The 72,089-nt window shown below is 35.0% G+C and overlaps 5 protein-coding genes and 1 long non-coding RNA gene across 10 annotated transcripts; 5 read left to right on the plus strand and 1 right to left on the minus strand.

Moving 5' to 3' along the window:
* The first annotated feature begins 7,471 nt into the window (after window positions 1-7,471).
* On the plus strand, window positions 7,472-8,641 carry LOC104889429 (probable F-box protein At5g04010). The gene has a single exon (XM_010674648.3). The coding sequence runs from the start codon at window positions 7,513-7,515 to the stop codon at window positions 8,299-8,301; it is 789 nt and encodes a 262-aa protein (XP_010672950.2). The 5' UTR covers window positions 7,472-7,512; the 3' UTR covers window positions 8,302-8,641.
* Window positions 8,642-14,615: 5,974 nt separating this feature from the next.
* LOC125495931 (uncharacterized) lies at window positions 14,616-15,514 on the plus strand. The gene is made up of 2 exons (XR_007272317.2): window positions 14,616-14,692; window positions 15,364-15,514. It is a non-coding gene; the product is annotated as an uncharacterized LOC125495931 (long non-coding RNA).
* Window positions 15,515-18,143: 2,629 nt separating this feature from the next.
* LOC104889430 (hypothetical protein) lies at window positions 18,144-22,967 on the plus strand. Its single transcript, XM_057393172.1, has 4 exons — window positions 18,144-18,446; window positions 18,550-19,890; window positions 20,609-20,772; window positions 22,355-22,967. The coding sequence occupies exons 1-4, from the start codon at window positions 18,332-18,334 to the stop codon at window positions 22,694-22,696; spliced, it is 1,962 nt and encodes a 653-aa protein (XP_057249155.1). The 5' UTR covers window positions 18,144-18,331; the 3' UTR covers window positions 22,697-22,967.
* A 5,498-nt stretch (window positions 22,968-28,465) lies between these two features.
* LOC104889431 (protein EARLY RESPONSIVE TO DEHYDRATION 15) lies at window positions 28,466-31,746 on the minus strand. Its single transcript, XM_010674651.3, has 3 exons — window positions 31,589-31,746; window positions 29,129-29,503; window positions 28,466-28,747 (listed from the first exon to the last, which is right to left on the minus strand). The coding sequence occupies exons 2-3, from the start codon at window positions 29,460-29,462 to the stop codon at window positions 28,692-28,694; spliced, it is 390 nt and encodes a 129-aa protein (XP_010672953.1). The 5' UTR covers window positions 29,463-29,503; window positions 31,589-31,746; the 3' UTR covers window positions 28,466-28,691.
* Window positions 31,747-37,893: 6,147 nt separating this feature from the next.
* LOC125496111 (uncharacterized) lies at window positions 37,894-39,884 on the plus strand. Its single transcript, XM_048641644.2, has 2 exons — window positions 37,894-38,837; window positions 39,658-39,884. Exons 1-2 carry the CDS (start codon window positions 38,478-38,480, stop codon window positions 39,685-39,687), a joined length of 390 nt encoding a protein of 129 aa, XP_048497601.1. The 5' UTR covers window positions 37,894-38,477; the 3' UTR covers window positions 39,688-39,884.
* A 4,430-nt stretch (window positions 39,885-44,314) lies between these two features.
* Window positions 44,315-51,888, plus strand: LOC104889433 (N-acetylglucosaminyl-phosphatidylinositol biosynthetic protein gpi1). 5 transcript variants are annotated; one of them, XR_007272816.2, is made up of 10 exons: window positions 44,315-44,817; window positions 46,310-46,705; window positions 46,796-46,933; window positions 47,019-47,119; window positions 47,212-47,433; window positions 48,328-48,822; window positions 49,797-50,206; window positions 50,353-50,461; window positions 50,989-51,082; window positions 51,187-51,201. XR_007272816.2 is itself a non-coding variant. In XM_048641643.2 (10 exons), exons 3-10 carry the CDS (start codon window positions 46,316-46,318, stop codon window positions 51,296-51,298), a joined length of 1,962 nt encoding a protein of 653 aa, XP_048497600.1. In that variant the 5' UTR covers window positions 44,323-44,500; window positions 44,658-44,817; window positions 46,310-46,315; the 3' UTR covers window positions 51,299-51,888. The 5 variants fall into 5 exon arrangements, 4 of the variants coding, with proteins under 4 accessions (XP_010672954.2, XP_048497600.1, XP_010672956.2 ...); XM_048641643.2 differs by lacking the exon at window positions 50,353-50,461 and having other exon boundaries at window positions 44,323-44,500; window positions 44,658-44,817; window positions 51,187-51,888; XM_010674652.4 differs by lacking the exon at window positions 50,353-50,461 and having other exon boundaries at window positions 44,322-44,817; window positions 51,187-51,888.
* Window positions 51,889-72,089: the final 20,201 nt, after the last annotated feature.

Below are 72,089 nucleotides of genomic sequence, written 5' to 3' on the forward strand. Positions count from 1 at the left end.
GTTTCTTAATGAACATTGAATAGTCATTCTTTGATTGTGTAAATCGATGGGAAACTAAAGCATCAGTGAGTTTAGCGAACCATTGTCGACTCGCTTGCTTGAGACCGTAGATAGATTTCTTTAGCTTACAAACATGATTATCAGGATTAGGGACCCCCTCGGGCATTTTCATGTAAACTTCCTCGTGTAAATCCCCGTGGAGGAAAGCGTTATTTACATCCAATTGATGTAAATCCCACTGTCTGGCAGCGGCGAGGGCTATAAGACACCGTATGGTGGTCATTTTGACCACAGGGGAAAATTTCTCGTCGTAGTCCACACCTTCTACTTGAGAATATCCTCGTGCCACGAGGCGGGCTTTGTATCTATTCACTGTACCATCACTCTTGTGCTTGACTTTGTAAACCCACCTACTTCCTATAGCTTTCTTGCCTTTAGGAAGGGGGACAATGTCCCATGTGTCATTGCGATTCATTGCAAGGAGCTCATCCTTCATTGCTTGTACCCACTCTGGACACTTTACTGCCTCTCGATGGTACCTGGGTTCAAAGTGACAAGCAAGACTAGAAACCAATGCGCGAAAATTAATAGGCAACTTTGGATATTGAACAACGTTACACCAGTGGGTAGTAGTGGGTTGATTTGGTAAGTCATAGTCTTTGAGATATGATGGTGGTTTATGTTCGCGGGTTGAGCGTCTGAGAGGTATGGATTGGGAGGTGTGTATGGGTTGAGAGGGATGTGGAGAGGTGGTATTTGTGGAAGGTATGGAAAGAGATGGAATGTTGGTAGCATCTGGCAGATTTATATTTGGTGATGAAGTAGTTGTAGGTGCTGGAGAAAGAGAAGAGGTGTGAGGTGTTGGGCTTGGATTGTTGTTGTCATTGTCATGGGAAATGGGTTGGACATGTGTAATGTTGTTTGGCACATTTTCGGACACATCAGAGACTATAGTGGGGATGTATATGGGATCCAACACATCATATGTTGGAGAATCATGATTTGTTTTTTCAGGTGGAGCAGTGGAATGATTTTGAAAAGGGAAAATATTTTCATGGAAAGTTATGTCTCTACTTGTGAAAATTTCCCCACTATCCAAGTCCATGACCTTGTAACCCTTTTGACCATATGGGTAACCCATAAAAACACATGGTTTTGCCCTTGGTGAAAACTTGTTTCTATCCTTTTTCAAAGTGGAAACAAAATATAAGCATCCAAAAGATCTAAGGTGGTTGTAGTTGGGTTTATTTTTGTGGAAAACTTCAAAGGGTGTCTTATTTTTCAAACTAGTGAGAGGGAATCTATTAATCAAGTATGTGGCCGTCAATATGCATTCACCCCAATATTGTATGGGTAAGTTGGCTTGGAAAAACAAAGCTCTCGCGGTTTCAAGGAGGTGTCTATGTTTTCGTTCAACGATTCCGTTTTGTTGTGGTGTGTCTCTAATGCTAGTTTGGTGAACTATGCCTTTTTTAGTGTAAAAATCTTTAGCAACCCCTTCACAAAGTTCTAGAGCATTGTCCGTTCTTAGAGTCTTCACTCTCGCATTAAATTGATTTTCAGCATATGACACCAAAGATTTAATGATGGGAATGGCATTGGTTTTGGATTGCATCATGTGAGTCCATGTACATCTAGAAAAATCATCCACCATGGTTAAAAAATATCTATACCCTGTATGAGTTTGATTTTTGTAGGGTTCCCATGTATCAATATGTATCAACTCAAAAGGGCTAGTGGTTTTGATGGTGCTGGTGGGAAAAGGTTTTCGTGTCTGTTTTGCTTTTGGACAAATGTGGCAAATATGATCATGATTTTTGAGAGAACAAATATCAACACATGGGATAAGATTAAACCTGTGAAAAGGCAAGTGGCCCAACCTCAAGTGCCATAATAAAGCATCACCCTTTTCATTTAAAGTATGTGAAACATTACAAGAAGTATTCTTAGGTACAAAAACAGAATGGTTCACATCTTTACAAGCTAGAGAAGGAACACTATTATCAAAACGTGAAGAAGAACTATAAAAAGAAGAAAGGGTCTTGGTGTTATGTTCTTCATCACATATCATCAAAGCTGGATCCACATGATATAGGCCATTTTTGTGTTTACCAAGAAGCAAAGGCTTGTTCATGGAAGGGCCCTGAATAACACACAAAGTAGAAGAAAATGAGACCTCACAGCAAAGATCCGAAGAAATCTTGTTAATGGAGATTAAGTTGAAATGGAATTCTGGGACGTGAAGGACGTTGTGTAATGTTATATCTGGGGTAAGTCTCACTTCTCCTACATGCTTAATTTCTGCCCTATGTCCATTAGCAGTAGAAATATAATTATTTGGGCCAAAAAATTTCTTGTAGTTAATGAAGGAAGACAAATGGGGTGTGATGTGGTCGGTTGCACCGCTATCCAATATCCAGAAAAATTGCGTATTGAAATTTATCGAGCATAAGCTCTTACCTGCCAGCATGGCCGATGGAGTGTTGTCACTAGTAGTGCTTGTGTTGTTCCCCAAATTTTGCTTGTTGATTAGGTCCATAAGATGATTGTATTGATCTTGATTAATCATACCTTGACCTTGAGAACTCCCCATTGTGTTTCTGTGTTCATCTTCATGTGTTCCCTCATTGTGGCAGTAGGCAGCTACTTTCTTCCCCTTTCCATTGTTGATGTTGTTGTTATACTTGTAGTTGGGTGGATAACCATTAAGCTTGTAGCATCTCTCGGTTGAGTGTCCTGGACGCCTACAATGGTCACAATAATAGTTGTTCATCTTCATAGTTTGCCCCTTGTAACCGTTATTTTTCTGACCCGAAGTGTATTGGCTCTGACCCGAAGTGTATTGACCTCCATTGTTGTTAAAATTTTGCTGGAATTTCTTGTTGTAAACTGCCATTGCAGAAGAGTCCAAGTTTATCCCCACGCTACAAGTAATTTCTCTTTGTCTTTCCTCCTCCAATAGAGCGTGATAAGCTTCGTTCACGGAAGGAAGAGGTGATTTCATGAGCAAGTTTCCTCTTGTAGTGTTGTATGGATCATTAAGACCCATGAGGAAGTGCATAAGGTGTTGGTTGTGAAGAAAGTTTAGAAGGGCTGAAGCTGAACCACAAGTGCAGTGAGGTATGTCTATGGCCTCTGTGTATTCATCATGTAAATACTTAAGTTTGGTGAAGTAGTTGGTAATGGACATATTACCTTGAGAAAATTTGATGATTTCTTTATGAATCTTGTAGATTTTGGTACCACTTGTGCGTGCGTACCTTACCTTGAGTTCATGCCATATTTCCGCTGCCGAATCGCAATATAAAATGCTTGAGGCTATATCCTTTGCCATGGAGTGAATGAGCCAAGATATGACCATGTTGTCACATCTTTCCCATTGAGCTAGGAGAGGAGATTTTGGATCTGGTTTGGTGTATTTGCCATCAACTAATCCCAGCTTGTTTTTAGCTTTCAATGAAATAACACAAGCTCTCTTCCATTGGTTGTAATTATTTCCATCCAAAGGTTCAGGAGAGAGAATGTAGCTAGGATGGTCAGCATGGTGAAGGAATAAAATGTGAGATTGGTCTATTTTCTCTTTCATGTTTTCATCTGTGGCAGCCATGGTGAAAAAAAATGGAGGTGAAGACAAAGAAAAGATTCGAACTTTGACGAAGGCAGTGAAAGAAAGGTAAAAAAAACTTCAAAGGGAGAAGATTTTGATGGTTTGCTCTGATACCATGAAAGTTTTGTGATAAAAGGTGATTTATCTTACCAATGGTGAAAAGTAAGACATTGATATGGGTGCAAAGATGTTTGCCTTTTGGATATATTGACAGGAAGATGACATTGCTGTATTTTACAACCTAGGAAAAGAAAGCTGCGCCTAATAACTATATATATATAAAGATGAGAGGACCTATCTAGGTTAATAATAAAATAATGTGGGCTGGAGAAAGGAGCCCAATACAATGTACAACCAAAAAACTATATACATAAAACTCACGGCACATGGGCATAATAAGCGCACAACCTCTTTTACGAACTAACACCACCGTGGCACCACCTCTCATCGCTGCCACCATCGTGCCTCCTGCGCGCCACCCTCCACCGATAAACACCTTGCGCCGACCACCACGTCGTCGCCTACCCAGTCGCACCTTCTCCGTCGCTCGCATTCTCTCTCTCGCCCAGTTCGTTCTTTCCCTCTCTTCTGCTTGGTCTGCTGCGCGCACCGCCAGACCACCGTCCAGAACTACCGGACCACCGCTGTGCCTTCAGTTCTGCCTCGCCTCGCCGTTCGGTCGCCGGAGCTCGACTCACTTCGTTGCAGCATCTCTCTGGTTCGAAGCAGTGGTATGTTAAACATACCTCTTCCTTTAATATCCTTGAAGCATTGGTTTGAAATATATTGTTGGGCTTTAATGCTTTGGTAATAAGTGGACTGACTAATAAATCAGTAAATAAAAATTGATTAAGTAAGATGGCTTAATAGTTACTTGGATTAATCTTGATGATTTCTCTAACTAGTAACTAAAAAATAATAAAAGACGACTCACTACATATTATATAATACTTGTGATTTGATGATTAATAAACGATTAAATAATGATACAATATGTCATAATGTTATATTTCATACTTATTTATAACTAAAATATAACAAAACTTAATATATATATTATATATATATATAATATATATAATAATATATATATATAATATATAATATATATATATATATATATATATATAACCCTTACAATTTGATTATTATGAGACTAGATTATGACTAATAAATGATTAAATAATGATGTAGTATGTGATAACCTTAATTACAATATACTCCCTCTGTTTTTTTTTTTATCATTCTCACTTTCTTTTGCACATCTTCCAATGCACGTTTTAAAACTTAAATATCTTTCATTATATATTAGTAAAAATTATAACGATTGAATATTAATAAAGTACTAATTGAGAGGAATCAAACAAGACCTCACATGACTATGTTTTTTCTTATAAATTGAGAACATTTGAGAAGATTCTCTCTATGCATGAATAGTGTCAAGATTCTAAGTGAGAAAGATAAAAAAAAACAGAGGGAGTATCAACTAAAGAGTAATAGTAAATAAGTATAGTTTGAAGATGTTAAGGTAGCAGATAATTATATATTAATTAAACTACAAGAACGAAAGAGTTCTATTACGAGTTTTTACAAATCATTAAGTATAATCATGAACCATAAGATTAATGACCAATGTTTTAATTTATAAAATGACAAATAATATGTTTAAAGGGACCCTATAACTAATAGAATGAAGTATTGAATTTAAAGGTTAACAAAATTATAACGTTTTGAATTTATAAAATACGAAATGGTTATAGTAAGATGTTGTCTATAGTCACAAATAATGAATTACGACTTAGACGCTAAGTTGTTAAGTGGAAAGGGGGCCTACGACTATTTATCAACCACCAAAGACATTAATATATAAAACTCCTAAATACCTCCTAAAATGAAAACATGATGGAAATGGATCAGTAAACTCAGAATTTTGAATAAAATATGGATAAGTCTTTTATTAATCCGTGAATTGATTATTAGATTGAAAAGGAAGAGGTATTACAAGTCTTCCCCCACGATCAAGGTTGTTAAGCAGGATTCCAGGTAACGTCTACTGCTAACACCCGCACTCTCCTTCCAACTACGTTTTATGGTGCTTTATATAATGTTTATGCTATGTTTTATATGGTGTGCGGGATATGAAATGTTTATTAAATGATTTGATGACGTTATGAAATGACTTAAATATGATTTCTGAAAACTACTCAAAAGAAACGAAACATGATAAATGAAAGTGAAATATGGTGAATGGCAGTACTATGTTCCCTAGGCCGTGCACGTGTCATTCTGTTATCTGGCGGCAACGCCAGCTTCTGAGGGGGGTCGTCAACGTCCTCGGTGGCACCCGCATTATGGCATTATATGCCACCTTCTGATGGGGGACAACGTCCTCGGTGGCTTTGCCTGGCATTATATGCCACCTTCTGATGGGGATGAATATCCTCGGTGGTCATGCCTTCTCTGTACTTGCCAAGTTACCAAAGAAAGTTTTCTGATAATGAAATGTGATAATGGAGATTATATTGATGAAAATGTCTTTTAAATTCCTGATTCGAAGTGTATGTTTACGAAATGATTTTTACTATATTCTCTTCTCCCTGTTTGCAAATAAAATGAATTGAAATGAATTTACATTGTTAGAGTAATATGTTACTGAGCCTCGGCTCATGACGTTTTGTTTTTCTGTTTTAGGTATGCATACGAAGATGGGATGACGTAGCAATGAGGATTAAATTACTTTAGTGCGATTGTGACGGTTATGTAATCCAAGTTTATGATCACTAAACTACGTAACATTAGCTATGCTTAAGCTATCTATATATATTTCTGGAATTACTACCACTATCATAGAGTTTAATTATATGAAAGAATGTTGCCTTGTACTTTCCCGGTCGGAGAGTACGGCAGTAACGCGCCGACTAAGCTAGGAAGGTCTTCCGCTGCTAATCCTTGTAATTAATTAACATAATAGTGATGCTTAAGTCGGGGTGTTACAAGATGAGAATATCATATATTCATAAACCTAGTAAAATTCGGAATTATGGTAGGCTCATATAAGAATTCCATCCAGCAATAATTTTTTTGATCCATATGAGTCATGAAGGCAATATAAAATACAAAAAAGAGGAGAAAGATTCGAACCTATGACCTATCGTTCATAACACCTCAATCTTAACCACTAGGCCAAGACATCCTTAGTTGTTCCATCCACTATATATACATAGAAGTATGTATTATGAATTCTTGAGGCTATACCCTTAACAAATTGCTAAATTACAATATGCTCTTCATTATACTCCATCCGTCTCATAATATAGTGCTTGCATTCCTCTTTGGGTGTCCCAAAATGTTGTGCCTATTTCTTTTTTATCAATTTTTTTGGACTAAATTATCCTTCATTTCTACATAAAACTTTCCAAAATACCCCTTACTTTCTTTTAAAATATGTGCCCCTATTTATTGTTTTATACCATTTCAAGGAATATTTTTTGCTCTTTCATTTTATTTTAAAGGAAGAAGAAAAAAACTAGTTCCAAGATAAAAATACCCAATAAACATTTACTTAAATATATATTTTTTGAAATCCTAAAACTCCTTCCATTTTCCTTAATTCTTGTGAAAAATGAGAAGTGAGCACTATATTATGGGATAGAGGGAGTATAAAATTTTTAGTTCTTTCTTAAAATACTTTTGTGTTGTTATTCCAACTCTTCCCAAAAGAAGCAACGTGGCTGCGCAAACATACCACTACTTGACACATACACCCTACTTCACAACCGACCACCGTAACGTAATTGCATAATAATTGCACCTTATAAACGGCAAACCTTATCAAAATCCAAATTTATATAAACTATAAGATTCATAGCAAGAATTACAATAACCAAAATAATACTAAGATCAATATGTCATCTTGCGTGAATGCTTTTTCTCCTCCATGGGAAGTCCTAGACCTAGTTTCACACCATTTAGACCCAAAAACCTTAGCCATAGCCGCTTGTGTGTCCAAGACTTGGGCCCACTGTTTCTCCTCGGACCACCTATGGGACCCACTTTGCACCACCCACTTCCCCTCTCTCTCCTCCCTTACCACGGTGGCCACCGCCGTCCCCCGCCACCGCCTCTACGCCCTTGGTCACACCGCCGCCCTTCGCCGCCAACGGAAGCCTCGTAAACCTCGTCTTTCTCTAGACCGTTTGCTCTTCCACCTCTCGGTCCACCTCCCTAGTGGGGCGGTGGACATACTAAAGCCATGCAGTGACATGCAGAGGGACATGCATGGGATGTTTAGGTTTGACGTTGAGGTGGAGGAGGAGAGGGAGTGGAGTTTGGAGGAGCTGAAGGCGGCCACGGTAACGTGGACCGTGGTGGAGAAGGATTGGAAGGCGGTGTTTACCGTGGCGGAGGAGAGTGGCGGTAAGCTGGCTTCGGCTATCGATGGGATTTTTTCGAAGGAGTTGCCGTCGCCGGGGTGTTGCTCGACCACCATGTCTAGTGGTCTCGTGGCGGATATTAGGGTTGGGTTGAAGGATGAGCAAGATGAGTTATGTTGTAATATTGGGAGTAGTAGGAGCAAAGGTAGTAGGAAAAATAGGATTGAGAAAGTGAGTGTTGGAGTTTTAAGTGTACTTAATTGGAGACATGTTACTCTTGAGGATGGCCTCTTTTACTTGGAGAAGTTCCTTGAAGTTTGATTAGGAATCTAATTAGGATGTCATATATGTCTCTTAATAATTATGAATACAACTTATAGAAAAATATGCAAGACTAATTAAAAGAGAACTAAGTTTTTAATAGTTTTCATATATATGTAAATTTACCTTTGCTCATCATGCTAAATTACTAATATATAGGTTTTGTATATGTATATAAATATTGCAAATATATAACTTCGGTGGTTTAGGGTATTTTCTTCCATGCATGTGGCCATATATTTTCTTGTGTAATTTGATGAATACAGTGTGAAGTTTCCTTTACTTCCTTCGAATTAAAGGTGTCCATTAGTTGTGATATATATAACTATTTCCTTGTTTATATTTACCATATAAAATGGTAGTGTGTATACACGAATTTATGTGACTGGTTTATATATGGGAAATGTGAGTTTGCTGAGCAAATTTCGAACTATTATGTTCTGTTGTTGTCACAAAAATAAAAAAATTGCTCACCAAATTTCGCTCTTCTTGACCAAGTTCCTCAGCCCCCTCCACCTGAAATTCTTGGGGCTACCGTGGAGGAGATGTGGGAGCCGCAGGGGGTTGGCGTTGGAAACTATTTGCGCCCTACCTCGACCAAACTACGCTGAAACTCTTCCATACTCACGATGTATTCGATGATCCGGATGTGGAGGATCTTCTCTATTGGGGTGCAGGCACTAAAGGCAAGTTTTCGATCAAGTCTGCGCTGCAAATCATCATGAAGGAGGTTAACGGTGTTGAAGATGATATGTGGGATTTGGTCTGGATGGCTGGTCTGCACATGATCGGTTATTGGGGAACTTGAATCGCTTCAAACGTAAACTTACAAATGAGAATACCCTCCACATTCTTTGTGACTGTCCAGCAGCCAAGAGTGTTTGGAGGAAATTAGAGGGATTTGCAAACTTACCCAATTTTTACCAAAGAGGGCTGCAAGAATGGCTGTGCAGCAATCTAGAATTTGAAAGTATTGAGACTTGGCCGACACTCTTTGCCGGAGAAAAACGGAAGGGCTGCCCTTAAAACAGGCCTAAGGGGTGCGTTTTTGGCCAACAATCCTTTCGGTAGCAGCTCTTCACAACGAAGGGCTGTGTTTTAGGCCCAAAACCGCAGGCCTTCCATATTGGAAGGCCTGCGGTTTTGGGCCTAAAACGCAGCTCTTTGTTGTGCAAAGGGCTGCGGTTTTGACCATAACTGCAACTCTTTTGACCCCCCAAAAAAAGGGCAATTATGACTTATGAGCCATATGACAAATTGAAAAATGCATACACTGAGCCGAAGAGAATAGGACATCAACTCTGAAATTGTTGTCAAGCCGAGCTACCATTATTCTCCCGCCCTTATGTTTATTAAAATTGGTAGGCACATCAATTTTGAAACATCCATGAATACAGTTTACCAAAGTTTACAGCTTTTATTTTTGTTTCTAAAAGGCAAACCAACCTTGCTTTCTCTTGCAATAGGAAGTTCATCACTTCCTTCTGCTTACTCGGTCTGTTAAGACCTCTTACGTTCCACACTAAAATTCTGTCCATGACTTTTATTCTCCTCACCCTCTTGCGGAACCACTGCACTTACCTCACATATTTCAAAATTTTTTTGGCAATTTTTTGCTCCTAAATATATCAAGAAATTTACAACAGGAAAAATTAAAAAAACAACAAACAAACAAAACAAACTTATTTATTAACAATCAACAAGAATATCAAATTACAATTTATAGTAAAAAAAAATATTTTTAGGCATTAACTATTAAAAAAAACAACAACAATAATAGTGGAAATTATATATCAACAAGAACGAACGAAAATAAAAAAACGAAATTATAACAACAAGAACAGTCGAAATTTATAGATCTGAAAAAAAAAATATTGTCGAAATTTATAGATCTGAAAAATAAAAAAACGAAATTAAATATCAACCAGAAAAATGAACGAAAATGAAAACAAACGAAAATGAAAAAAAAACAAACATGGCAACTAAATTAGTGCCTACCATATTTCCGCAACAAAAATTGACAAATTTGAGGAGTATTTTTCTAGGAATGCTCAGAAAATTTCATTTCCCAGTCAGTATTATAGCATAATTTCATCCCTAACCATCAAACCTAGTTCTTATGATAATTAAGGATGAAATTATGCCAGAATACTGACTGGTGGTGTGCGCAAATGCCGGCGAGAGACGAAGGAGGTTGAACGTCGCCGGAATTCGACGGTTATAGTCAGCGAAGAGGAGTTTGTGTCGGTGAAGAGGAGTTTGTGGTGAAGATTTGTTAGAGTGAGGAGAGAGAAAGATGAGGGCCGCTCAATGAAAATAATGCATGAGAGAGTTTCATTGATTATAAAGCGCGGGTTGTATTGTTTTAACCTAATCCCATTAGCTGCGAGAATTAATTGTAAAGGGCTGCATTTTTTAAAAAACGGGGCCCTATAAGTAATAAAGGGTTGCGTTTTCTAAAAAAGCGAAGCCCTTTATTACTTAAAGGGCTGCGGATTTTGGGCTAACCGCAACCCTTCACTATTAAGGGCTGCGTTTTTAGAAAAACGCAGCCCTTGCACCGCAGCTCTTTCGTTTTTTTCCTCTAGTGACCGCCTGGTGGTAGTGGCGTTGGTGTAACATGGTTATGTTTGATCGTTGAAATGAAATCCCCCTGGATCTTACAGCCTTAGCTTCTTGAAAGTAAGGTTTGATGAAACTTGGAAAGTTATCCAAGATGAATGGGGGACTGAGGACGATTCGATTGAAAGGCGTAAGGAAGAGTTTATCGCTTGGCATAGCCCTCCTTTGGGGTGGAATGTACTAAATAGTAAATACTGATGGAGTTGCTCGAGGCTCACCCGGTGAAGCTGAAGGGGGAGCAATCATACGGAATAATTGTGGTACTTTCATCTCTGCCATATAGCCTTGAATTTTGGTAGCTGTCATGCTTTTCGTGCTGAAGTTTTAGCGCTCCTATGTGGGCTTGAGCTAGATAGGAATCTCCAAATAAGCCATCTTCTTGTGCAACTTGACAATTAAGCATGTGAGCAAGCCATTAACGCCGGGGGTAGTAGCATTGGTGGGTGTTCCCACCTCATTAAAAAATGTGTTGATTTGCTAAATAAGGAAGATTGGAAGGGTTAAGGTAATCCACATCTATCGAGAAGGCAACCGAGCTGCTAATTGGTTAGCTAATCGGGGGGTGGAGCAACATTATCATGCAATTCAGTTGTTTGAAGAAGCTCATCTCGATCTTCATAGAATCATAGTTGAGGATGCTCGTGGGATTGCACTCCCACGTATGATTCCTCGTTAGATTGTTTGTTTAGTTTGCTTATTTTTCCTTGTTTTTCTATGTTTAGCTTCGCCTCATTTGCATAAAAAAAAAGTACGTAAGTGTTGATAAAAATAAATGTAGTTGGGTAAAAATAAGTTAAATAAAAATAAGTTTTGTAAAGTAACTCTAGTAAAAGTAATATAAGTTAATTAAGTGGATGATAAATAAGATCAATAGATCACAAGAAATAAACAGCCAGCATTCTCATTTTATTGCAATCGAGTATACATATATACAGGAGGAACTTTTCGGGAGCATAGAGTGCGTTATGTAGGATTGTCTAGAATTCTTTATAGATTTAAATACATATAACGAGCTTTAGATAAACGAAAATTAAAGTTTTGTGTTGAATGAACAACTTAAATTATTATATTATGTAATTTGTGTATAACTTTTGCTACGTAATTAGGAATATTATGATTTTTGTACCATTGGATAGTGCTCAAAATATGCTTCGAAGTAAGATCTATATATACAACATAGTTCTACAACTTATGAATGAAGCACACCATGAACGATTGCCATGTGATTATTTTTTTTACAAAAATAAAGTTCTGCATAGATTTAAATACACATAAGGAGTTCTAGATAAGTTAAATTAGAGTTTGATTTTGCATGAACAACCTAAATTATTATATTATGTAAATTGTGTATAGCTTTTGCTACGAATTTGGATTATTATAATTTTTGTTTCATTGGATAGTGTTTGAAATATGTTATGAAATAAGATTCACTTACAATATAATTCTACAACTTATGAATGGAGCGCGTCACGTAGGATTGTCATGTCATCATTTTTTAATTTTTTTTTTACAAAAATAAAATTCTGTATAGATTTAAATACACATAAGGAGTTATAGATAAGCTAAAATTAGAGTTTGATTTTGCATGAACAACCTAAATTATTAGGGAAATTCTATATGGTGACCCTCAACTTTTTAAATTTTATTTGGTAGACAATTTTTATCTTTCCTCTCTTTGGTAACCCTCTATTTTATTTTTTGTATTTTCTTTGACCTTTTTTAAATAAAAATTGATTTTCTAATTACAAAAAACTAATTTTAAAATGAAAAAAAAACTCAAACCCTCCCCCCACCATAACCACCCATCCTACCACCCCATCTCCTCCCCTAGCCACCATCACCCACTTCCTCCTTCACTGCCAGCCACATCGGAAACCACCCACCTGCCCACCGACACCACCCACCCAGCCTACCAAAACCACCCCCACCCGTAGCACCCACCAGCCTACCGAAACCACCACCACCCATGGCACCTAACCCAACCACCTTTGTACCCCAATTCGAACCTATCCACTTAATCGAACCCTCTCGCCGCCCCAAATCGAACCACCCCCACACCAATTCGAACCACCCCGATCCCAATCGAACCACCCCCACCCAGCCGAACCCTCTTTGTAATATCCCGTATTTAAGTAATACTAATTATCGGATTAATTATAAATTAAATATTTCCAAACTAACAAAAACAAGAATTATAGATATTAAAATGTATAATAAGCTATTTTAAGTTTCCTTTATTTAATCTAACTTGTGGACAATAAAACAAGTACTTATACTTAAGTAAAAATAGAAATTACAAAAATGTCCCTATGAGTCTAACACTCTAGCCTATCTTCTTCCTCCCTCCAATTTCCTTCTTTCTCGACAGATCTTCATGTTCACACATGAAATCAAATATTCACCATTACATTTCAACACCCATGTCAGAAATCTTCTTCATTAGTCAATAAAATTTTCTACAATATCTCACAAAATCTGGAAGAAGCCCCAAACTTTGAATTCTCAATCTTCTTCATTAATGAAACTTGACCAAAGTTCATAAGCTTTGAATTATAAACTGAACAGCAAGGCAATGGCAACCTCCAACAAGTTCTATAAATACCAATTGATTCCCAAGTTTTGCCAACACAAAACAAAATCGAAAATCAGAAATTTTGGAGTTAATATTAAGCCAAAACTAATACAAAAAAAATTAACCACTGCTTGCTTCCTCCTCTGTTTTTGGGGACCACCACCGCACCACCACTTCGCCACCCGTCTGCCGCACTACCCAGCCAACCACCGAACACCCACAGACCTCCACCTACCAGCAACCGTTCAACCTCGCACTTCGTTTCTCTCGCAGCACCCTTCTCCCTCTTCGACCACCTGCGCCGCACCGTCACGACGGCACCACCAACCATCACCTGTGCCGCACCACCACAACACCACCATCACCTTGTGACTTCGTATACCATAGCAGCCACGCACCAGCCCGCCTCCCAGCCACCGACCACTTCCGCGACTACCAACGACCCACACGCACTCCCTTCTCTCTCTCTTCGACCCACCTGCACGAACCTCCATCGGAACGACTCACCTTCGTCACTCCGACGAACCACCCCCAAGTTCACCATTGCAGCTTCCTTCTTAGCGACACATTCATCGTCGCCCTTCCTCTGTTCCTTGCCGCAAGGTAATGAACGTTACCTTTTATTTACTTTCTCCTTGTTATTTTCCTTTTTGGGCCTTAAATGTTTTAATTGTTAGTACTTACTAATTATGATACTTGGGCTCAAGTAATAAACAACTTCTAACTTGATTGTTGTTGGAAGTATTTACGTATATTTGCAACTAGTTACTAGCTTACTACAATATTAAAGGTAAGTATGATATAATCTAAGTAATATGACTTAGCATAATTAATGGGCAAGTTGGGTGAAATAAGTTTAACAATTATAATATAAAGTGGTCTTATCCCTTATTTTGTTAAGTTCATATTATTAACCTTAATTTATTAATATTTAAATATGACAAGTTTTTATTTTATAAAAGCTAATGTAATAATAACTATTTAAGTAATAAGACGGTACTTATAGAGTTTAGTAAATAAACGAAAATAAATAGTCCAACTATTAATTTGGTTAACGAGTCAACCTATACTATAATATAATAACAAATGAGGAATATTACAATATTAATCATCTCGTTATCAATTATTGGTTAGATTAAGGAAAAAGGAATATTACAAGCCTCCCCCGACTATCAAAGTTACTAAGCAGGATTTGAGGTAACGTCTACTGCTAACACCCGCATTCCCTTTCTAAGTAAATGTTTTATGTTGATATTTATAATGTTTATGTTAAATGTATGCTTTTATGGATTGCGGGATATGAAATACTTTTTATAAACATGATATTTCATGACGTTACGTAATTTATGATGAATTGCGAAAGATTAAAGAATATGATTTCCATGATGATTGTGAAGTATAATGTATAAATAAAAAGAAATGGAACATGATAAACAAAAGTGAAAGATGGTTTTTGGCAGTACGATGTTATGTTGGTCGTGCACGTACCGTTCTATTCTATGGCGGAAACGCCACCTTCTGGTTAGGGGCAATTGTCCCTGGTGGCACCGCACTATGCATGGCTTTATGCCACCTTCTGGTTAGGGACGATGTCCCTGGTGGCTATTGCCTATGATTATGATAATGATGATGATGATGATGGGAGACGTCCCTGTATGTTATACTCGCCAAGATACCAATAAGATAATTATGATGATGATTATGATATGAAGATAATAATGAATTTATGTTTACATAAAATGTTTATGAAATGTTTTTACTCTATTCTCTCTCCTCCCTGTTTGCAACTAAAATTTGAAATGAATTTACGATGTTAGAGTAGTATGTTACTGGGCTTCGGCTCATGACGTTTTGTTTTTCTGTTTTAGGTAATGACGGGGATGACGGAATGGCGTAGCAGTGAGGAATAATTACTACTTAAATTATGCAGACTCTTACTATTATGTATTCTAAGCTTAAGAACATAAATTTGTGAACCTTAACTATATTTCACCTAGTTATTTATGCATTTCTAAGTTAGTTATGAAGTTTAATATTTATAAAGTTACGTTCTTTAACAAACTTATGTTGCCTTGTATTTTCCAAAAGGAAAGTACGGCAGTAACGCACCGACTAAGTTAAGTCTTCCGCTGCTAATTAAGAGTTAATTAATGAACTAACGATGCTTAGAAGTCGGGGCGTTACACTCTTGCCGCCCCAAATCGAACTACCCCCGCACCAATTCGAACCACCCCCACCCCAGATTTCGAACTCAACTTCAACCACCACGGCACACCATCCTTGCCCCACCCAGCCGAACCCTCTTGCCGCCCCAAATCGAACCACCCCCACACCAATTTCGAACTCCCCTACTCCAGATTTTCGAACTCAACTTCAACCCCAATTCGAACCATGGTGATTGATGAAGGTGGTGATGAGGGTGGGGTCGTCGGGGTTCGAAGGGGTTGCGGGGGTTTCAGTGGTGGCTTTGGGGGTCGGAGATGGGGTGGTCGGAGGTGGGGGGTTGGGGATGGGGGTTTCAGGGGTGGGGGTGGTTGGGCAGGTTGGGGGGGACAGGGGTGCATGGCTGGGTTTTTTTAAAAAAAATTCAAAATCAGTTTTTTGTAATTGTAAAATCAAATTTTTAATTAAAAAAATATTTAAAATGCAGTAAGGTCAAAGAAAACAAAAAAAAATAGAATAGAGGGTTACCAAATAGAGAAAAGATAAAAATTGTCTACCAAATAGAATTTAAAAAAGTTGAGGGTCACCATATAGAATTTCCCAAATTCTTATATTATGTAAATTGCGTATAACTTTTGCTACGTAATTTGAAATATTATAATTTTTGTTTCATTGGATAGTGCTCGAAATATGCTCTGAAATAAGATCCATTTACAATATAGTTCTACAGCTTATGAAATAGAGAGTGCCACATAGGATTTTCATATTATTAATTTTTATTTTTAATATTTTAAAAATAGAGTTCTACATAGATTTAAATACACATGTGAAGTTCTAAATAAGCAAAAATTAGAGTTTGTTTTTGCATGAACAACTTAAATTATTATATTATATAAATTGTGTATAACTTTTGCTACGTAATTTGAAATATTATTAATTTTTGTTCCATTGGATAGTGCTCGAAATATGCTCCGAAATAAAATTCATTTACAATATAGTTCTACAACTTATGAAATAGAGAGTGCCACATAGAATTGTCATGTCATTCATTTTTATTTTAAATATTTCAACAAAGAGAGTCCTACATATATTTAAATACATAAAAGGAGTTTTGGATAACGATAACTCTTTTACAAAAATAGAGTTCTACATAGATTTAAATATATAAGGAGTTCTAGATAAGCTAAAATTGGAGTTTGATTTTGCATGAACAACGTAAGTGTGGCTGACACTCATATTTTTCTCTATTCTTTCTATCCTGCAGCTATTTCTACTTTCTTAAAGTATTATTCGGGTATTTTTCATATTAAAAATGTATTAGCTATTGTTAGTCATACGAATTATTGGGATACTACTTAATAATAGACTCAGATACAATATTCACTGAACATTAAAAATATAAAATTTATATATCACAATAATAAATCTAGAAATTAAAGTATAATGACAAATACTTTTTGTACTACAACAATGAGTTTGGGCATGGTTTGTTAGAAAAAAAAAAGTAGTTTAGCATAGAGGATTAAACTAGAGTATGGATAAGTAAATCCTTAATAAAGTAAACGCAACTTTACGAGGCAATTTGAGTAATTAATGATGGTTTTATTAACATAAAGTAAGTGCGACGTTGTCAACTATAGTTGCTTTTTTTTACCAAAAGTGAAATAATTAGAATATATGTAAGCAAGTTGAGATACACAAATACTGATAAAATTTGCATAAATGAAAACAAACAACACTTAGGACCTATTAATGCTAGCACCAGTTGCAAAGTTAAGGGATTCCTTAATTTGAGTGTGATAACTATCGAGATATACATGAAAATAGCGCAAACCAAATTAACATGTTTTTCTCGAATATGATAAGAGATATCTAATAAAGGTGGAACATTACTGCTTTGTTTGGATCCTACTTAAGAGGCATTACATTCGTTTATCTTCTTTCCCGAACCTTCTTTTGGAACTAGAGATAGACTTGACATCGTCTCGTCCAATCAGTCTTCTTCTCCTTACAAACAAACTCATTTTCTCTTTGCTTGTACCTTTTTTCCAACCAGTCTTCTTCTCCTTACAAACAAACTCATCCGTTCAAACTGTTGATTTCGTCATGTATTGATGCATCTGCACTCGAAATTATGAGAGATGAGGCACCCATACTTACCTCGATATTCACATTTCTTAAAGAGCTTTTGCATTCCGATTTCCTTCCCTCAGACACATTACGCAAAAACTAATAAAACTAACACGACAAAAATGATATGAAAATAGCAATAACTTCTATTATATTTGTTGTTAGCCAAATTCATGGATATATGAATATATCCCGAAAGCTGATATCATTATTAGACCTCGTGATAATATAATTAGATCCTATTTTTTTAGACTGAGAAAAACTGAACTACAAAAAAAATCAACTGAACTAAATTAAAATTAACTGAATTGAGCTAAACTGAAAATAAGTTCAAAAGAACACAAATTTACTCCCACACCTCCGGAAAAATAAGGATTGGTAATTAGCAAGGCTGCCCATATCCGGGCAAGGAAACCACAGTCTCCGGGTTTCTCCAATTAACGACTCCCATTAGGCCATTACCCAATACCCATATCAATTACCAGTTGTGGAAGGAAGAAACAACTGCAAAAGGGTCAATAGACCCAAATCCCAATTCCAACAATGGCAATCTTATTATCAGCTTCCTCTCTTCCTTCACTTCAAAACACAAAGCTCTGCAATTCCAGAGATATTTCGGCTGAACGTAACATAATCTCAACATATCCATTTCTCACAGGTAAGCTTAACTCTCCCTTTAACTATTAGTTTCTTCATTTACTCTTCTATTTCATAAAATTCTGTGCATACCCACTTCCTTGAAATTTATATATGATTCTCAGGGTTCAACAGAAAAAACAACAAAGAAACCTCAATTGTATGTTTATCAGTAAAGGGTCATACAAAAGCTAAAAACTTTGAGGTTATTAATGGAAATAATTCAAGAAAGAATGGTGTGAAGGTTGTGTTAAGTGAGGGGAGAGATGAGGATGAGAATTTGGGGCATGTTTGTCCAGGTTGTGGGGTTTATATGCAAGATAAAGACCCAAATCATCCTGGGTTTTATAAGAAGAGGAAGGTGGAGGTTGATGATGAGGGAATTGAGGGTTTTTTTGATGAAGAAGAAGAGGGTTTTGTGGATGAAATCGAGGGTAGTTTGGGAATGAGTGATGGAGAGAAAGGAGATGTGGGTGTGGAGGATGAAATTGAGGGTAGTTTGGGAATTAGTGATGGAGAGGAAAGTGATGTGGGTATGGAGGATTGGGATAGTGATGAATGGGAGGAGGACGACTTGGCGGCTTTGGATGGGTTCTATCCAGTTGGTGTTGGATATGGTAATGTAACCGAGGAGGTATTGAAGGAGAAGGAGAATAAGAAGAAGAGATTGTCGAAAGCGGAGAGGAAGAGGTTGGCTAGGGAAGCTCAGAAAGAGAGGGATGTAGTTACAGTTTGTGCTAGGTGTCATTCTTTGAGGAATTATGGGCATGTGAAAAATCAAACAGCAGAGAATTTGATACCTGATTTCGACTTTGATAGATTGATTAGTACCCGTTTGATGAAACCCTCGACAGCAGATTCTACGGTGGTTGTCATGGTTGTTGATTGTGTTGATTTTGATGGGTCATTTCCAAAACGCGCTGCACGGTCTTTGTTCAAGGCTTTGGAGGGAAAGCATGATGCTAAGTTTAGCAAAAAGTTACCTAAACTTGTCTTGGTTGCCACAAAGGTTGATCTCCTTCCATCTGAAATTTCACCTACTAGGTTAGATAGATGGGTTCGTCATCGTGCAAGGGCTGCAGGAGCTCCAAAGCTTAATGCCGTGTATTTGGTTAGTTCTAGAAAGGATTTGGGGGTGAGGAATTTGCTAGCCTCCATCAAGGAGTCGGCTGGCCCTCGAGGGCATGTTTGGGTAATTGGGGCTCAAAATGCTGGTAAATCTACCCTGATTAACACATTTGCAAAGAAAGAAGGAGCTAAAGTTACAAAACTTACTGAAGCAGCAGTTCCTGGGACAACGCTTGGTATACTAAGAGTTGGAGGAGTTTTGTCTGGCAAGGCCAAGATGTACGACACTCCTGGGCTCTTGCATCCATACCTGATGTCCTTGAGATTAACTAGAGAAGAACAGAAAATGATCGAGATACGAAAAGAACTGAGACCTCGGAGTTATAGAATTAAGGCAAGTTCTGTTCTAAAATTTTCTGAATTCATTCTCATTCAAGGCCTCATCCAAATATATGGGATTCACTGCTATATTACTGAATTGTCGAACAACTTTGAGCATGTATTTCACATAATCTACACCAATGTCCAGTTGTTTGAATCAATACATTAAGTCATTATCTATGGTTACCTGCATGATAACTATTAAAATTATTTGTTAGATGAATATTTTGGCTGTTAATCATGCAGGTAAACTGTGTTGCTTATGTTTGCAATGATTCATCTTCCGAAAAAAATGTTGTTGAGTTGACTACTTGATTGAGGGTTTGAAACCATAAGCTATTGAGTAGTAAGGGGAAGTCAGATAGTTATAGCTTTCTCTCTGTACTCGAGGCCTTGAGTTTAAAGCTCACTAGGGGTAAAGGGGGTGGGGTAGTTTCTACTACGCTCCCTTCGAGATTGTTTTGTGCATGACAGCACCCAAAAATATTAGAACTGTAAGCTGTTTTATCAAATACAAGAATTAGTAACTTTATGAATATAGTGTTTTATCATTTGATGGATGTGAGCCTAATATGGCTTGTACAACCATTTGTTTGGATGGGTCCTTCTGTTAAGCTAAATGCATTGCTGTATACTTGCTCCTGACTTACTATTATTGCTGTGATACTAATCTCTTGCATCATGCTTGTAGAGCTGTGTACTATATGATGACCTTGCATGAAATGTTGCAGGCAGGGCAAACAATACATGTTGGTGGTTTAGTGAGACTGGACCTTGTCCAGGCATCGGTCCAGACAATTTATGTGACAGTCTGGGCATCACCAAATGTGTCTCTTCATTTAGGAAAGAGTGAAAATGCTGATGAAACCTGGATAAAGCATGCTGGTATCAGATTACAAGTAAGCATTTCAGCCTATTTTTGTCTTGTACCATGTTTCCCTTCTTTTTGGTTCATTTGTTGCCTGTCTATATAATCTTGGTGAAAAACAGTATGAATACATTTGATGGCTAAACACGATTGTTGTTCGCTACATGAGTGAGCCTTTGGAATATTTGGATATCTAAACCTTTCTTGAGTGGACGAGTACCATTTGAATGTGGCATTGTTGTACAATTGCACTTCTTGTAGATTGCCAAAATAATTTCATACTGTCAGGCTTGATGGTGAGCTCAAATCCTGCACAGGAGTGGTGTGAAAATCTGACATCCTATTGATAATTACTTACTGGTTGAGCTTAAGGGAGGGGGGAAGGTGTGGGCCTTGTGGCCGTATCATTCTAACATCACCAGTTAATGAGTTTTACCTTTTGTCATAAGTGTTATTCATTTCAAGCCAGATAAGTGACATAAAAACAAAAACCGTTGATGTATCAACTATTGTTTAGCATATTTTATTAACAGTCTTGATTCTTATAAAAGATCTTACCTATAGGCTATAGCTACGTTACTTGCAATATGTATTAGGAGGAAAGACAATCTAGTATATTTGTAAAATTCCTTCAGCATACGAAAAATCACCATACTATACCTCAGTACCTCAAGCAGGCCTCTTACCGGAGGGGGAGAGTGGAAGAAATTATCGTATATACCCAGTCTTACGCAAGCAACTGTAAGGAAGCTTTTATAGCCTTAACCCCGATAATTTCAAACAGACTGTTTTTTAATCTACCTTACACATTATGCAAAGCTGTGAAAACATGGTTTGCAAGAAATGTTATTGAGATCTGAATTGATAAAAATCATTGTTCTCTTTAAAATCTTTTCTTCCAATGTCAATATTGTTTTGGAACATGCCTTCAACTTTGAGTTGCAAACTCTGTGAAGCCCAAACTCATTTCTAGAATGTGAGTGTCAATGCAGCATATGTGATAGTTGAGACGTTACATTTAAGTCGTAAATTTCTGTGTGTATGCAAGGTATATCGTATTCCTAAGCAAGACCTTTCCCTTTTATCTTAAAAGGACACTTTATTCTTCACCTCAAATTCCACCAGTCTGGTGTATATGATTAACATGTAAGACCCAGGTACGTCCTCACAATATAGATGAGGAGCTGTTTGTTTATCTCGAGATATATACGGGATAAAGATGCGAAAGACAATAGAAGTAAATTCAAATGGGTTCAGCAATTACCTTCGCCTTACATTACTATAGGATATGCGTACTTCCATGTCTTCTTAGAAGCATTTGAGTAAGGCATTCATAAAGCATTTGAGAATCTAAGTTTCAATGTGAATGGAGGAAACAAGGCTAGTCATAGAGGGGGAAGTTTATTTTCTTTCATAATTAATACATTACCATTCCTTCTATTATGAACTTAACATTTTTATTTTAGTTCCTGGAACCTACATTAGTAATTATCAGAACTCGTAAACCTTTGACTGAGATTTCAGTTTTCTCATTTTATGGATGTTAATACTTCGTGGAACTTGCAAGTTGCAACTAACCCTTTTCTTAATTTTTTGGCTTGATCTTTTCTCAGCCTCCAATTGGCACTGATCGACTCTCAGAAATGGGGAGTTGGACAGAGAGAGAATTTAAAGTGACTGGAACAAGCTGGGATGTAAATAGTTCTGACATTGCAGTAGCTGGATTAGGCTGGCTTTCTTTGGGTCTGAAAGGCGACGCAACCCTAAAGCTACGGACATATGATTCTGTTGAAGTTGTCTTACGTGAACCTTTAGCTCTTGACCGTGCTCCTTATCTTGAGCGACCTGGGTTTTGGTTACCCCAAGCTATATCTGATGCTCTTGGCAACCAAAGTAAACTAGAAGATCAGAAAAGGCAGCGGCTTGAAGAAGAGAGTGAATATGTGACTGCATGACTAGCATATATGTATCTTTGTTTATTTTTTGAAGGCAACGCAAGCTCAACAGGTTTCTGAATGTTGTTAATGCATTTACTAGATAGTAGATAACCTGCTGTATCTCTCAGTTGAGCATCGAGATTTTGTTGGTTCGAGCTGCATATATCAGTGTGAGTTTTTTGTTGTTGTTGTAATTGAGGATCATTTTGGCTTAATGCTATAGTTTGGCATTAGTCATATCGAGTAATTGTAAATGCTGTTCGACTGTTGAGACATATTAACTTTTATAGCCCGTTTGGTATTGGTCATAAATGGTGGTAATGGGAATGGATATGTGTGTAAATTTGTGAAAAATATCATTGTCTATTCCCATGGTAATGCTAATTTATCCTAAAGTGTCTACTTGCTTCTTGAATTTCCATTCCCATTCAATACTACCTTGTAGGTGGTAATGAGTGAGGAAACAAAACACAAGTTTAGGGGTGAGATTGTTTGTCCATGGAGAAAAAAATGTCTTCCCATGGAGATTTTAAGCGTGCTTCCCTAATAAAATTAGACTTAAAATTTATTCCCATTATCACAATTTATTGACGACTACCAAACGGGCCATTAGGTGTATCATTTCCGTTGAAATGAAAGATACATTTCAATCATTACAGCCACCGGCTTCACTTGATGTCGTATTTCAGATATCGAAAAATCTGCATGGGGAATATGGGCTCGATGTGGGGCGCACAACATAGTGGAGCGCGCCCGTGATGGTTTCGTCGGATTTTTTAAAATTATCCTTTTCAATTATTAATCGTAATAGGGTTTTAAAATTTGGTGTCTATAGATATGTGGTTAGTTTAAGAGGATGGTTTACGTTTGTATGTCATAATCCCTATAAAATTAGGGAGCGTAGAAAATAAAGTTAGTGGAAAGCACGGTAAAGGAAAGATAAAAATGAGGGGTAAGAAGGAAGAAAAAAGAGAAATTATAGGCTTGCCCACAAATTTGCCTGATCCAAAGGAGTAGTTGAGTGTCATATATATTTGTCCATTTAATTAGACAAGTCACACTTTACAACCGTTAACTAAATAGATAACTTACCCTTTTTTTCTCTCTCCCCTCTCTCCCCTCTCTCCTCTCTACTTTCAAAAACCCTAGCCTCCATTGTTGATTTTTAAAGGGGCTTCCATCGGTTTTTACCGTTGGAAAGCCCCCACCTTTGCTTTTTTATTTGTTTTTAGGTTTCCAATAACAATTTCTCCCTCGAAAGACAGGGTTTTCGATCTCCTTCGTAAGAAAAGGTTTTTCGATCTCCTTCGAAAGACAAGGTTTTTCGACCTCCTTCGAAAGACAGGGTTTTTCTCCTCTTTTAGAGGGGAATTTCTACAGGTTACAATCCGGGATACTAGATCTAATGGATTGTCGTGAAATTATTTTGTTGGTGAAGAATTATGCGGGATCTCAAAGGTTATCAATTTTTCGAATACGGTCAGATGAATCCGACGGAAATCATCCTCACGACTACAAGGGATCGTTAGATTGTCTCTCCAACAAGGCTGTATTTTCCAGCGATATAAGCGGGAGATGTTCCACATTGCAAGATTTGTTTGACGATCGTAGTTTTTATGAAGGAAATTTTTGTTTGATTCAACTTATGTATTTGTTTGATTCGATTGCTTATGTAGATGTCGTATGACTTTTTATTAATGAATTAATTTTACTATTCAAAAAAAAAAAAACTAAATAGATAACTTAATTTTGCTTCCGTCTTGTAAGATTACATATGTAAATATATTAACTTATTAACACAATAATTTAACTAGTTTGCTAAATTACGCTCTAGAATTTCCTACTAACGCCATATATTTGTATAAAATACTGTATTTTTGTATTTTTCATTTCTTTTTTTTCATTTTCTCCTCTTTCCTCACTTCCCCTTCTTCTTCCACACCACCATCACCTTCACGCCCCCCTCCACCACCACCACCACTACCACCTCCCACAATGTTTTTTTTTGTGAAAAAAGAGGGGGAAAAAAACCAAACAAGTTGACAAAGTTCACCACTGCTGCCGCACCTCTGCCGCCGCACCAGTGCACCACCACCGACACAGCACAATCATCGTAGCCCCACACCTTCCTCTCCTCTGTTTTATTCTGTTACAATGAATTTTTTTTAAAAAAAAATAGGTAGGCGTCCGTGGCAGGCGCTCGATCGCCTGCCATGGACGCCTCCATCGGTGGTGGGGCGTCCATGATGTACGCCTACCTATTTTTTTTTAAAAAAAAATCAGAAAAAAGGGGGGCGCCCACCAAGGACGCCCCACCACTGGTGGAGGTGTCCTTGGTGGGCTCCCCCCTTTTTTTTAAAAAAAATTTAAGAAAAAACAGAGGAGAGAAGAAGACGGTGGTGGTGGTGTGTCGGGATACGGTGGCGCTGGTTGTGCTGTGGAGAAGAAGATGGTAGTGGTGGTGGTGGTGGTGTGGTGGGAACTTTTGAAATTGGAGAAGGTGGGGTTGGGGGAGTGAGTCAAGAGGGAGGAGAGATAAAAGAAATGTAAGGGTATAGATACGGTATAAAAATACCGTATTTATGGCGTTAGTAGGAAATTTTAGGGCGTTGTTTAGCAAAACCCTAATTTAATGTGTTTAATTACTATTTTCCTTTTATTTTATGCTACATGTGATTACATTTTACTACTCATAGTTACTAAATCAAAGCAATTGTAAATGCATTAGATTCAAATCTTACATATAATTTATCATATTTGAACACAATCATTTTAAAAAACATGCATTATTCAACAAATTTGAAATACAAATATCTCGTGCATTTTGCAAGAGTAAAAAAACTAGTTATATAGCGATAATGGTTCATATATAGTTTTTGGTAATGAAAATTAGAGTTTGATTTTTATTAAACAACCTAAAAAATATATAATTTAAATTGACTATAACTTTTGCTCCATCATTTTAAATTTTATGATTTATATGCCATTGAAAAGTGCTCAAAATATACTTCAAAATAAATAAGATTGATTTATAAAACCTATAATAATACAATTTTTTTTAGTGAACAATAGCATATGAATAATACTTTTTTAAAAAAAATTTGTGGAGTCAGTGACAATAAAGAAGTTATGAAAAGCCTATAAATTTAATATAATAAGAAATATAACATGAATTATGGTAAGAACATGAATAAATCTAATATTTAAACTCGAAAAATTGAGTCTGAATTCAATCCAAACATTTTTCGGTCCGATCAAGTCCAATAAATCAAAATTGGACTCTGGACTTTCCGCAGTCCATTTACACCCTAGACATTTTTAAATCCGATGAATTTGAGTTCGAATTGAGACCAAACATTTTTCTGTCTGATCCAGTCAAATAAGTTTGAATTAACCTGATATCATTATAAACTTTTCGCGACTTAAACTCGTAAATATACCATCTATAATGTCACACTCTATAATGCCACAAAAGATAAAAACTAACAAAAAGAGAAACATTGCAAGCTGCAAATTTGCTTTTACCCCTAAATCTCTTTCATTTTAGTTCAATTTTTTTTATCATCCATGTCTTTCTAATTTGTTCAGAAATATGGTACAAATAATATTTTACGTGTTCTTTTTTATTTCTGCTTTTACCCCAAATCTTTTTTATATTACCTCCAAACTCTAGAAGACCCGGTATATCCCGGATATAGACCCACCACTCTTAAGTTTTAAGTTCTCAATACTTTGGCCATTAGATCTAACGAGGGTTGTGATGGGTATGTTACAATATTTCGGAAGCTTAACGCATTTACCATCCACAGATTATGATAGAGTATTCCGAACTCACATGGCTCAATTCCTGGATCTGATACTGCCCCCAACTGAACTGCATTAATTACTTCAATTCATCGATTCCCTCTTAACCTATTTCAATCAATCCCACAACTCAAAGAGTAGAGAGAAAAGGACCATAAAAAGGTATCTCATTAGTTATCTTTTAAGATAAACAAGTCACACAAAGATTAATCATGATTTAGTAACAGAATTAGAATTAATGACTGAAAAGCCATCAATCGCCAGTCACAAAGAGTATGTAATGGCTCTGTTTGGGGAGGCATTTTAGGTGCCTAAAATGATAAGTTGCTAAAACTTTTAGGTGCTAAAATGAATTAAATGTGTTTGGGAAATATCTAAAATAAAATTTCAGTTCCTAAAATGACTGATATTGACAAGGTAAAAAATACAACGTTCCAAAAACAGGGAGAATATTTATAGTACACCTGGGTGTACCATGCTCATGGTACACCCAAGACTATTTTCTCCAAATGAGCAAAATGAACAGATGAGTAAATGAGCAAAATAAACAAATGAGCAAACATTTCTACTCATTTCAGAAAATGAGCAAACACTTTTATTACAAAATGAACAAAATGAGCAAATGAGTAAATGACCAAAATGCCCATATGAGCAAATTTGGTGTCAAATGAACACTTAAGTTCTAATTTATTACAAAAATACCTCTGGGTGTACCATGCTCATGGTACACCCGGGTGTACCATGAGTGAACTCAAAAACAGGTGCCTAAAATCAGGTACCTAAAATCTTGGAAAATAATGTTTCTCTCTGCAAGGTTTCGGTGAGTTGATCGCAGAAGGTTTCGTAGAAGAGAATTTTTTTTTAAGGAAGGTTGATGGTTTCTTGCAGCAATGGGCATTTAACAATGGCATCGATGAATAGGGGCGAAACTGCCAATGGGCTTTCTTTGTGATGGACGTCTTCTGAAAGTTGGAATTTTTGGAGGAGATATAGTGTTAATTGTTAAGTTCACATATGAAATTAATAACAAATGGGAAAATGATCATACAAACATATTTAATATGGTAAATTAGTGTTGAATTATACGATAAAGAAATTACAAAATTTAAATAATTAATTACCTTATGCAACTAGTTCTACCAAACAATTAAATTAATCAGTTACTTTATCAGTTTCACCACCTTATCAGTTTCAGCTATAACTTACTAGTCTTACATGCACGCAATGCGTGCAATAATGTATGATAACAAATGAAGTAGAAAAGAAAATGAAGTGGGTAGAAAAACTGTCTTTATATTTTGTTTTCTAAAAAAACTGATGTTTGATGTTTAGTTTAAATGTTCTATTTTACCCCTTTTTTCATTTAAATGAAGGAGTTACATGGTAAAATTTTGAAAGATTGAGGAGTTTTTGGTTAAAAAAGTATAACTGCATGATATTTGCCTATTTGGTGAAACATCTCCCCCTAAAAAACAAATACTTTGGTGAAACATCTATTTAATTAAATTATCTATTCTCTGTTTAGTCCACGACTCTCTATCAAACTACTTTAGTTTGTGTATCTTTTCTCTGTGTTAGTCGAAAAGAAAGTGAGAAAAAGGATAAGGAGAAACATAATGTTAGGAACAAAACACCTCAAAGTACCAAGTTTGGTGAAGTATATCTTAATGATGCATCTCATTTGACACATTCGAAAATCTCATCAAAGGTTTATGCAACAAGAGGAAAACACGGAAAAGGGATAGAACCAAATCAAACCAGGTTTTCAGAGGCTTTCCAACTCCCACAAAAACGCACATAGGAAGGAGCTAAACTACCACAAATCCATAATGGACCTTTTTCCATACCCCATATTGGAAATGTTGGAACATTATCAGATTCATATCTATGAATATGACTATGATCCATCACACTATAACTTCACCAGATGCCTGTAAAAGAGATCAATTTTCTACCAAATGAGAAGAAAAATAGGGACCGATATAGAAGTAATCGCTTCATTTGAAAAAAAAAAAAAAAAGTTATCATACATCTTTCTCTTTTTCTACATTCTACCCTTGCTTAAAAAGTCTCTTGATCTTCTGGGGAAAACAAAAGGCATTAATAACGACTCATACAAGAGCTTCAACCTGGCTCTGTACAGAAATTACAACTAAAGAAGGAGGATCATAATGTTAGAAGAGCAAACTTTGCTCCCACGTATGACTCTCTACTTCTGAACGGGCTTTTCCAGATATGTGAACCCTGTCTTTGCATCGACCAAGCCTACAAATGGCGGAAACAATCATGTAAGTATCCAAAGTTAGAGGACATCCAATCAAGTTATGATGGAAACTGAAAATAGCTAGTTTAGCAGCAAGATTTTTCGAAAGAAGAATTGCATGAAGTAAACTGCAATTCTCATCCTACACCAGAGTGTAACTTTACACTCACTTTCTCCATCCTATATGATCATGTGACGGATGAGAGGGTGGAAAGGTGAAAAATCACACAAGGTGTAGGATGAACATCCTGATGCTTGAACTTCCACCTAACCTAGAGAAGTTGTTCTGGATGTAGGGATATAAATTTTGATATCCTATATAGGCAAGATGAAGCTCAATTTAAAAAATCAAATTAACCACTAATCAGAGAAATAGTAATTACTTTCTCTGGGTAAAAGCTTGCTTTCCTGAGACCCGTTAGATTTGATGAACTCTTCAAACTGAGACTCCATGACCAACAACTCTTCATCAACACCAAGATCGATTTCATCGGGAAGCAAGTCAAGAACGTCATTCTCCTCAATGCTGCCCACATTGTTGCCATACAACATTTCAGCTTCCTGGTGTTGGCTGAGCCAATAGTCACGGAACCACATTGATGTAGTGATCAAATTGTACCATTCGGGGGAGAAGTCCTCCACCTGTCGAAAAGCAGCGGGGATATACAATGGAGCATTAGGATTCAGCGTCGACCTTACACCTGAGACTAGAGCCATCTTCACCAAAATGTTCCCTTAGAAAAATTTTAGAAAGCTGCCTGCATAGGGTTGAATAAAGAACCGAAAACCATCAGTTATAGTGAAGCAAAGACATCAATAGCTTTCATTAAAATAAAAACAAGCTATCATAATCTAGCAATAACTCAAAACCAGTAGAAACACATACACAAATGCCATATAATAATCATCATCACTTAAAACACCCGATAACGGGATACTGAGTTGAGAAACAACAGTGAAAATCTGCAATCTCAAGATCATGAATTAGTCATCAGCATTATCTAATTGTCTTAAATTTTTCTGGATAACCCTTATGATCATGTGATAGATTATTTCCTGAAACACATTTGTAAATTGTAGATAGTTTATTAAAAGGAATGTTAGTGAAGTAGTGTGTTAATTACTACACCGGCAAGGAATGTTCTGTTTGAATATTTGACCAAGAAATTGAAGGAATTAATGTTATTAGCTTTGCGTGGAATTTATTATTCCGGCAAAGATATGTTCTCTTCGGCCGTTTACGAAAAATGACAGCAGCTTACTGCCTTAAAGTATGTGTTTATTTTATTTTTTCCAGTTTCATCCCACTCGGCCACTCATATACACACTGCTCCGTAAAAGTGGTAATAGAAGTCAAAGGAGAAAAATAGGTACATCCTACATAAATTCAAAACAAATCATCATCCCTTTATTCATGACCTCCAAAGGTCCCCGCATAGGAGATCACAATATGTTACCAAATATTCTCACATGAGCTCACACTTTAGAAGCTACATCATATATACAGCCATACAGATGGTTGCATTAATTCAGCATGACTTTTCTATTCCCCTTGAGAGGCATTTGGAACAGAAAATATTAGAGCCATAATCAGAATCAAGGATCTCAACACAATCAAACCAATAGCACACAGTTCCCTCAAATACGATTTGACGACAAGAAGATCTTATGGTGCAATCAAAACAGAATTACTACTTAAGCAACGAACCATCTTAAAACCCACCTTACCCACAGATTATAGCGCAAAATTCCACACAACAAACTATCTTGAAATTCACATTTCCATCACATGAAGCCAAGTACTTCTAACACTTAACATAAGCAACCTAATTCTGAAGACTTTGCCTCTGCTTTCTTCCTTTCGCCACCTTTTAAGTGAAATTGGAAATCCTCAAGACCAACTTACAAAATTAAAGCGGCCCACAGCTCCGTCTCTTCCTGCCGAGACAAGTCAACACGCATTTCCTAGAGTAAACAGAGACGAAACCACGTCTCATAAAAAAAGCTCCCAAATTTCCAACAAGAATAGACCCTTAAAAAGCCACACAACTTCTCTCTGCCTCAAGTACAACAACAAAACCTCATCAAAAGCTCTCCAAATTTCGAACACAAATACTTCCTCAAATAAAGCCACATAACTTCTCTCTTCACAGACGATCAAACCAGATTACATCGATAATTCTACTTTTATTCTAGCCAGGGAGCCAACTCATCCAAATCAAAAAGTAAGCAACCATCTTCTCCACACCTAAACCTAATCAAACTCAAACGTTCTTATATACACATGTAACAAACAAAAAACCACAACTTTCAGGTATACGTCCGCGTAGATCTGGACCGCTTAAACCTAAGCCTCATCTTCAATCCATCAACACATAAAACTATCATCCGACACAATTCACCGAAGTCTATACTCAAAATCACTTGAAGAATATCATCTCTTCACAAAAGACTATCAACACTGTTACTAACATCAAGATCATAAACTTCCAGAGTGCAAATTTTACACAGATCGTCCAAAAATATAGCATCATCAACCAAATTAACCACTGGTTAAACGATTACAACAAACATCAATCCAAAAGTAAGTCAAAGATTAGATATGAGTTCATTATTTAAAAGAATCATGTTTATAAGCATCAAGAATCACCAGAAAAGTAATCAAGAAACTCCGAAATCAGATCAAAAATTTAGAAAAAAATCACTTCAAATTCAATCAACGACCTAACTTGACTTTAGACTTTAGAGTATGAATTTCGCAATAAATTCAAACATACTCAACCAGATCGAACTAAAAACAAAATAAATATAATCTAAAATCGAATAAAGTAAATAAATTATACCTTCAATAATCGAGAGTTCGAGAGGAAGATGATAAAAATATCTGCAACTATTCAGACAAAGAAGCGAAGAAATGAGGAGAGAGAAAATGAGGAAAAGAGAGCGAGCACATTCGTATTATATATAGCCGGCATTTAAACCGGATATTTCTGAACTGGATATCCGGCCCACTGATTTTACTTTGTATCATAAAACTTAAATACACAGTGTTCACAATAAGGCTATGTTTAGTTCACCTTATTTTTGCTTATTTCAGATCAGATTAGAAAAAATAAATTCAGATCATATCAGAAAAAATAAGTTCAGATCAATCAGTTTTAAAAACTCATTATTATTATTAAATATCTTTCATTACATATTAGTAAAAATTATAATAATTGAATATTAATAAAGTACTCATTGAGACGAATCAAACAAGACCCCACATGACTATATTTTTTCTTATAGATTGAGAAAAATCTAAATTATAAGATCTTGTAATCAGATCGGTTCAGAAAAAATAAGTTCAGATCAGAAAAAATAAGTTCAGATATAAGTTCGGATCAGAAAATTTCAGGTGAACTAAACATAGCCTAACTTATTGTAAAATCTTAATTGACTTCATCACACAAAATTGTATAAATCTACTTATATATTATTATCTCCAGTTTTTATTAGTTTACCCATATTTTTTTTGCGATGTCTCTTATTAATTTACCCATATTTCTTTTTGCGATGTCTCTTATTAATTTACCCATTTCTTTTGTTTCTATTTTGGAATGGGACCACTAACTTTATATCACACATACATTCAACTTTAACATAAAAGAATAGTTTCTCTTTTTTCTATATCCCACTAAATTGTTTCTCCTAAAACTTTGTGTAAAAGAAACGGGTAAACTAATAAAGATCGGAGGGAGTATTAATAAAGTAATAATATATTAAGGGTGTTGCTAAACGCAACCTCACTTTACTAACGCAGCCTTAAAAAAATCTCAAAAAATCCTTTTTATCATATTCTTTCTAAAAACCCTTTCTCTCTCTAAAAATATTCTCTCCTTCTCTCTAACTATTAGATATTAAAAACTTCATTGAAGATCTCTATAAATTTTAATTTGATATTCAATGGACCATAATTTTGACCCAATTGAGTTTCAATCTAATGTAAGTTGTAAAAAAAATTTCGTAATTATGATTGAAGTCGTGAATTTTTTTCGCAATTACAATTCAAGTTGTGAATTTTTTCCGCAAATTCGTAATGCATGATTAGTCCGTTTCGTGTAGACTACATGAAACAGATGATTCCGTTTCATGCAGACTACACGAAACAGATGATTCCGTTTCGTGCAGACTACACGAAATAAATGATTCCGTTTCGTGCAATCTGCACGAAACAATTGAATCTGTTTCGTGCACCTTGCACGAAATATTAAATCAGCAATAAGAAAATCAGAATAACGCATCAATCAAAAAATTAGCAAAACACATCAATTTGCGCCAACCAGCCAAAATTTTCAAAAAAATAAACCCTAGAACTAACCGATTTGCGCCAAAGTCGTGAAATTTGGTTAAAAATCAAGACCAAATTCGCATTGCACGAAGCCAATAACACAATCAGTCATGCAAATCGCCCCAAAAGATGGAGAATTGGATACAAATTATTCTTGAATCAGCCCCAATTTGTTCAACATTTGAAAAGGACGAAGAGGAAGATGGAGAGAGAGGAGTAGTTAGAGAGAGAAATGGAGAAATCGCCCCATATGATGGAGAATTGGGTACAAATTAATATTGAATCAGAAACATCTTCAAGAGGACGAATAAGGAAGAAGGAAGAAGGAAGAAGGAGAGAGAGGGGAGTGGAGAGAGGAGTAGTTAGAGAAAGAAATGGGTTTTAAGGTTAAGGGTATTTTAGATATTTTGTAAGGTTGTAGTAGTAAAGTGAGGTTGTATTTAGCAACCATGTATATTAAAGATGTTTCTAAACAAGGAATTGTGGCGCATGGCACTCTTCATTAGATTTTTTTAATCCACACAATACACATATAAAATATAATTAGAAAATATTTTGTATAAGATTTGATTGCATGATTTCAAGTTTATATGTTAATGCTATCATTTTAACGTAAAATATTTATAAATGAAAAATGTCATTATAAGGAGTATAGCATGGCTAAAAATTACTCCCTCCATCCAATAATATGGTGCTTACTTCTCATTTTTCACAGGAATTAAGGAAAGTATAAGGAGTAGTAGGAAGGATTTATAATAAAAAATATTTAAGAAAGTGTTTATTTGGTACTTTTACGTTGAAACTAGTTCTTTATTTTATTTTTTATTTTACAAAAATTAAAAAAACAATGAATGTTTACCCCAATTTTGAAAGAAAAATAGAAATATCTTGAAAAAATTGTGTAAAATTTGAAGATAATTTAGTCCAAACAAGTTAATAGAAAAGAATATAAGCACAATATTCTGAGACACCAAAAAATATATAGACACTGGCCCTGTTTGGCAAATAGAGTTTAGAGTTTGCTGTTAGAGTTTTAACTTTTTGTTCAGCAGATTTGACAATTTTTTTTTTTTTTATAAATGTGTTTGGTAAAAATTAACTGATTACTAAAAGCTTAATGCCATTTTTTTGTGTAAATGAATTTTATAAACATCTTAATACATATGTGTAGTAGTATTATTAGGGGGAAAAAAAGTCATTAAACATAATTCTACCTAATCCTCTAAAGAAAAAGCTCATAATATGAGTTTTTTCATTTTGAGAGTTTTTATTCCAAAACTCTCTCTAAAATTGTCTTTTACCAAACACCCATTTTAGAGTTTTTGACTAATCAAAACTATAAAAGTTATCCAAACCTCTTTTTTGCTCCAAAATTCTATTTGCCAAATACCCCACTATATATGTTTTTTTTTATCCATATGAGCCACGAAGGTGGTACAAACAAGGGGAAGGAGAATCGAACCTGTAACCTATCGTTCACAATATGTCAATCTTAACCACTAGGTCAAGACATCCTTGGTAAATATCCCACTATATTATGACACGGATAACCCGCTTATATCGTAAAGTTTTCGGAGAACAATGAGTTGTTATCTGAACCCAGTCCATTTAAGATTTTTTTATTTATTATACCGACTATAGCCGGTGAATTTGGACTGGTGGGCCGAAAACCGTCGACTTGTGAAGTCGCATTTGAATGGCGTGTAAATGGATAGACTTTGGTGGATCTTTTTGACCTATGTAGGACCCACATCCCATGTGGGTTTGAGGGTGACTTTTCCTCCATAATTGATGCTTTTTTTTTAATAGATGGACGGTTATGATTTGTTGATGAGGTAGGAATATGTGACGTGGAGAAGATCTAATGGTGGATATTTATAATTTGTTTGAGGTCGGTGTAAGCCAACTAATCATTTCACTATTTTTGATTTAAATATAGCATTTATAATTATACATAATACATCACATGTTTTGTTGGTTGATTAGGTATATGGTATGGTAATGACAACAATTTTTGTCTATTTGTTATAGCTTTTCTCTACTTTCTTCCTGTTTTCCTAGTCCTAATAATTGTATCTAGAAATATTCCTATTTTGAAGTTTTTGTTTTTATAGCTTCATCCGTACGAATATATATTTTACCAATTTTTTAGTATTTTTTTCCTTGAATGTATGGAGGACAAGATTATAGTGGGGTTCAATCACTCAATGAGTAGATAATATATATTAGTTGGGGGTAATAAGATAGTCAAATGAAGATGTAGTTGGTGAATAGATATTGAACAGTTGTGAAGTATATAATTAATCAAGATGGTTTTAGGAGTTGCTTTATGAAGATATGGTGAATTTATATTGCAAAATTTTATATAATATCGTCTTACTATGATCCATGGTAAGATGAGGTTAATTTGTTGTTTGGTAAGATGAGCTTAATTTGCTGTTTTAAATGGATAATTTATAGAAATGACTAATACAAAGTGATCAATTATATTAAGGTGACTCATTTAACATATAGAATGATTATTTTCGCTTAAACAAGACTTAGGTCTTGTTCTTTAGGACTTAATTAATGGAAATTTGGTTCATTTTCTGTTATTTAGACAAATTTAGTTATTTTCAGCTAATTTAGACAAATTCGGTTTAATTCATTTCGATCAGTTTCCTCTCACGATTTTAGTTCAATTTAAACTAATTAAGTAAAGTTCAATTTAATCTATTACTCCCTCTGTTTCAAAATATAAGTCATTTACGCTTTACGAAAATTTGCTTTGATCACAAATATCTCTCAAATACGATAAGTAAAAATTATAAAAATTATACCGTTGGATTCGTCTCGAAAAATACTATAATAATATTATTTTTTAAAATTTTATATCAACATAAATTGAGAGTAATTAACGGTCAAAGTTCGACCTCGAACATCGTGCGTGCCTTATATTGTGAAACGGAGGGAGTAGACAAATTAAGTTATGTTCAGTCTAAAAAAATGGGGCCTTATTAATTTGGAAAAATTCCCTAGAATAAGTCAGCCTTTGGCCGGTCTTCTATAATTAAGGCTAACTTTTCGAAACTCCTAATTAAGTTTAATTTGTAACCTCATTAACTTTACTTATGTTATTTTACTATTAACCTGTTTAACTGGTAAAAAAAATCATTAGGTTGACATATTGACTTTTTTAATGAGAAAAGAAATGAAAAAAGAAGAGGGAAAAGAAGAGGGAACTTAAAATTCCCTCTCCTCATTTTCAGAAAAACTCTCTCATTTTTCTCTCTTCAACTTCTCTTCATCATCTTCTTCCCTCTACTACTACTTTGTTCCAGTGAAATACGAAAGAATTGAAGAACACCAACATTCATCTTCCTTTATTTGTCTCTTCAGCAGGAAGGTCCAGCGACATTAGTGGATGCAGGTAAGCGTTTTTTTCGCCCCTTTTTTTTCATAATTTCAAAGAGACAAAGTGAAGTTGAAAAAATTGTTGTAGCTTAATGTTGTTGCGGGAAGTTCAAAAAATTGTTGATTTACAGTGCAAAGTTCAAAATTTTCATAATTTCTTTGAGGGTTTGTGAAATGTGAGAAAATTACGGGAGGGGTGCTTGTTTTGTGTAAATTGTGTATACGGTTGTGATCAATATGCGTGGGTGGTCTTATTTTTTTGTAGTTTGTGGAATTTTATTGTGAATCGCATCTGAAATTGAAATACAATTTTATAGGGCGCAATGACAAATAATCAATTTGAAAATGTGACATTGAGGTATTGGCATGGTGGAAAGTTCCAGGTTGTGAAAAATGGGGAATTGGTGTATTTAGGGGGTCAAGGTAGGACCTTTCAGGTGAACCCATATGAAATGTGTTTCTGGGGAGTTCATGAATTAGCTTGTAAGTCTGGTAATTAGAGTGAAGTTGATAAGGTGTACTACACGCTTCAAGGTAAGACATTGATGGAAGGCTTGAGGTGTGTTGAGAATGATGCAGGAGTGTTTGAAATGGGTCAACTAGCTATGAAAAACAGGAGACTTGATGCTTATGTGAAACATGTAGGAATGCCTAGTCCTACAAAGCTAAAAGTGACATCAAATAGCTCACCACCCAATAGGACCCAGAAATTAAAGAGGCCCAAAAACTGATGTACCAACTAGGTTAAGCCCAAGGTTGAATTGTTGTATTGGCCCAATAGAACCACCTGCTATTGAAAAAACCATCTCCTCAAAAAGCCAGACTGCCACAAAGTCAAAACAACCCTTGTTTATGGACACCTCAGCCACAGATTCAAACCTTAAAAAAACACAAACCAGTTCCATAGAAACTGATATACACAAACAAGCAGCTCCAACAAACCCTATCTACAAAGTTAAAGGCAAAGAAAGACCATTTCTTCTACTGCACAAAAACAACCAAGTGAAGATGATTTTCTGAACAATTATGAATGGGTTGATCCCAGATCAGATAGCCCTCTTAGGTACAGTGACCTGATAAGTCAGTCTAGTGAGGATGAGGATGGCCCTCTGTATGATGCTGAAAACAACCTAGTTGGGGATAACATTTGTGCAAGTGATGATGAATTTGATGATGAACTGACTGAGGAAGAGTTAGATGCTGAGGATAATGAGGTTGAAGACTTAGTTGCTGACCAAGATTTGGTTGGGGAATCTGATAATAGTGATGAGGAGTTTGCATTAGCTAGAGAAAGGGTGAAAACTTGCACAAGTAACTTGTTGCACATTGCCCAACAATTGCAAAAGGAAGCCGCTGAGGGGAAATTAAATACACAACAACCACCAGTGAGAGATCCACCTAGAGTAGATAGATGTAGGCACAGGGTATGAAAGTGAGTACTACGATAGTCAGGATGACTGTGAAACACCCTCAGACAGTGGTGATGAGAATGAGGGTGGCAGGAGGTCAAGAAGAGGGATGCTAGTTAGTCTAGAAACTGATTTCACTAAGTTTGAGTGAAAAGTAGGTCAAAGGCTTACAACAAGAGATGATTTCAAGAATGTTGTGGCTAAGTATGCCATGATGCAAGGAAGAAATGTCATTTTCATAATAAGAAACAAAGCTAGGAGGCAGGAGGTTGGAGTAACTTGTGACAAGAGTTGTCCATTCTACTTGTATGCATCTTGGCATTCACACAAAGCCACTTTCATGGTCAGAAAAGTAGTTGGGGTGCACCACTGTCATAGAAACATGAAAAAAATAGGCAGTTAAAGACAACTTGGGTTGCTAGGGAAATGTTGGAGGTATTCAAGGCAAGGCCACATTGGCCTGCCAAGGACATCATTGAAACTGTAAAAAGGGCATACAAGGTATTGGTTACAAAAACATTTGCATATAAAGTTAAGTATGCAACACACAAGATGTTGCATGGATCTATGCAAGACCATTACCTGAAGGTATGAAGGTACATGGCAGCCTTGAAATCTTCAAGCCCTGGTACTATTGTGGAGTTGGTAACTAATGGATCCAAACAAGCTAACCCTCCAGTATTTCAAAGGTTGTTCTGCTGTTTTGAAGGACTTCAAAAAGGGTGGAAGGAAGGTTGCAGGAAGGTGATATGTGTAGATGCGGCTCTCTTAAAGACCTTCTTGGGTGGTCAGATTATTGCAGCTGGAGGGAGGGATGCTAATGAGCAAATGTTCCCAATTGCATGGGCAACAGTTGAAGGGGAAAACAACTTGTCATGGGAGTGGTTTTTCCTCCACCTACAAACTTGTTTGCAACTGGGAGATGGCACTGGAATTGCTATCATTTCAGATGAGCACCAGGTATTTAATTTCATCTTAGAACTATCATTTCTTCCTACTGTTGTTAAATAAACACTTGTTTGCATCTATTAACCTACTGTTGCATAATATTAAGTCATGTTTACATATGTTTCTTCTATATTCATGTTTGAATTTATACACATATACACCTACATAATTATGTTAGTTGAACATACACACACGTATATATGCATATATACACCTACTGCTGAATATATAGAAATGACTGATATAAAGTGATCAATTATTTAAAGGTGACTCATTTAACATATAGAATGACTGACTCTTTTCACCTAAAAAAGACTTAGGTCCTGTTTTTTAAGACTCACTTAATGGAAATTCGGTTTATTTTATGTTTATTTAGACAAATTTAGTTAATTTCGGCTAATTCAGATAAATTCAGTTCAATTCATTTCGATCAGTTTTCTCGCTCTCACAATTTCAGTTCAATTTAATTTATTAGACAAATTAAGTCATGTTCAGTCTAAAATAAATGGGGCCTTATTAATTTCATGTTATTGGAATCTTTGGAGTAGCTCTCAAATGTCTTTAATGATGTTGGTTGACTGTCGCATCTATGAATATACTAAAAAATTACACAAGGCTAAATCATGCATAAAATTGAAAAATTAAATCTCAAAGTAATCAAACATAAGTTATAGTCATACCAAACCAATTAAGTTTACCGTTTTGAATCCATAGTTAAAACTAAATTCAATAAACTAAGATCAGTAATTTTTTGTTTTTCAACTAAGTGAAATAATATTCTATAAATTCAAAATACTTTTATTAATTTTTTAGTTGCGTAATTTTTTTCCAGGTACCCCAACATGTTTTTGGACATTACTAACCAGATATAGAGAAAAAGGAGTTAGGAGAGGGCAGAAGAAAGGAGTGGTTAAGAGTGAATCAACGATGAATGACTCAGATTGTTTGGTGCTTAGGAACAATGAACTTCATGTAATTGTGACTCAGGTCACTATTGATTTGCACATAGAAGTATTTGCTACTTTTAAAAAGTTTTGGATACTTTCTTTATTTTTTTAATTGCGCAATTTGTGTTTTTTAAGATGCGCCCAAAATATTATAAAAAGTTGATTATTTGAATCATTGCATTAGAATGAATTTAACAAGACCTCATTTTGACTATGTTTTTCTTATATAATGGTAAGAGAAAGCTTGTCAAATTTCGTTGATCAATAGTGTCCAAATATCAAATGGTGCAACTAAAATTTATAAGAAGTATAATCCTTATCACATGTAACAGTCGTTCGTTAGTCTTCTCAAAAGAGAAAAATGAAAGAAAACAAAATGAAGGTTGGATTATGAGTATTGTCTGATTATTTTATGAGATAAACCAAACAATATAAGAGTAATTTTCAAAACTTTATTTGTATTTTGAACAAGTATGACTATTCATTTAAATTGCACGTCTAGTACATTTAAGAGCATTAAAGTAGATTGTTTTGAAAAAAAAATGAAAATCACGACAAATCGACAATGCGTTCAATTTGTACGGTTATATATATGTCACATTTTTACATTACAAAAATGTCAAAAAATTTATAAAATCCATCTATACAAATATATTAAAAGACATAATTCATGTAATTCATGTACAATAAAAAAAATTAGAAATTACGTGATATAGAGGTTTGATCCAAAGATCTCAAGTACATATACTAAAACCATAACCACTAGACTAAGGCTATGTTTAGTTCACCTGAAATTTTCTGATCTGAACTTAATTTTTTTTATCTGATCTGATCTGAACTGATCTGATTACAAGATCTTATCTTTTAGATTTTTCTCAATATGTAAGAAAAAATATAGTCATGTGGGGTCTTGTTTGATTCGTCTCAATGAGTACTTTATTAATATTCAATTATTATAATTTTTACTAATATGTAATGAAAGATATAATGATTTTTAAATATAAGCATGATCTGAACTAATCTGATCTAAACTTATTTTTTCTGATCTGATCTGATCTGATCTGATTAGATCTGAAATAAGCAAAAATAAGGTGAACTAAAAATAAGTTCAGATCAGATCAGATCAGAAAAAATAAGTTCAGATCAGATCAGATCAGATCAGATCAGACCAGAGCAGATCAGATCAGTCAGATCATGCTTATATTTGAAAACTCATTATTACTCTTAAATATCTTTCATTACATATTAGTAAAAATTATACTAATTGAATATTAATAAAAGGATTTTTTGTCCCAAACCACCTTTAATTTTCAAGTTTTTGCAAGAAACTACCTTATAAAAAAATTGTTGTCCTAAACTACCTTACTTTACAATTTTGTTGTTAGCAGCTACCTTATACCCGTTTTCGGCGTTGACTTTTGTTTTTTCAGTTCAAAATAGTGGCAAAAATAAAATTACCCTTGTGGGAATTGAGGAGGGTGATTGTTTCAATTTTAGTTTACGTAGAAGAGGAATTTAATGGTGGATTGGTGGTAAAAAGTGTCACATATATATGAGGGAGAGAGCGCGCGCACACCAAAAAATGAGAAAATTAGGGTGGGAAAAATTTTAAAAAGGGTTTGAAGAGGTCAAGTGATATAACATGACATTAAAAAGCGGAAAAAACAAAAGTCAACGTCGGAAACCGGCCTAAGGTAGTTGTCAACAACAAAATGATAAAAGTAAGGTAGTTTGGGACAACAATTTTTTTATAAGGTAGTTTCTCACAAAAACATGAAAGTTAAAGGTAGTTATGGTCAAAAAACTCTTAATAAAATACTCATTGAGACGAATCAAACAAGACCCCACATGACTATATTTTTTCTTATATATTGAGAAAAATCTAAAAGATTCTCTCTAATTGTGAATAGTGTCAAGATTCTAAGTGAGAAAGATAAAAAATACAAAGGGAGTATTATTATTTACGAATTTTTTCCTTGAATAATGCAAAAGTGAGTTTTAATTCCCAAAATATGCCCAAAAATAAAAAAATTCCCTGCGTACCGTCCACGTAGGACGGCACGCGAGAAATTAGTTTTTTTTTTTGTTTTTGCCTTATAATAAACCGCTACTCTAAGTATCAGTTTATACACATAAGCTGCTATCTCAAGTAGCGGTTTATAAAAATAAACCGCTACTCTGAGTAGCGGTTTACCTGGGCAAAATTCTGGAGTTGGGGATAATACTACAAGAAAATACGTATCAACGACGGCTAAAAGCCGTCGCTAATGACAAAAAACAGTCGCTGAAATCACCGACGGCTAAAAGCCGTCGCTAACGACAAAAAACAGTCGCTGAAATCACCGACGGCTTTAAGCCGTCGCTAATGACAAAAAACAGTCGTTGTTGTTGTAGGAGTAGCGTTTATCATAATAAACCGCTACTTGAAGTAGCGGTTTATAAAAAATAAAATCAGTAAACCGCTACTTCAAGTAGCGGTTTTGTTGGAAGTGGAATTTTTTTTTTCTCGCGTGCCGTCCTACGTGGACGGTATGCAGGGAATTTTTTTATTTTTGGACATATTTTGGGAATTAAAACCCACTTTTGCATTATTTAAGGAAAAAATTCTATTATTTACTAGTACATTTGTTCAAAAGGATTATTATTGTTGTTGTTGTACTTATTAATTATTAATATTGGTAATTATTATTAATCTTGTTGTTACCATTATAAATGTCATTGTTATCATTATATTAAGTTATTTTGTTGTTATAAATAATAGAAAATCAAAAGCCACGTGTTAAGAACATAAGATTGACGCAAAAATAAGAAATATCTCTAATATGATAACTCAAATCCATGACAACGAAATTACTAAGTTCGGATTATACATTTCAAACTAAGCTAAGTGTGAGATACAAATTATAAATTTAGATTTGGTACACCTCTTCCTATCGAATTCCAAATCGCTCTAGCTATTTGAAGTTGCACACTATTTATTTATGCGCAAGTCATAGTTGTTTGTATATGTTATTATATTTTATATGAAAAAAAAGAGTTGAGTCTGTTGACTTCTCAAGTGTGAAACTTTTTTTTTGACGGAAAGTGTGAAACATTGTATACGTGCTCTTATAAATTAATGACTTGAGTTATATAATTATTTTTAATAATAATTATTATTATTATGATTATAATTATTATTGTTCTTATAATAATATAATAATAATAATTATTATTAATAAAAGTTGTGTAAAAGTTGTAATAGAAATAAAATGATAATAATAGTAATACTATAAAGAAGATTTTATAATGTATTGCATAATAATGAATTACAAAGTAAGAGCACTCCCAATGGTGACATAACTCATCACCAAAATCAGAAAATTTGGGGTGAACAAAAAAAACATGCATCCCATTGGTGATAGAAAACCTATCACCAAATGACATGTTTTGTCATCCATCACCAAGTGAACAAATCCATCAGCAAATGAAATGTGTGAATGAAAGACAAAATCAGCCTAGTCACACACAGCCAGCCAGTGGCAAGCTGCCACGTGGCTGCTGCTGTGTTCTTTTTGGGAAATTTCGTGGAAATTTCCACGGAATTTCCCAGAAAATTTGTATTTCAAAAAAAAAAAAAAAATACCAAAATTCATATTTTTTTCCCCTCAAAAAAATGATACCCATATTGATATATTTCAGAACAAAAAAAAAAAACACTTCTCCTCCTCACCTTTCTCTCTAAAAATATTTATACATCATTTTTCTCTATAATTTTTTACCTTCTCCTTCTCACCTAAAAAGAGGGAAAAAAATCATATATCCTAATAAATTTTTATTTTACTAATAACCCAATAATGAAGATTAATTTTGGTAATTAATTATTATAATTTTAAGTAATCATAAGATGATTCATTTTTATTTTTAATATGTAAATTATATTATTTATTGAAGTAGGAAAGAGAAATAGGAGAGAGAAAGTTGAGGTGGGGTAGTGAAAAGTAGGAGAGATAAAGTGAAGTTTGATGGTTTTTTTGTTCATGAGTGGGGTGGAGGTGATACATTTGATCATGAAATGATCAAAACATGAGTAAGTAGGAAATTTTGGTGATCAAACCCATCACCATTGGGAGTGCTCTAATAATATAATAGTAATAATATATTTTATAAAAGATAAGATCTTGTAAATCAGATCAGTTCAGATCAAATCAGACCAGTTCAGATCAAATCAGAAAAAATAAGTTCAGATAAGATTAGATCAGAAAAAATAAGTTCAGATCAGATAAGTTCGGATTAGAAAATTTCAGGTGAACTAAACATAGCCTAAGTTGTATTTAGTGTTTATCATAAAGTATTATATTAATAAATAGATTTTTTCTTACCCGAGGCGTAGTCCGGACCTAATAACTAGTTTTCATATATAAATCGTGCTTCACTCGATCCCTTGACCTTCGGGATCAAAAGTGATACCAATAACGCCAGGCTATCACCGGGTGGCTGCTGATCGCATTTGTCACATACTTTGCTCTCTAAAAGAAGATGTTTAACGAGCGGGATCTGGTTGGAATAAACCTCATCGAAGAAGATTCTTGGGCCATATTCCGGCCCATCCAAGGGTTAGTATACCCACTAGCTCAAGCTGTATAGAGTATAGACTGACTGAAGCAATGAATCTAGAAAATCAGCACCACCGAGTTCAACCCGCTCATCCGCACCTTCCGAGTCAACTCGCTCAACTCATCTAACCCGGTAAAATCCAACATTGATCATCTTCATCTCGTTAACAGGCTGCAATTCGACGCCAAAATTAGCGTCATTACTCATCACTGATTGCTGATTTGCAGAAAGAGAGTGTTAATGTTGATTAATATTGAGATTAGCAGAATAAAATGAGCACAAAATGTAGGGTTTGGTGGCCGAAGGAGCTTTCATCATCATCTTCATCAGAAAGTCTGTTGTTATTCGGATGGTTCATCTCTTGCTCTCCGAGTTGCCTTGATATTGTTGTGGCTTTCGGTTACTCCGATGATTTTCTTTCTCCTCACTCCTCTGATTCCTCAATACAGGTTAGATTTCTTTCCTCTAATTTTGCTGCTACTACTCTTTTGAATATTGAATTGATTTTTCTGTTATGAACATATGGAATTTAGGTTCAAATTTTGTTCGTTCGTCGCAATTGAGTCGTATTTTCAGCAGATGCACTTGTGCCGTCTTTTGAAACAATTGATGTTAGTGAAACTATAGTGAACGTTCCATGATTAGGAAGATGTGAAGGAAGTGCTGTTGTATGTTCTAAGAGGTCGTTTGGTTCAAGATATGGAAAGAAAATGGATACAAATAGAGTAGGAGAATGGTAACAAAAATGGTTGAGTGTTTGGTTCAAGCCAAGGAATGGAAATGAATGTTAACCATCACCACCAAGTAATGGGTCTTGTTATTTGCGGGGAGGGAAAGATAATTGATTGGGGGAATCCATTACTATCAAGTAATGGCGATGGATTGATGAGGGGTTGAACCAAACAAGTAGAATGGAAATCGGCAATTGATTCCGTTTATTGGAGCCTGAAAATAGTGAACCAAACGACCCCTAAGTTATGATTTTCCTTTCAAATTGTTATGATTTCATTTCCATACAACCATTTAGTAGTACCTACTGAACGGGCCTTCTGGATCTTGAAACGTATGATCCACACCCACTGGAGAATCAATTTCCTCATCTTGATTCTCAGTTTAGGGGAAATGGCAAACTGACAATTTATAGATTAGAGTGAGGGAAGGGACCTTCCTCACTTGCATCACCTGTAAACAACACGTTTTGAGTTATCAGCCATGTTTTAGATCAAAATTTACCCATATGAAATGCTTTAATTCGGTTTTTTCAAAACTTTAACCAACTTGCAAATGAGAGAGTTGGAGAGGTGCTAAACACTCAAATCAACATAACACAACTCAGATACATGATGGAAGTGGAACCCACAATTTGGGTTCTCAACTTACAATGATGACACTGAAATACTGAGATTGAGAGAGAGAGAGAGAGAGAGAGAGAGAGAAGGGGGGGGGGGCAAGGGCGGAGTTAATAGGGATTAAGTGAGGCAGTTAGAGTGATTAAAAGAGGGATAAATGAGAGTAATGCGTGTATGGATTTGGAAGGGGATAAGTGAGACCTTTCCCTGGGCGTAAAGTGAGAGAAAATGGGAGGATTACAAAACAAAGTGCAAAGATCAAAAGAGAAACAAGGGAGTATTTTGATTATACTATACATATGCCATTGAGTGAATGTCATTTGCAAGTTGCAACATAGTGTTATATTCATCTATATGACCAAAAAGGCTAGTAGAAATGTATTTCATTTTGTATCCCTTTGTTCTTTCTATAAATTTTATGTCTGAGCTCTAATGGGATCATAACCTTCCCTTTTGTTCGATTAGGGTGAGTTATTCCTTTAATACACGTTGCTAATATATTTTGAGTTTGAGATTCAAACATTTCCTTAGTGATTTTGGTGTTGTTTTACGAACTTCATGCGGCGGTCTTTAATTCTGATGGAAATATCAGGAGGCTATGCGTCAAGCAAATGGAGGAATGCCTGTCATTTTACAGGAACAGTGTAGTTTGACTGTTCTGGGTCGCTGTGTGCCATCATGTGAGAATATGGATCGTATGGACATATCTAATGTGGTTGATGATGACAACAACCTTTCCTTGAAATATGCTGAGGCCTTTTCGCTCAATGGCAAACATACTCATTCAGCAAATTCTAAAAATTCAAGAGTTCAATGTGTTGAATATGAAGAGTTATTAGAGCAAAATAGGCATGCTTGTCCTTGCAGCTCAACTTGGATCCAGCTCGTGCATGATGCTCACAGTCATCTTTCCATTGAGATATGTTGGATTCCCAAATTAGATTATCTGCGTCGGAATGGGGAATTATTGTCTCAGGCTGAACTCCACGTATGTAAGTCCTTCTATCCTCTGTTGCTTGCTTCATAAGATGGATGCCATACGTTAGAGTCATTTATTTTCTGCTCTTAAAGTTTTCAGGTTATAATATATGAAACTCCGAGATACGGCAGTCATCATTTCGCTATAAACTCTTTTACTTCCATGCTCATAAAATGTCCACCTAAACGACCCAAGTGGATTGATGAACTACATTGCAAGCCTCAGCTGATAGACTTGGTAAGTTTTGTGAACATTTCTTGTGTTAGAGTATGACTGCTGAGTATATTAGGTTCCTTTTATTGTTATATATGTCAAACTGCAGGACACAGTTATTCTAGCAATTAACTGCTCTGCTGCTGCAAATATGTACTTCTACAAACATCTGGGACTCCAAAGATCTTCTCGGCTATCAGTGCTATACATGTAAACTTTATCTGGTACTTTCTGTTTTGTTCTTATATCATCTTCATCATTCAAATTCAATGTTTTGTTAATCATGTGAGTACATTTTATAGGTTTCTTGACATTATTTGGAGGTTATGGGCGACTATCGTGGCCACCTTTTCTACATTTCTCTTTATCGTTCTTCAGTTATTCAACAAGCTTTCAGAATGTGGATCAAAATTTTGGATGTGCACTGTGTTAGCAAAAGTTTTCAGTAACACCTGGAGAAATATACAAATTCGATGTCACCAGATTCTGTATTGGCCAATCATCCTTAATGAAACAGGCCCGAGGTAACTACTGTGCATAATGCTGGTATTTTCTTTGCTAGGTATTGTGAACTTTAGACTTCCTTAATTGCAAGTGAATTTATTCCGAGAACAATTTGCTTATATGGATTTCACTCTATAGTTATATGGATGTTAGAACTACTTCCAGTGTAGATTGAGACTTGGATGAATTTAACATGGTTGTTCCCCAATTAAAGCGTGGGAGTGGGGACAAGAAATGTTGTGCTTATTATGGAGAATATTGGCTTCCCGAAACAGAATTTCTGTGACAAGAAATTCATGTCTCTTGTTCTGTATTGAAGATATTTATCTCCTCCTTCCTCCCTTCTCTAGTTCCATGTACTTTGATTTTTCAACTCATTCCGTGTTTTTGTTACAAGGTGGCCAGTGGACCAGTCTGGGCTCTTGCAGGCCTCCAGCCCATGTCCTGAAATTGGACTGGTTGAGGGTTATAAGCCGGCACTTGTTCTTTGAACCTGGGCTTGGTGGGGTGCAGAGACTCAGATTAATCTTGGGTGTTAATTGTGATATGGCTTGCTTGGTTACAAGATGATAAAGTGGAAATGTGAATATTAATGTACTTAGAATGCATTAAAAAACGTGGTTTTATTTTGGTTTGGATTGTAACTTAAAGCTAAGACTTCAGACACTACAGTCTCATGTTACATCAGACGCTATAAGATTATAATGGTTTGCTATTATTTTCATTTTTGTCCCCAAATCTTTTGTAGGGGAGTGCAGAACTCTTCTAGTGGCAGTGAAGGTTATGTTAAGCGATAAAATTGCACTAAGACACCTCTATAGTCATGTATTATAAGCCAGGCTGTTGCAGTAATGATCTGGCATGGGACTCTTGATTCTCTTTTCTAACTATTTTTGAACTTCCAAATCTTGAAGGTCTCAAGCATGTGTTGAATATGCGGAGAAAGCTGGCTTACGAAGGCATTCCTTGTGGTCATCTGCAGCCATTGATGTGTTTTTTGGGAACTTGGTTGGATTCGCTTTGTCAATCCATGCAGAATTTGTTCTCAAATGGTTTTCAACTTTTGCCATTCACTTAACTGATGATGTTTTACGTACGGGTTGTGTCTGGTTGATGGGGGTGCCTGCTGGCTTCAAGCTGAACACAGAGCTAGCTGGAGTTTTTGGCATCATTGCCCTTAATGCTATCCAGATCTGGAGTACCCTTTGGTTTTCTGCTACAGACATTTTTTCTTATGCTATCAAGGTTACTGCTTTAGCGGGGATTTTTCTTGGAATTACTATACCTGTGGCATGGATCACAGACATGATTGCATTAGCTGCATTTCATGTCTATGCTCTCCATTATTTGATCTCTCTCTTGTATTCACTTCAAATTCAGGCGTTGACAGCTTTATGGCGTCTGTTCAGGTAAATTTCTTACTATAAGGAGATATTTCACTAATTTAATGGGATGGTGATGCTCTTTATTATGATGCTGTGATACACACACAGACACATGCATGCACAATGATAGCCGTAACCCAATATGGATTATGTTGTGTGGGGTTTGGAGAATTTCAGATGGCAAAAACCTTCTCGTACCAGATGAGACGTGTGAACAGGCTATTACAAAAAGACCCACTGAGAAAACAATCTAAAAGGTTGAAATATTTAAGAGATACTGAAAACACAGTACTTAAATAACATTATATGTGAAGTGAGCAGTACTTTCAAAAAGGTGCAAAGCTAAGGTGTATTGGCTTTTAATTTGAAAGACTCTTGTAAGTTGTAATTGCTCTGCTTGGATTTTTAGAAGGAATCAGAGAAAAAGTTACTTGATCAAGTGTCTCTTAGCTGATTAAATTGGGGTGTATAACCAGAAACAGACCTACTCTGTTTCGTTGAAATTCTAGGTAAAAGGACTCTGAATCCCCCCCCTCCCCCTCTTTTCTCCCAACAGAAAAAGTACTAGAATAAGACATTGTAATGTATATGACGTTCTAAAACTGAATTAATGAGTGAGTTAGGGTCACCTTATCAAAAGGTACAATTTCACCTATTATTGCTAGAACTCACTCTAATTGCTATTAAAAGTCATCTGATCAATAGGTAAACATCTTTATTATATACCGGTCATCTCAAATTCATCTTAACGACTAACGTATGCATTTACGCACTTTAATTCCTCATATTTTTTTTTGGTCTTGGATGGGTAGTGGTGGGGAGTATTCATGCAAAGCAGAAAATTAGTGATACTCGTTAGAGCATGTGGTATTTTTGTTGGTAGATGTAACTAGTAACTTTGTTCATAGTTAATGCGAATCCTTATTAGATTACGCCGAGCATTAATCATAATGACGGTGCTGGTGTTTAGTTGCTTATGTGCTGCTTGTGGCTGGCAGGGCCCGTAAGTGGAATCCTCTTCGCCAGAGGCTAGATAGCTATGAGTATAGCGTGGAGCAACATGTTGTGGGATCCCTTTTGTTCACTCCGCTCTTGCTACTGCTGCCAACTACATCTATCTTCTATGTGTTTTTTGCCATCATGAATTTGTCAATTATCTTCTCCCTGACTTTGATAGAGATCATTATATCTATTATCCATGGTACACCTTATAGTAAAATCCTACTTTGGCTGGTGAGATCGAAGAGATTCCCTTCTGGAGTCTGGTTTGAGATTATCTGTTGTCAGAGTGCTTCCACGGAGTTTCTTACGGGGTCATCATGCAAGAGTATGCCTCAAGACAAGAATGTGAATTGTACGAAGTCTGTGCCGCTGGTTTCATTTCTTCGTAGCAATTCTTTCACATTGGGTGAGGCCTTGCTTTTTATTTTTTATCCTTTCTCTTTTTAGCTTTCAAAGTAAGAAGATAGTTTGAGGTGGACAATTCATATTATTATTGTTCGCTTATGTTTCAATATTCTGATTATTGTTCACCTTATTGAAAACTGACTGTAGTAGGTGAGACAGAACAATAAACAATTCATCCGAAGTTATTTATGTGAGTTTTTTAGGGCAAACCCTTAGGCGGGTGAGGCTGCCCTGGAGTGTGAAGCCTTTGCCTAAGGTTATTTTGCTGTGCTTTCTTTACTGTTACTTCAAATGATTAAATGAGTACGATGTGAAGAGTGCAAGTATGTCCACCTAAATAGAATCTTTGAGGATTTGCCAACTTATTTGACAACTGTTGATATAATCAGCTGTGACGACTTGACTTGGCCTTCCGCGAATGATGTCGTGGTATTTGGAAAGAATAGTTTCTTAATGTTATGGTTATACAAGTACAATAAGGAGCCTGAAAACAGAAGAATTGCATAGGGATTGTGGAGGAATAAGCAGCTTGGAATAGAAATTTGGTTTTTGACATGTTGCTGGCCTGAGTAAGCTACAAGAGCTCACATGGTGTGACTTGTAAATCAGTCTTTTTCATTTTTCACTTTGGAATAAGGGTATGGTATGCCATGATAAAAAGTTATGTTTCATATGGATAGCAGGCCAAGATCTGCTTTAGTTTTGAGTCACAACTTTGAGGATAGAATCTTGGCATATGGGATATGTTTACTTTTTTTACTAAATGAATCTCAATAATTTCAGGACAAGTGGTCTTTCCTCACTACAAGAATATCTGCTGTGGAGTTCATGGACAAACTCTTCGTTCTGCAATATCTGGGATTCTCACAGGAAAAAGGTTTGTGTTAATATCTCTCTCAAAGTGATTGAAGCTTGGCCTTTTATCCATTTCTTTAGAACAAGATGAATGCACCTCTTAACTCTTAACTATTCTACGTGCAGTATTTCAACTACGCTGTCCCCCGAGGTTCCTCCAAAGTTGCCTTGGATATCCATTTCGTACAGAGACTATTGGTATATCTGCTACAATGCAGTTCTTGGCGGCATGCAATGACCATCATTATTAGTTTATTACAAGGCATTGTCGTTAGGCGAAGTTTGATCATATAATGCCCTATGCTGATCAACCTGTCTAATCGGTCCACAGGAAATACATTGATTTCTCCTGCAAATCCCCTCCTTTTTCCCCGGGGATGCTTGTGTTTTCCTGCAATTTTTCAAGTGTAACATTTACTGTTCACTAATCTTTGGTTTGAGAAGTTCTGGAACATGTTAGGGCAGTGATTTTGTAACTTACAATCTGATCATAGTAGAGTGCAACCCAGATTCTGATTTTGAAAGAATTTTCAAAATCTTTACTAGAATGGTCAGCTAATTTCAGGTTATTAAGTGAAGGTAAATACGCAGACAAGTTCAGTTGCTCCGCAATACGCAATTGGGGGTGATCGTGGCCGATGCCGTCGTCGTGTGACATCACTCTTAACAAATTAATATACTTGGACCCAATTGTATAAATTTGTAGGTAAATTGTCTTCTAAGTTATGCATTATGTAATAGCCTTTTTAAGCTTCTTTCCTTCTCTAAATCACTAAAATGTCATAACATATAGAATTATAGTATGCTTGATCAGTTACTTTTTGTTTATCCCACTTCACCTTTTGGAATGACCTTTAAGGTTTCCATATCTCATTGCTAAACTCTCATGTTACACAATTATCTTTCAAGAAATGAAAAATGAGAAACTCATTTGCCGGCACTAAATTCGTATCCGAACTCTAATGAATTAATTACACATTTGGATGTGTCATGTTCGCTGTAAATTTGAGACTATTTTCTTGCTCATTGAGAGCCAACTTGGATGTGCATAATGAGAGTTTCATATAAGCAATAAACAAAAAATTATCTTATATTATGTGTATGGTACACCTCAAGTGTATATGCACAAAGAGGGATAAAGAGAGTGGTGGAGAAAACTTTGAAGAAGGAACAATGGGTAAGATGAGTAAAAAAATTGGAAAAATGGCAGTAGGAAAGCATAATGGAAGTTTTTTATAAGTGCCAATGGCGTGTATAAGCACTGGAATTATCATTATGGAGTGCTTGGAGAATCAAATACAAGTAGTTAGATTCTAGAAGACTAGAACCAAAGTGGATTTATTATAACGGAGTCTTGGATCTTAATACAAAAATAACTATTTTGAACAAGGCATCAAAAGACTTTTGCTTTAGAGGTTCTAGTAGCACTAGAACATTTTTCAAGTGATGTGAATTGTGAGGCATTAAAAGACTCACTATCATTCTATTTTTATACCACCAGTTTTGTCTTTTTTTTTTTCTTTTCCTAATAGTCTCATCTTTATCTTTTATTACTCTAGGACTCTCAAAGTTGTATTAAGTAGTTATTTGGTATACAAGAAATTAGGTAGGCAATAGAAATTCTCATGATTTTCAGATTTGGATAGTTGTTTGGTTGACAAAATATAGGAATTTATTTACCTACCTTCCCCTTGGTCACTCACAATCTCTACATAAATTCTTATGAATTACAACTTCTCTTATGATTAGCAAACAATTTAGACTAATTCCTAAGAATTTCATAAGGGAATTAATTTCTCACAAATTGTAAACTCCTATGGGAATTTAATTCCCATTGCAACCAAACAAGCAATATGTGTATACTGAAAAATATGATGAGCAGGGAAGATCGCAATGGTTGAGAAGGCCAGATTGGTTATATTTGGTCATCATGAAGTGGAAGAAATTGATTATAATGAATCTTTTGCCCCTATAGCAAAAATGACAATGGTTCGTACTTTCATAACTATTGCAGCTGTGAAAAAATGGGATATTCATCAGATGGATTCCCATAATGCAATTTTACATGGTGATTTGGAGGAAGAAGTGTATATGAAAATTCCTCCTGGGTTTCAGGGAGGAAATACTAATCTGGTGTGCAGGATGAAAAAATCGTTGTATGGTTTAAAACAGGCACCTAGGTGTTGGTTTTGCAATTTTTTTTTGAAAGCCTATGGGTTTAAGCAGTCTTATTCAGACTATTTCTTGTTCACTTTGACCAGGAAAAATATTCAACTGAACATTCTTATATATGTAGATGATATGATTATTGTAGGGAATGATCAAGAAGCTTTACTAAACTTCAAATCTTACCTTGGAAATGAAGGATTTAGGTGCTTTGGAATATTTCCTAGGCCTTGAAATTGCCATGGGGCCGCAGAGAATTTTTATGAGTCAACGAAAATATGTCTTGGATATCATATCTGAGGCCAGCTTATTGGGTGTCAAGCCCGCTGAGTTTCCTATGGAACAACACCATCAGCTTTACCTTGACCAGACCTAATCTGGCATATTCTATTCATATTTTATCACAGTTTATGCACACTCCTAAAGTTGTTCATTAGGAGGCTGCTCTGAGAGTGGTTAGATATTTGAAGAAAAATCCAGGACAGAGAATATTATTTCGTTCTATAGTGATCTCCGCCTTGAAAGGTGGTGTGATTCTGATTGGGCTAGTTGTCCTATTACTCGGAGATCCCTGAGTGAGTGGTTTGTATTGTTGGGATATTCTCCTATTTTCTGGAAGACTAAAAAGCAGCCTATAATGTTTCGATCGTTTGCAGAGGCAGAATATTGTTCAATAGCTGCTATAGTTTGTGAATTAAAGTGGTTAAAGCAGCTACTAGGTGATGTTGGAGTTCAGCATCCTGCAGGGTTGAGATTATATTGTCATAGTCAATCTACGTTATATATTGCCTAGAATCTGGTGTTTCATGAGCGTATTAAACATATTGAGGCTAACAGTCATTTTGTTCGTGATGCTGTGACTGAAGGATTAGTGAGTCCGTCATATGTTCCTACTAAGTTTCAGCTTTCAGATATTTTTACTAAAGCACTTGGTAGGACTCAATTTGAATTTTTGTTGTCCAAGTTGGACGTTCGCAATTTGCACGCTCCAACTTGGACGTTCGCAATTTGCACGCTCCAACTTGAGAGAGGGTGTGAGGACTCTTATTTCTATTACATTATAGATAGATATTATTATGCATAATTTGCATAGTATCAAGACTCCATCCTCTGAATTGTATAAATACTTTTGATGATGAATAAGAATACAACACAACTTAACCAAATCTTAACACACTAAGATAAACCCTTTTTCAAACAAAGATAAATTTTGAAGGTAACATGTACAATTTTTAAGAACGCACAACAATAAGATATTTAAAGTATACATAAAAAATCATTTTTAAATTTTTTCACAAAAAATTAAAGAAAACAAAATCAATGCTACCAAGTGGCAAGTAGTACTCAAGTTTTCAAATTACAATGCCAATATCACAATAATATTATTACAACTCCAAATTCTTTCATTAATAATCAACATTTCACTTAAAGGAGTTATCCTTTTAACTAGGGGTGAAAGTTCGGTGTACGGTTTGGATTAGGGCCTAATCCAATCCGATCCGAATAAAATTTGGATTTCAATTTTTCAATCCGAATCCAAACCAATCAGGGTTTGAATCCGATCCAATCCAATCCGAAATTTCATACTCTAGATTGGATCCGATCTGAAAATCCGATTTTTTTTAAAACTCTAGTTTTTCAATGAAATAAATTAAGCACGACAACAACCTAATAGATTTAGGAAATGAGGAATTAAGTGTAGTTAGTGTTTTAGGGGAAGGATTGAAGTGCTATACTGCTATGTGTATTGGGCTTTGGAGTAGGTTTTTTTATAATAAAAATCAGTTAAGCACTTAAACCCAATCCAGATAGATAATACAATGCATACATATTACTTTTCAGTTATATTGGATTTTTGGATCCAATTACCCTCAATCCAATCCGATCCGAAATCCAATTTTTCAAAAAATCTCAATCCGAATCCAATCCGTACACTGTTCGAATCCAATCCGAATTACTAATTCGGATTGGATTGGATTGGATTTTGGATTTTATCCGAATAACTTTCACCCCTACTTCTAACACTCTTTGAAGCATATTAATTCATTAAAACTTAAAATTAAATTTCCAATTCAAAAAATCAAAAGTCCAAACTTTGGATTGATAAATGATAAGTATGCCAAACAATTGTACATCAGATAGTGAAGCTAGAAGATTCAATTGGAAATCCAAACCGATTCTTTCTTTTCACCAGACACAAGCTTGAATACGATAATCAAATGACTAGATTGGCTATGCCTATATTTTCCCTCCACTACTAAATATAAAAGTTAAAAAAACTTGATAACCATGTGTTTTGGACAAATTTTACCAAGGGGCTAATTTGTCTAAGAAAAGAGATCATCGATCTTAGTAACTCATTTGAAGTGTAAAACTGTTTATTAATGGAGATTTTACTAGAGGATAATACATTGATGTATAAGATGAAAAATGACATTAATTAGAAGAAAAAGAGATGGATATTTGACATTCCCTCTTTACAAACGAGAATCAAGAATTAAGAACAAGAAGAAAACTTGTATTCATTGCTTTAGATTAGACTACAATAAATGAGAGTGGGTAAGAATGAGTGGGAGTGAGTGGGAGAGACTAAAACTAATACATCAACCTCTATTTAGCAAATAAACACTAACTAATCAGGTCGTCTGACTGGTCATGTCCGAGATGTCCGGCATCATTTCAGCTTGTTATTGGAACCACCTTGACCGATTCAACTTACTTTTGCTGCATGTGCTGGTTGACTGTTTCAATCAGCTAGGATGCCACCTACTATCTTTTTGGGTTAATTAATGACCGTTTTTATCAGTCTTAAGTTAGCGTTTTCCCCCTAATCCCTCTTTTAATATTTTGGATTTCCCTAATTTCTCTCCTGATCTGCTGCCATGATCTTCCCCATTTAATGACTGTTTTTCCCACGATTTCAGCCATGTTCTGATCTCGTTTGGTTTTTTTTCTCCCTATAAATACTAGTGTTCTGGTATTCATTGGATAGAAAAAAAAACACACTCAATCTCTTCTTCTCTTCATTTTCTTTCTCCTCTGCTATTCTGGCCAATATTCAAGATCGTTCTCAATCTGCTTTTCTGTCAACACCGAAAATGCAGAAACCATGTATCCTTGGAGGTTGATGTGAGTTTGTGTATTGTTACGGGGTATATTCTTCTTTAGGGCTATTATCTTCTCACGCCACGGTTGTTAGATAAGTTTGTTTTACTTGTTACTTGTTTACGTTCCTACATTCTAAAGTTGAATTTTTGTATCTATTTTACGAAACTACAACTGGTGAAATTCCTGATGATAATGTGCGTATTCTTAATGTTGTCCCTATTACCAATCCCCTTGTCCCTAATATGTCTAAGTTAGAACCGTTTGATGGAAAAAAAATGATAAGATGTGGTATGATAAGATGGAGTACGTTTTTCTTGGGTCAAATTAGGTTAGTTTATTGTTTGTTTGCTGTTGCTGCTCTTGAGAATTATGTTACGGATTTTGTGAAAGACAATAAGACTTGTCGTGCGATGTTATTGCATTATATGACCTCTACCCTTTATATAATTTATAGTACGTCGAAAAATGCTAAGGATATTTGGGATGCTTTGAATGCTAAGTATGATTCTGATGATTTTGGGACTAAGAAATATGCTTGTAGTCGTTGGATAAAGTTTACTATGTCTGATGATAGACCTGTGCAAGATTAAGTTCATGAGTACGAACATTTATGTGCTGATATCGTGGCCGAGGGTATGGCCATTCCTGATATTTTCTAAGCCAATTGTTTACTTGAGAAATTACCTCCTTCATGGGAAACTTTTGTCCATTCCTTGAAACATAGACAAAAAGACTATACCCTTCAGGAATTACTTTCCCACATTAAGATTGAGGAGCAGAACCATATCCAAATCAAAGAAAAATCAGTTGATCATTCTTCCTCTTTTGCTAATCTTGTGGAAAATAAAGTTACTGCAGGTAAAGGACCAAAAAATAAGGGTCCAAATCAGTTTCATGGTACAAGGCCAAACTATAACAACTTCAAAGGAAAGGTAAGTTTAAGGGAAGTTGCTTCGTTTGTGGTAATTATGGGTATGCTGCCAAGGATTGTTGTTAAAGAAAGGAAGCTCCAAACAAAGCAAAAGACAACAAAGCTCAAGTCAACCTTGCTCAAGATGACATCATTGCTGAGTGGTGTCCAAGGTCAATCTGGTAAGCAATGTTTCTGAATGGATCGTGGACCACAACAAGAATCCGCCATTTTGGCGTCTGAATTTAGCGTCCGACAGTATAAGCGGACGGTAAATTCACAATTAGCGTCCGATATATGACAAACGCAAAGTAGCGTCCGCTTTCTGAAATTTAGCGTCCGTTCTTTTAAACGAACGCTAATTAGCGTTCGTCGAATGAAATTACCGTCCGACAGACGGACGGTAAATAAGAGATATAAATATGCCCTTTACTACCTCAAGTCGACCAAATCATCATTTACCCTAAACACGCTGCCCGCTTCTCTCTCTTCCTCTCACTCTTTCCACGCCTCTCTCTCTTCCTCTCACTCTTTCCACGCCTCTCTCTCTTCCTCTCACTCTTTCCACGCCTCTCTCTCTTTCTTTCAGATCTCACGTTTCTCTCTCTTTCTTTCAGATCTCACGAAGCCCACGGTTCTCTCCACGTCCGAAAGTGATCTCTCTTTCTTTCAGTGACAGTAAATATGTTTTTTTTTAGTTTTGATTGTTGATTATGGAGTTTCTTGATCTCACCCCATGGTTCTCTCTCTTTTCTCGATTTTCTTTGTTTTTTAATTTCGTTTTGCGTTTTCTTGTTCTTGGTTTTTCGATTTTTCCTAGATCTGAATTCCCTAAGATTTTTTAATTTTTTTTGATTTTCGATTTTTCTTTATTTTTTTGAGTTTTCAGTTTTCTTGTGTGTTTTTATTTTCGATTTGGTTATTCAATTTCGCGATTTTGGCTTTTTTGTCTTTTGATTTTTTGGATTTTGGGTTCGAAATTTAGAGATTTTTTGGTATATAGGGTTCGAAATCTGAGGAGTTTTTGGAATTAAGAGTTAAATTTGGTCATGAATTTTTTAGCGAGGCTTATTTTGTTCATTCACTATTCTGTATTTTTCTAGATTTTGGTTGGATTTCTGAAATTTTACATGAGTTTAAGTACCTTGAGTTTTATTTGGTTGAATTTCTGATTTATTTGTTTAAATTTGGGAAATTATGGTCGACTTTTTTAGAAATCAGTTTTTTCTTCGTTTATCATTTTTTTAGTGCTGGGTTATTTTTTGGAAAATATCAGATCTAGTCTCTATGGCAGTATGAATGCTTGAATCTACCGTATAACATTAATCAGTTTTATGTCATTTTTGGTTGATTTTTTTTATTTTTTGGTATTTACAGGTTTCTGGCGCGGCGGAGCGGTGGCTGACGCGGTGGTGCGTGGCTGTCGCAGTAGTGCGGTGGCTGTTGCGGTGGTGCAGTACATTGGCAGTGGGTCCTACTCTTATTAGATTGAAGTTGTTGTATTAGATTTTAGTTACAATGTAATTATACTATTATAGTACTAAATTTTGGTATTGGATTGTAATTATATATATTATTTTAAATAAAATTCTCATTTGTTTAATTCTTAATTTTTGTTATTCTAACATTGTTCATTTTGAAATAATAATTGAATTTTAATAAAATGAATTAAATAAAAATAATAAAAGTAAAACCTTGGGCAAAGTGAAAGCTCATAATACCTGTCAAAAAAGAAAAGAAAAGAAAAAGGAAGCTCATAATTACAGCTCATAACAGCCTGATTTTACAACTCATAAAGCTATAATTACAGCTCATAATAAAAGCTCATAGTACCTGCGCAAAGTGGTTTAGCGTCTGATTTTTACAGCCTACGTCCGCCATTTATCGGACGCTAATTAGCTTCCATCTATAATCGGACGCTAATTAGCGTCCGACTATCAATCGGACGCTAATTAGAGTCCGATATAAATCGGACGGTAATTCTGAAAATTCGGACGCTAAATTTTTAACGTCCGCTAGCGGACGGTAATTGGACAATTAGCGACCAGGGGTTTTGCATCCGCCTTTTAGCGTCCGTTGACGGACGCTAATCTCTTTAGCGTCCGATCCCGCATTTTTAGCGTCCGATTTTAGCGGACGGAAAAAATTGACATTCTTGTTGTGGACACTGGTGCACTCCATCACATCTTTGCCAACAAGGAGATGTTTTAGGACTACAACAAAGTTTCAGAAGAACAATGCGTCTTCATGGGTAACTCAAGCATTGTGAGTGTTCTAGGCAAATGAAAGGTTATCCTGAAATTAACTTATGGGGAAACATTTGCTTTGCAAAATGTTTTGCATGTCCCCAACATCCGTAGAAACGTCATTTCTGGTTCTCTTTTAAACAAAGCTGGGATCAAGTTAGCTTTTGAATCTGATAAACTTGTATTAACCAGAATTGGTGTTTTTGTGGGTAAAAGGCTTTTGTAATGATGGACTTTTTGTTTTTGGATGTTGTTAATGATAATAAGAACTCTACTTCTTTTGTTTATATCGCTGAGTTTGTTTCTTCAAGCCATCCTAGACTAGGTCAGTGAATGTTGCATCTATTAAAAGGCTAAAACATCTTAGTCTTATCTCCGACTTTAGCAATACTTCTTTTGATATATGTGAAGTGTGTGTAGAAGCTAAGCACCCTAAGAAAGCATTCAACAAAACTGTGTCCCATTCCTCTACTTTATTAGAGTAAGTCCATAGTGACCTAAGTGACTTTAAGAATTTCGTGATTAAGGGAGGAAAGAAGTATTATATTACTTTTGTTGATGACTTTTCACGTTATGCTGAAGTTTATTTGTTGAGTTCTAAGGATGAGGCTGAAGAGAAATTTCTAATTTATAAAGTCGAAGTTGAGAACCAATTGGACCTTAAGATTAAGAGAGTGAGATCAGATATGGTGGAAAATATGATGGAGTTTCCATTAAGAAATTTTGTGAGTCTAATGGGATTATTCATGAACTTGCTTCTCACGTTATGCTGAGGTCTATTTATTGAGTTCTAAGGGTGAGGCTGAAGAGAAATTTCTAATCTATAAAGTCAAAGTTGAGAACCAAATGGACCTTAAGATTAAGTGAGTGAGATAAGATAGGGGTGGAGAATATGATGGAGTTTTCCTTAAGAAATATTGTGAGTCTAATGGGATTATTCATGAGGCTACAACTCCTTATACCCCAAAACATAATGGAATAGCTGAGCGGAAAAATAGAACTCTTAAGGATATGATGAATGCGATGCTTATTAGTTCAGGTTTGCCTACTAACATGTGGGGGTGAAGCTATTCTTTCTCTTGCTATGTTCTTAACCGAGTTCCCCATATAAGAAGTTAGATAAGACTCCTTACGATTTGTGGAAAGGCTACAAACCTAATTTGGGTTACCTCAAAGTGTGGGGGTGTTTGGGTAAAATAGGACTTCCTGGACTTTCAAAGGAGTAAGATTGGACCTAATTAAGATTGTAGATGGTATCTTTATTGGTAATGCTTCTAACAGTGCTGCATATAGTCTCATTCTTAAGGATGCATCTGGTTTTGGTCTTATTAGAGAGTCAAGGGATGTTGAATTATTCTTTGAGCATGTTTTTCCTATGAAAGTTAGTATACCATCATGCTTGCCTGCTGCATCTTCTTCTACTTTACATCATAACATTGCATCATCTAGTGAGACCTTATAACCTAGAAGGAGTAAGAGAGCTAGAATCGAGTCTAGTTTCGGACCTGATTTTATTACTACCTTTCTAGTTGAGAAAGAATGTTTAGATGAGCAAGATGTCAATGCGTTTATATTGGAAAAGAACCCGATAACCTATATTGTGGCCATGAGATCTATACTCTTTTTTTTTTTTGTTAGAGGCTATTAACAGCGAAGTAGAGTCTATAATGAGTAACAATACTTGGATCTTGTCAGACCTTCCTAGAGGTTGTAAGTCCCTAAGTAGTAGGTGGATCTTTACAAAGAAATGCAAACCTGATGGGTCCTTAGACAAGTATAAGGCTAGACTTGTAGTTGGAGGACATCGCCAAAAGAAAGGTTTAGACTTCTTCGATACCTATTCTCTGGTGACCAAGGTATCCACCAGTAGAGCATTAATTGCACTCGCATCTATTCATTATTTAATTGCATCAAATGGATGTGAAAACTGCATTTTTGAATGATGAGTTAAATAAAGAGATCTATATGAAGCAACCTGAAGGATGTGAAGTTCCTAGTCAAGAGGACAACGCATGCAAACTTATTAGATCTTTGTATGGTTTAAAACAAGTACCAAAACAATGGTATGAAAAATTTCATCAAACTATTACTTCAAATGGTTTTTTTGGTAAATGATTTTGATGCTTGTGTTTATTCCAAATTTGATGAGTTTGGTTGTGTTTTCATTTGTCTATATGTGGATGATATGTTAATCTTTAGGACCAATGTAGACGTAATAAATGCAACTAAGAGTTTCCTAAATTTTTGTTTTGAGATGAAGGAGTTAGGAGAAGCTGATGTTATTCCTGGAATAAAGATTACTAAAAAGTCATGTGGGACATCTTTAAATCAATCTCATTATATTGATAAAATATTAAAGAAGTTTGATCAATTTGATTGTATTCCCGTGAAAACTCCATATGATTCTAGTATTCAATTGAAAAAGAATAAGGGTGATAGTATATCACAAGAACAATATGCAAAAATAATTGGTAGTGTAATGTTCTTGATGAATTGTACTAGACTTGATATACACTAGTGGGAAAAACCTTATATGTCACTTAGTATCAGATGCGGTTTTTGTAAAACCGCATCCGAAAATCAACCAAAAAATGGGAAGGATATTTGGCCAAAAAAATCTGATGTGGTCCTCCCAAAACCGCATCAGATTAAAAAATCAATGCGGTTTTTTTAAAATTTGATGCGGTTTGGTGGACCGCATCAGATTTATGTGATTTTTTCAGTTTGGCCCAACAGAAAAAATCCGCGGCCCATGAAACATAAACAACCTAAACTGTTTAAAATCCCATACTCAGCCCAACATCATGTTGTTTCTAACCTACCTCACACGCTGCCCCCCTCTCTCCTAACTCCCTCCTCTCTCCTCACAAAACCTAACTCCCTCCTTTCTTCTCACACGCAATCTCTCTCTCTCTCTCTCACTCTCCTAACTCCCTCCTCTCTCCTCACAAAACCTAAATCCCTCCTCTCTCTCCTTACACGCAACCCTCTCTCTCCTCAAACCCTAACTCCCTCCTCTCTACCCCTCCCACTCTCCTCAAACCCTAACTCCCCAAATTCTCACTAACCTCTATCTCTCGTCGAGCGAAAAAGAATATCGAAAAAGATCGAAAAAGAAGAGCAAAAATGAAGTGCCAAAATAGAAGATCGAAAATGAAGAACGAAATGAAGAACGAAGAATCGAAGACATGTACACAAGAAATTGATCAGGTGTTTTTTTTCCGTTTATTTTGAGATTTTGTTTTTAGATCTGGTTTTAGATTTAGGTTTTTATTTCATTTTTTTAGGCTTCCATTTTCGTTTGATTTTTTTGTTCGAACTCTTAATTTTCCTTCGTTTTCTGTAATTATTTCCTTCATTTTCTAATTTTCATTTTTTTCGTATATATTGAAGTTTAAGATCTAATTTTCGTTTCGTTCCTATATCTAATTACTTCGTTTGGTTATGGATGCATGCGACACACATAATTTCTAAAGCACGGTTAGCTGTTTGTATGTTTTAGTAAAAACTGGTATGCTTGCTAACATGAAACTTTAATTAGTTTCAAATTCTAAATACTGAGTTATGCTAAAACACTTGAGAAACTGTAATAAGAATTAAGAGCTACCCTAAACTGTTGACATCTTTTATGATCGATCATTACATTTGATTACAACACTGGCATTTTTTGTCCAAATTTTTAATTTGCGAATATATTTTGATTTGTTTGCACATATCCTGTAAATTACTGTGTTCCTTTTCTTTTAATAAGAGATATAATTTGCTAAGGTAATTACTATATCGGTATTTTTTACCAAATACCTCTGACAAAAAAAATTATATATTGAAATTTTAGATCTAATTATTTCCTTCGTTTTCTAATTTTCGTTTTCTATATATTGTCGTTTATTTTGGAATTTAGTTCTTAATTTTCGTATAGTCTCAATTTCTAGGTTTGTAATTTTCTGTATATATGTTAAATTCTTATTTTTGTGTATTTGTGTCATTTTTTTATTTATATTGACCATGAATCTATGTTTAGTTTATATATATAAATTCTTACTTATATGTATTTTGTATACTTTTCGTTTTTGTATATTTTTATTGTTGGTATATAATATTTGGTAATAATGTATATTTTTTTATTCTTGGTATATTAATCATGAATTTATGTTTCTATATATTTTCGTTTCTGTATATATATATATATAATATTCTTATTTATATGTTTGGTAATAAAATAAATTTTGCGCCCAGATTCTTATTTATGGACGTTTGATAATATGTTGGTAATGATATTGCGCCCAGATGAGTTGAGTCTCAATTGAGACTTGAGAGGAATGTAAAGCCGCATACCTGCTGCTGCAGGTCTGCAACTTTTTTTTACCACTAATTTCCACATGTTGATGCAATTCTTATGTAAAACTGCATCGATATGTAAATTTAGTGATGTAGTTTTTTCTTAAAACCGCATCAGTTAATATGATTGACTGATGCGATTTTAAGGTAAAACTGCATCAGTAAATCATATTAACTGATGCGGTTTTGGGCCGCATCAGAAAATGTTTGTAAGTTGTTGCGAACCCACCTGATACGGACCAAAGCCGCATCAGAAAGGCCAGTTTTGACCGCATCCGGTGGGGTTTTTTCCACTAGTGATAGCTTATGCTGTTAGTAGATTGAGCAGCTATACTCACAATCCTAATCGGGAGCATTGGCTTGTCTTGATTAGATTGTTAAAGTATTTAAAAGGCACTATCAATTGTTGTCTGCATTATCAAAGGACACCTTGTGTCCTTGAAGGATTTTGTGATGCTAATTGGGTGTCGGATAATGATGAGATTCAATCTACTAGTGTTGTGTTTTTACTCTTGTATTAGGAAGAGCTATATCATGGTAATCATCAAAACAAACATGTATTGCCAAATCTATAATGGAATATGAGTTTATTGCTTTAGAGCTGGCAACTCAAGAAGCTGAATGGATAAGGAGTTTGCTTGCTGATATTCCCTTGTGGGGGAAGCCAACTCCATCAGTTTCTATATGTGTGACTTGTAAGCAGCAATTGAGGTAGCGAATAATCAAGTCTATAATGGAAAGAGAAGGCATATTCGCTTAAGGCCTTAGTTAGAAATTTAATTAGAAATGATGTGTTGTCACTCGATTATGTAAAGTCAGAGAGAAATATTGCTGATTCTTTCACCAAAGGCCTTTGTAGGAAAATGGTGCTGAGTCAGCACAAGAAATGGGTTTAAAGCCTATTGTGGAGTGAATTGTGATGGATAGTCATTATTCCCGGAGGTTGATTATTGTGAGTCCGTGTGTTGTTATAGGGTAAATTCATCTTTAGGACATTGATCTTCTCACGCCATGATTGTCAAATAAATTTGTTTTACTTGTTACCAGTTTACGTTCCTACAATTCCATGTCGAAAAATTGAGAAAAATAAACCACAATACTCAAAACCTTGTTTAAGTTTGCAGGTGATTTATATTAACCTTTCCTCCATATTGATAGGTCTAGGCCCATGTAGCCATTGACAAAATTTGACATGTTAAAAGAGAAAATAATTTCAGAATTACACAAGCTGATTGCACATTTGCACTCGACATTTTCTTCACATCTAATTCCGGGGGCTAGAAAAACAATGGTAAAAATTGGGTGGTATTTTGGATTTTGGACGTTAGCTTTTCTGTTATAAGGATAATTTAGATGATATATTGTCTAATTAGTGAATAGAAACGTTCCCTGCTTTTTGGTTTGTCTCATACACCCTCAGAACTCAGAAGAAGAGATAAAAGTCCCAACAAATACAAAAGAAGCTCAATAATAGCTCCAAATTACATGTAACCATGTAGGTATCACGAGATATTTGGATAGACTGCATGTAACTTCCACCACTGCTTTCTCAAACTTGTAATTTGTAAATTAAAATTTATAACATCACTGCATGCATATTATATAGTATTAGTAATATATAGTTGAGAAGCACGAGAGTAACTTATCAACAACCATGTATATATGTGGTTCACAACTTCACATGACTTTCATAGTGTTATAGAAATTCATGCAACACTATTAACTCTTGCGTCAGTTGCGTGTGATAAGTTAAGTATTGGTGTGTGATAAGTTGAGGGACATTGCTACATCTATTCGATAGGTAATTTACCCACTATTAATAGAACTATTAAAATATTATTAATTATGTGAGTTGGATTTCACTATTATCACTTACCATTATTCTCTATTAGTGGTGGTATATTACCCGATGGCGATGGGTAGACTAATTATTTTCCTAGTACTGAAAGAAAGAAATATTATTGGAGATTGATACATGTAACTTATTTAGAGAATTAATCCAAGCATATCCAAGAAACCAGTTGAGAAAACCTAGGTCACTGTACATTGGCTAACAACTTAACAAGTAACAATTGTTATTCCAAAGTTCCGTCATGAACCAAAAGAAAAAAATAAAATCAATCGTTTTTTATACTCCCTCTGTCCCAAAATACAGTTCATGTTTTATTTTGCACAGTCTTTGAGACGTACCTTTGACCTAATATATATCTTTTCTTTCTTATTAGTAAAAAAATATAAAAATTTGATATTACGAATTTACACATTTAGACGAATCTAAGAAGACCCTCATGAATATGTTTTTTTTTTGCATACATTAGTAAGAATATTTGGTCAAAATTTTTAAAGTTTGGCTTCCAAAATAAAAACAAGAACTATATTTTGGGATGGAGGGTGTAATACTTTCTCCTGATTTCAATATAAATGAAATGTTTGAATTTTCAAGGTCTATATTCTTAAGATTAGCAATGCTTAATTTTTACTAACATATAAATAATATCCATACGCTTATATACCTCTTATTTTTTGGAAGTTTTTTTTTTTAATCTTTTTAATTCTTAGTTGCAAATTAAAGATATTGATAATTAATTACTTCATTCTAGCACACAACTTTTACTGATATTTGTAATTATCTAAAACTATGAATTATAATAGGTTGATATTCGGATTTTCAAATTCAGATAAATAATCCAATAATAATATATTCTTTAAATATATAACTTTGTCAAGAGATAAAATATTAGTACATAAAAGTATTAATAAGCATATAGTTATTGTACAAAACCTTAATATTTCCTCCATTCTTTTTTTAGTTGCAAAATTTTGTCTTTTGAAATTATTTGTATGCTTTCTCGATTTTCTAAGATCTTCCTGCTTCAAGTTTGAATTCGTTTCCTTTCTCCAGTCACTACATTAGTCCACTTATTGGACCACAAAATTTCCTCCTCTCTCACAACCAATTTGCTATCTTATTTAAATAATTAGAAGGACTTACGTACTTTCACGATTTCTTGCCTCCTTGCCTTAATGTTTATTGCTACAATTATAGAATCATGAGTACATACATGGTACATTTAGGACAATTTTGTAATAAATTTTCAAAATGAGATTTTTTTTATTTATTTCTAATCACTTATTTCCGATCATTTTACTCATTTCTTTCTTTCTTTTCTTCTTTAATGTTTCTCTTACTTTCAATATTCTCTTTTTTCCATTGTTTCTCTTGCCTCCATATTTCTCTCTCCTCCGTTGTTTCTCACCTTTAAATTTCTCTCTTAAATTGATTTTTAACTCCAAAATTTTCTCCTACGTTGTTTCTCTCTCCAATTTTGCAACCTTTATTGAAATTAATGAATGTCAAAATACAAATATTGGAGCTGTGAATATCATCAATAGGGAATTATTTCCAGATTTAAGAATCAACGTTAGAGCTTCCAAAATTATTCATGGGCGAAATAATGATCGATAATATAATGTAAAACATGATTTAAGAATCAACATTAATTTTAGATTTCTTCTACCTTTATTGTTTCTCTTAGCTCAATTTTTTCTCTTCTCAATTGTTTCTCACCTCCAAATTTTTCTCTCCTTCATCGTTTCTCTCTCAACATGGTCAATCAAATTGATGAACGGTAAAAAATATGATTTCAAACTAAAGTTTCGGAGCTCATCAACAGTTGACTTAGTTTCACGATTGAATTCAATATTACAGTTTTAAAATGAACAAATTATGTCATTTGAGAAAATGAGCGAAAATATCTGCTTATTTGGGAAAAAGTGTTTGTTCATTTTCTCAAATAAGTGGAGATGTTTTCCCATTTGAGAAAGTCGTTTTCACGTGGGTCAATGAGTAGAAGCAATTGCAAATGAGTAGAATTTTGCTCAATTGGAGAATTTCAAATAGAAATGTACCTGAACATGGTACAGTTGACTTTATTATAAATTTTCTCTAGGATAATATCTTTAGAGAATGGAAAAAGCAGTAATTAACTTTAAATGAAAATGTTTTGAGTACAATTAGAAAACAAAATCTAGTATTTGAAATGTTATTAGATTCATTACAAAGTATTTTTTAAAATAATTTTCATCTTTTTACTAATTAAAAAATACTAACAAATATAAAAGTCGAGATGTTGTAAGAAAAGGAAAACCCAACAGTAGAACTACTTTGCACAAAATTATGTTTCAATCATCTATTTGAAAAGGGATGCATACTGATTACTGAAAATTTTAGTCCCCAGAATTGCATTATCGCTGTTGGGCTGGTGGGCCCTGGTTAAGGCCATATGTCATTTGTATATGGAAGAGCACATGTGTAAAGAAGCCATTACTGTCATTTACGATACACAATATCCAGTGTCACATGCACAATAAGTTTTTAAGCTTTATTTGGATGTTGCATTATATGTCAGTCTGCTGATTATTAGTTAGAATATATACAACTATACAACAAGTACAATGGCAACAGGTGGTTTGATTGGGATTCATCCTGTTGCCTGTTGGGTGATGTTTGGATTATGAGTCATTCGATTCAGTATAGATTCAAAGTGATTCTGATCCAAGCTCGTCTCGAACTATATAGAGGCCCTGTGCGATCTCGTATTTGAAGAATTCAATAATGTAATAGCTCATCCATACTTCACATAATCATATTATGACAAAAAAGTAGTCCAAATAAGTAGATAAACTTTTTCTTTTTACTACTTGAACTTTCTCTATTTTGGGACCCTCACAATTAAGGGGCCTTGTTCCATGAAACATGTTGAGCATGCTAAAAGCCGCCCCTGTTCTCTGTTTTGATCAAGTTACATTTAGTTGAATTAAGAAAAATTGATACTATTGGTTTTAATATGGCTATTTCGCTTTGAAATTTATCCTAGGATGGTCCCAATTTTTGGACCCTTTAACTTAGTTAAACTGCTAAGTAAGTAAAGTGAGACATATGACACATATCTGATAATCATTTTTTAAAATAAAACTAATTTAGTAGGTTAATTAATTGGGAAGAAACCTTCAAAATTAGACCTCTCTAAGATAAACAAAAGGTTGAGAAACTTTAAGGTGAGACGGCATACTTGAGACCGGTTCTGTCATTTTCCTTAGATTTATCAGTATATTAAATTTCTACCACCTCCGTTTCAAAACTTTATTCCTACTTTAACTTCTTTTGCCTTTAAGAAAGATTGCAAATAAAAAAAACAAAAAGAAACTAAAAGAATATTTAGTTATCAAGAGTAACATTTTTATTTAAAAGTACTCAATTGGACTGGACTCATATTAATCTCACTTATAACAATACTATAAGAGAAGTTCGTAGTTATTTTGGTATGTTTTGGTAGAAACATAAAACTACGAATTTCTCTTAAAGTATTGTTACTTTGGTAAAAATATAAATTGCAATTTTTAACCATATATAGTCTTAAAGGTTATCTATAATATATTTCTCAATGAGCGAGCTACTTCATATGTTTCTTTTTCATGGTTATACATGCTTTTTTGCACAATTCATAGCAAATTTTTAACAATATCTTAATTACATGATGATATAATAATTGCATTTATATTAGTGATAATTTATGATCAAAATTTTCAAAGTTAAACCATAAAATGTAAAGTGTAATCATATGAAGAAATATGATTAGCATGAAATAAGGATTTTTTTTATCGACAAAATTACGTATTGTTTGGTGTTGTGAAAGGTTCGCTTACAATTTTAACCAACAACTTCTAGTGTTAAATCTAACACGCACATTTGAAAAATTATCTTCATATACTTCTTTTTATACGTTCTATCAATATATCCGATATATAATTTATAAGCCTATTTAGAAGTGATCAGAGTAGTTCAGACCACTGTCGAACTCGAAAAAACCTGGCCTTTGGCAAATTTTTTGTGGCCCAATTTTAGTTTTTCTGGAATTGATCTTAGGTACAAAAAATTGACTCGAAGTTTGAAGGGGTATGATATGGTGGACTAGATTGTTTGGATGTGGCCCGACTCGCTATTTGATCACATCTGGTCTATCATATAATTTCTGTATTTTCATAAAAAGGTGTAACACCTTATTATTCCAAGGTGGAGTTTTACAAATTTTGACTATATATTCTCACCAATTTATTAATAATTCCTATGTTTTTATACTTGCACAATTCTCATTTTGGGATACTGCATTTACTTGCATGATGTCAATTTTGACAATGTATTCTCGCTTTCTCTCTTCTAGTACATGGAGTCTTTTTTTTTTTTTTTTTTTTTAATCTCTTTATATTTATATCTCTCCTCTCCGCTCCTAACTTATTGTACCAACATTCATATGTCATTAGTAAACATATATAGGAGCAGTTCAGTAATTTTGCAAAATTGAAAAGAGACTATATTTAATCTCTTATTCGAAAGTGTAAAAAACTTGTATGAACTCGGTGCATACTGATAGTGTGTACCCAATATATGTTATGTGAGTTGTAATGATTACAATTTCTACTATTTTGTCTCTCTCTTCTTAGATTTTCTTGTTTTTTAGTTTCTCTCTCATAATTGCTTTATTTTCTCTCTCTTCAAGTTCTTATTATGTTTTCCAGTTTTTGTGATATAGTTGATTGTAAAATTGAACCTGTTATAGAAAGATTAGGATTACATTGTCAGTTTCGATATAGTGCGTTTGTGTGTGGTATATGTGTTTCTCTGTGCTATAGTATGTTTATTTGTGATAGTGTTTGTTTGTGATATAGTCTATTTCTTTATGATATAGTGTATATATTTGCGATACGGTGTGTTTCTGTACATTATAGTTGATTGTACAATTGAATATATTATATAAGATTATGATAATATTGTCAGTTTCAATATAGTGTGCTTGTATGTGGTATAATGTGTTTCTCTGTGCTATAGTGTTTTTTTTTGGGCAAAATCTATAGTGTTAATTTGTGATAGTGTTTCTTTATATTATAGTGTATTTGTTTGTGATATAGAGTATTTTTCTCTTATATAATGCATTTGTTTGTGATATAGTGAGTTTCTGGTGTATTATAGTAATGTGTGTCTTGATTCACGTGCGTGAGCCTATTGCACACTAACTTTACTGTAAACTAGGTCCTCACACGTCGAATTGTCGAAAGTGAACCATTCGGCATTTAGCCTTTGCTTATGTAATAATGGTGGTATATCATTGCAAACCAAAAAAATTAAGGTGGTATTTATTCTTAAGATAAATGCCTGCGTCATTAACGGATCCAACACATCTTGTAGCTATGTCACCCGTGAAGAAAAGGACTTCCGAAATATACTTCTAGATGGGATCCGATTAAAATACATAATTGAGACTCAGAAAATTACATGACTATGAATTAATTTCCATTGTCTAGAATATAAGAATGAAAAGAGCACAGTGTTTTGGAAGGACGATATTTAAGCTGTAACAAATAAGAAAATTGGGCAAAATGTAGTAAACTCGTGTTATATTGTTAATTATTTAGTTGCTTATAGAAAGAGTAAGGAGTCCCTTCAAAAAAAAAAAAAAAAGTAGGGTTTTTTTATGGCCGAGTTCAGAAGATGTCATAGGTAGGAATGGTAACGGGTCGGATTTGGACTGGATCATGCATAATCCGACTCCGACCCTACAAGAAGTCGGATTTTAAATATGAGTCCGACCCCGAAAATCCGACTTCGACCCGACTTAAAATTCGGACATCCGACTCCGACCCGACTTAAAATCCGACTCCAAATCCGACCCGACTTAAAATCCGAACATCCGACTCCGATTTATATTCGACTTATTTTTTGCCCATTTTTTATAATAGAATAGTCTTCTATAATACAATAATCTAATCATTATAATTTATTCTAGTAATCGTATGGAAATCTTATATAGTACTAATAATCTAAATATTACTATTATTTTAACAATCATTTATTTAATGGGAAAAACATATATAATATAATTGGCTGAAAGTCGAAGTCAGTTTATACATAAATAATACATTAATGTAAATAAGAAAAAAAGGATTGATTGACTCAAAGTCGGAGTCGGATCATTTTATGAGATCCAACTCCGACCCTCCTCCGACTCGGAGTCGGAGTTTTTAAATGGAGTCGGAGTCGGATTAATTTTTTGTCGGAGTCGACTCGGATTTTTTTCCTTCGGATCCGAACTGGATTGCCATCCCTAATCATAGTCCATGATATGGTTTATGACGTGGAAATGGATCTGCAATTTTTTGAGAGTTTTCCAGGTGGATGGTGGTTCATTGTTTTTGAGAGGCGAATA

The sequence above is a fragment of the Beta vulgaris genome, chromosome 3 (genome assembly GCF_026745355.1).
Source record: "Beta vulgaris subsp. vulgaris cultivar EL10 chromosome 3, EL10.2, whole genome shotgun sequence".
NCBI lineage: Eukaryota > Viridiplantae > Streptophyta > Magnoliopsida > Caryophyllales > Amaranthaceae > Beta > Beta vulgaris.

Excerpts from the sequence above, each read along its gene's own strand:
- LOC104889429 (XM_010674648.3), top strand. The coding sequence starts at position 7,513 with ATGTCATCTTGCGTGAATGCTTTTTCTCCTCCATGGGAAGTCCTAGAC.
- LOC104889430 (XM_057393172.1), top strand. The coding sequence starts at position 18,332 with ATGGCAATCTTATTATCAGCTTCCTCTCTTCCTTCACTTCAAAACACA. Across the intron at positions 18,447-18,549 it reads AACATATCCATTTCTCACAG|GGTTCAACAGAAAAAACAAC; the intron begins GTAAGCTTAACT and ends TATGATTCTCAG. Across the intron at positions 20,773-22,354 it reads ATGCTGGTATCAGATTACAA|CCTCCAATTGGCACTGATCG; the intron begins GTAAGCATTTCA and ends ATCTTTTCTCAG.
- LOC104889431 (XM_010674651.3), bottom strand. The coding sequence starts at position 29,462 with ATGGCTCTAGTCTCAGGTGTAAGGTCGACGCTGAATCCTAATGCTCCA. Across the intron at positions 28,748-29,128 it reads CAAGCTTTTACCCAGAGAAA|GCTTGGTCGATGCAAAGACA; the intron begins GTAATTACTATT and ends CGCCATTTGTAG.
- LOC125496111 (XM_048641644.2), top strand. The coding sequence starts at position 38,478 with ATGGCAGCCTTGAAATCTTCAAGCCCTGGTACTATTGTGGAGTTGGTA. Across the intron at positions 38,838-39,657 it reads TCATTTCAGATGAGCACCAG|GTACCCCAACATGTTTTTGG; the intron begins GTATTTAATTTC and ends ATTTTTTTCCAG.
- LOC104889433 (XM_010674652.4), top strand. The coding sequence starts at position 44,641 with ATGAGCACAAAATGTAGGGTTTGGTGGCCGAAGGAGCTTTCATCATCA. Across the intron at positions 48,823-49,796 it reads GCTTTATGGCGTCTGTTCAG|GGCCCGTAAGTGGAATCCTC; the intron begins GTAAATTTCTTA and ends TGTGGCTGGCAG. Across the intron at positions 50,207-50,988 it reads TAGCAATTCTTTCACATTGG|GACAAGTGGTCTTTCCTCAC; the intron begins GTGAGGCCTTGC and ends CAATAATTTCAG.